The sequence below is a fragment of the Triticum urartu genome, chromosome 4A (genome assembly GCF_056163025.1).
Source record: "Triticum urartu cultivar PI428250 chromosome 4A, HENAU_Tu73, whole genome shotgun sequence".
In the NCBI taxonomy this organism is placed as follows: Eukaryota; Viridiplantae; Streptophyta; class Magnoliopsida; order Poales; family Poaceae; genus Triticum; species Triticum urartu.
In genome coordinates, this window is record NC_141876.1 from 47,329,789 (window position 1) to 47,401,877 (window position 72,089).

The following is a 72,089-nucleotide window of genomic DNA, read 5'->3' on the forward strand; positions in this document are numbered from 1 at the left end:
ATTGAGCCAGATGATCGTCCACTGCCAGTGGACGCTCTGGATTCTGGAACTGCGACCAGAAAAGCCTTTCCACTTCGCGATCTTCTTGATCTCGAAAGTATTCGGTCGCATCAGTAGCACTCGCTGCCAAATCCAGATAGGTGTCCTCCGCACTCCACATCCGGTCCAACAGAGCAAACTTCGGATTGCAAAACTTCCTCCGCAGCACAAAGGGCTTTCCAGCCACAATCTGTCCGGCCTGACGCAGCTCCTCCGCAGCTCTCATCGCAGAGCGAGCGTCCTTGGCATCAGCAATGGCCTTCTCTAAGTCCGTCTGTCTCGCCCGGTCTTCTTTCTCAAGAAACTTGCAACGGTCAGCAGCACTTTTTAACTTCACGGCCATCACGGCCATCTCATTCTTGCTTCGGCAGTGAGCAGCCTATTCGGCTCTCAGCTCTTCAAGGGCCTTCTCGGCAGCCGCATCACTTTTCCTGGCTTGTTCCTTAGCCCCGGCAAGTTCCGCCCGAAGACTCTCCATGGCGGCCGCACCATCTGCGTCAAGCACACACATTGTAAGATACTGGCATAAAGATCCTCTTACCAGATGCCACCCGAGGAATTGCATACCTTGAGCCTCATCAAGCCGCTCGTTGACGAGCACAATGTCGGCATCTGCCACGTTAAGTTGCCGCTTTAGTTCGGCAAAATCATCAGTTCGGCTCGATTCCGGACACTTCGCCACCTGTATACAAAGGCGACATTTTAGACCTGGGATTATGATCCTCTGTGCGCCGTCAATTTTGACAACGCACACAGTCTCAGGGGCTACTATCTACACAGGACGCATCTTGTTTATGCGCAACTGACAAAGAAGTACATTATCAAACGTACCTCAAAACGTGTCAGCAAACTTCTGACGGCCTCATGCAATCCGCTTTCCGCAGACGAAATCCTTCCAATCACCGTACCCATCAATGCACGGTGCTCCTCTGAGATAGAAGCTCGCCCCAGCAGAATCATCAGCTCCTCCGACCGTGCATCGGACGGTGCCAGACTCGTCCTATGACCTCCATCGAAGGCCGGACGTGGAGAACCTTGGGGGGACATATGGCTACCTTCCACCCCTGCCGGATTCGGAGAAACCCTCCGCGACGACACCTCAGGGTCGCCCGCCTCGCCAGGCGGTACGGCAGGGGGAGGCGTTCCACTCTCCATCATCTCCGGAAGAAGATCCCCCGAAGACGAGCTCTGCTGAGAAGGGCTGAGGTCCGAGCTACAAAGTAAAATTTCGGTTAATCTTCTTAGATAAAACGCAAGGATTTCTCTCATCCCTCTAAAGGAAAATCTTTCTCTACTTACGGCTCGCTGGAGGGCTGATCCCTTTGAGGGCGTAGTTCGGCCGAGGATCTCCCCGGCGTCGGACCCTCTAACGAGGACTTTTCCCCCCGCTTTGAGGCCATGGTCGCCGGGTCATCAGAGGCGGCCCTCTTCTTCCCCTTAGGAGAGGAATTGTCGGTTCTTCCCTTTGGAGCAGCCTCCTTCGAGGAGGCCATAGTTTCCTTGTCCTCCCCCTCACTTCCCTCCAAAGGCACGATCTTCAACATCCTGACTAGCACGGGATCCGGCCTGGTCTCAGGAAGGGGAGCCGGACACCTGATCAGATTTGCCTTCGCTATCCACTCCTATTTAAAAGGACAGCTCTTTTAGGGTCGAATTTATGACAATTTTACGGATAGCGAGTCCGGGCACAAGGTTACTTACTTGAGTATCCGGGCGATTGCAGCTTAAACCTACATCCTCGGTCAAATCTGGACACATTGCTTGTGATCCGAAGAACATTTTATAAATCTCCACGGGCGTTGCACCCATAAAATGCTGGAGAGCTCGTGGTCCCTCCAGATTAAACTCCCACAGACGAAGGGAGCGACGTTTGCCGGGCAGTGTTCAGCAAATCAGCATGACCTGCGTCACCTTGACCAGGTTGAGGTCTCTTTCTAAGAGATCCCTAATGCGGCCCTGCAACAAGGGCACGTCTTTGGATAACCCCCAATCTAATCCTTTGTTGACCCATGACGCTAGCCGTGGTGGGGGACCCGAGCGAAAGGCAGGAGGCGCCACCCACTTGGTGCTCCTAGGAGCGGTGATATAGAACCACTCTCGTTGCCACAAGCCGAGCTCCTCTTGAAAGGAGCCCTCGGGCCATGGAGCATCAGCATTCTTACTTATGACAGCGCCTCCGCACTCTGCGTGCCGTCCCTCGATCATCTTCGGCTCCACTCTAAAATTCTTGAGCCATAATCCGAAGTGAGGAGTAACACGGAGGAACGCTTCGCACACAACGATGAATGACGAAATGTGGAGGATGGACTCCGGAGCTAAGTCATGAAATTCCAGCCCATAATAGAACATCAGCCCCCTCACGAAGGGATCCATCGGGAAGCCTAACCCCCGAAGGAAGTGAGACATGAACACTACGCTCTCACCGGGCTGGGGACTGGGAATAGCCTGCCTTTGAGCAGGCAACCTATACAAAATTTCGGCGGTCAAGAACTTAGCCTCTCTCAACTTTAGCACGTCCTCCTCCATGACGGAGGAGGGCATCCATCGGCCTTGAAGGTCGGAACCGGACATTGTCGAAGGTCCGAAGCGCCTGGAATCTGGAGCCTAGGGTGTTGGAACTCGAGGCGATGGGCGAACTTGTTTTGAGATTGGAGAAAAGGAGTAAGGCCTTGATCTCTTTATAAGACGTTGAATACCAGGAGCCCTCCCCGTAACCGTTTGGGACTCGCCTTTAATAGAGAAGACATGCTAACGGGCACGATTGGGTTACCCACGTCCGTATTGATGAGAATCCCGTAAATAAAGGGGACACGATCTCTGCTTTGACAAGACGTGCCAAGGAAGCCGCCTCGCAAAACACGCTGAGGTGGAAAAGTGAAAACGATTCGAATAAAGGCTTGGCCGTAGTGTCATGTCACGCTGCGGAATACGTCAGCGGATTAGATTTGTGTTAATATTATTCTCTCTGTGGCAATACGTGGAAACTTATTTTGCAGAGCCGAACACTACTCTTGGTGTTTACAAACTTTTATGAAGAATTTGGAGGAGGAACCCGCCTTGCAATGCCGAAGACAATCTACGCGCCGGACTCGTCATCATTGAAGCCTGGTTCAGGGGCTACTGAGGGAGTCCTGGATTAGGGGGTGTCCGGATGGCCGGACTATACCTTCATCCGGACTCCTGGACTATGAAGATACAAGATTGAAGACTTCGTCCCGTGTCCGGAAGGGACTTTCCCTGGCGTGGAAGGCAAGCTTGGCGATACGGATATGCAGATCTCCTTCCATTGTAACCGACTTTGTGTAACCCTAACCCTCTCCGGTGTCCATATAAACCGGAGGGTTTTAGTCCATAGAAAAACTTCATCATACAACAATCATACCATAGGCTAGCTTTTAGGGTTTAGCCTCCTTGATCTCGTGGTAGATCTACTCTTGTACTACCCATATCATCAATATTAATCAAGCAGGACGTAGGGTTTTACCTCCATCAAGAGGGCCCGAACCTAGGTAAAACATCGTGTTCCTTTCCTCCTGTTACCATCCGGCCTAGACGCACTGTTTGGGACCCCCTACCCGAGATCCGCTGGTTTTGACACCGACACCTCTCAATCCGTGCCCCCGGGTACCGCGATGTGAAGCGTCGGGTCAAGGCCGGCAGTGCCTGCAGTGAGGATTCGAAGAATAAGAATTTCCTAACGAATTTTTGCAGTGCCCAGACGCCTTCTGAGCACAGGAGGCATCGCCAAGCACTAGGGAACGCGTGCCTCGCGAGGCGGAAACTACTTCAGGCGCATCAAGCTAAGTTATTCCTATGTGCCTACATAAAACGTTGAGTCTACAACATAACACAAGAATGATAAACATAGCACAGCCAATTAGAAGTCATAATTGTTGCACGCCCTAGTGGGGCCCCATACTTGTCTCTCTCTCTCAATGCAGGAAGGAAAGGAAGAAAGAAACAAAAGCAGAACGTGCTCCCATGGCAGGTTGCGAGGACGGGCCCGTGGTGCTCTCCTGAGCTCAGCCAGACCCCTCCTCACACTTCCCTGAAGCGCGGCGACGAGACGACCCACTGTCACCTTCAAAGCGGGAGCGGCAGCTGGTCATAGCCGCCACTGTTGGAGCTATCCCTAGAAGAAGATTCACCGTAGCTGGACGAGCCATGGCCGGCGCCGAGGCCACGCCTGCCTTCACTCTCGTCGCAGCCGTCGACGAGGCCGAGCACCTCATCACCGTCGTTGTCCTCGGGGCAGCACCCGACGTGGCGGCCATCTTCCCCGAACACCCTCACATAGAGGGTTGTGTTTCCATCGTACATGAAGTGGAGGGAGCACCACCGGCCCAGGCTGCGCACACGGGCAAACGTCTGCCAGCCGTGAGTAAGGGTTGTGTTGCCTGCAGCGGAGAACTCGACTGTGACCCATGAAGCCTTGTTGCTGTAGCCGTCTGCCTGCAGCCAGAGACCGCCTGGACCAGTGGCTCGCAGTTCACCGGCAACGAAGCGCGGGAGCCAAGTGCCGGTCGGGTTCCCTGACCACACGACGAACTCCGGCAGCACTTCCGCAGAGTGGAAGTGCGGCCTGGGCGGCCGCGCGACCATGGCGCACCTCCCTTCATTGACGGGCTTCCATGACTTGGCCGACCACCACCACGCGAAGAAGTGCCACCGCGGCCACAAGGTGCCGCGGCAGGGGTCATGGTGTGCTTGCGGGGACGGTCGCGCCCCCTCTTGGGCGGCAGTGAGCCGGGCCCCTCCTGGCGAGCATTCCCCTTCTCCGCAGCCGAGAGCTTCTTCGCATGCGCCATGGGTGTCGCTGCCGACAGAGAAGCGAGGAAGAAGAAGGAGCGAGAGAAGAAAAAGAAGAGATGGGTGACAGGGGCTCCACCCCCTCTTCCCATTTATAGTCAAGGGCAGGCCAACCGCCATCCTCCATGATCTAAGGTAATAATGATATTTTTGTGCATGCTGCAAGGACTTGTCAAGTCGGGCAGTTGCCGAGGCGGCGTGGGGAAGCGGAGACACCCACGTCCAATCAATCGCCATGCGTCAAGCGGGGCCACGGGCTATTGGGGCCCGCGGCGCTCCACACTTGCCCTTTGGCTTTGCCTCGAAGCCAAGCCTGAGTGTGCCTTGGGCCTGAGGGCTACTGTCGGCGTTCTAGGAATGGGGGTCCCCAGACTTGCCTGCCTACGGCCCACAGCGTGGCTCCACCAGCGGCCCTGTACGACCCATCTTCACCAGCAAACACCCAAGACCCTCGCGAGGGGCCAAGCCTCGCGAGGCGGACGACACAAGACCTCCTCCGGGATGGCCTCACCAGGCTGGCTCGTGAGGGGCAAAGAGATCAAGGCAAGGGACACCTCGCGAGGTTTGTGTGATGCAAGCCATGACGACTGGAGCCAGGCGGGCGCCAGCGCGTAGTGTCCTCGTTTCCTCTTTGGTGCTGAAGAGGAAAGCGCATACGAGGAGTCCCGAGGCATCAGACAAAGGTTTCCATGTCGGTGCAACAAGACCAAGACCAGCAGGACAGCAGGACGGAGGTCACCGTGGAGCCCAAGACGACATCTCAACCAGAGCCTTTGGCAGGCGAAGACTACTTTTGTCAGGATAGCTTGTACTAGCTGTCCCCCTTCAAAATGGCCGTTGTGGGATCCCTTCCTGCCTGATATTTGAGAAGAGGACCCGGACCTCTATATGTAGGACTAGCTACCACCTTAGAAAAGGGGTGAACCATCGACCGGATCAACTCACCAAACACAAGAACACCTCTCCTCAGGAGGTTGTTCTTCCCTTGTAACTGTTCATCCTCAACCGAAGAGGCAATCCACCACACCACACTGGAGTAGGGTATTACACCACATCGGTGGCCCGAACCATTATAAACTCTTGTGTCTCTTGTTCTTTGGGTTCGTCGAGCTAGGCCGTGTGAAAGTGCAACTATCCCTAGGTGGTTTTGGTAATTCATAACAACATATAGCTCATTGAGCTAATGCTATTCCAAGATGATTATTTCAGGAAAGCTCAATGATTGGCATGGCATCGATGTGAAAGTGGAACCCTCAAAATGCTAAGGACAAAGGATTGGCTCAACCTCAAAAGCTCAAGACTCTTCATTTTATATTTTAGTGATCCAAGATCACATTGAGTCTTCAGGAAAAGCCAATACTATCAAGAAGGGATGAGGTGTTGCTTAATGAGCCTCTTGCTTCATGTGCTTAGTGATATGCTCCAAAACCCTCAACTACTTTCCCATATCCACATATGACCTAAACCCTAAGCCAAACTCGGTCCTACCGATTCTTCCTATCCGGCGCCACCGAGTTTCACTTGTCATAAGCCATTGCCAAACCCTAGCATTTCGGTTCTACCGATAGGAATCTCGGTCTCACCGAGATGGGGTTGCAAACTCTCTGTTTCCCTTTCGTAACTTTTCGGTCTCACCGAAAGAGCGAATCGGTCCCACCGAGATTGCAATGTAAATTCAGTGTTTCCCCTTTGTAACTTTCGGTCTCACCGAAAGAGAAAATCGGTCCCACCGAGTTTGCCTGACCAACTCTCTGGTTAGCTAATTACCAAATTCGGTCTCACCGAGTTTGTGTAATCGGTCTCACCAAGATTACGTTATGCCCAAACCCTAACCATATCGGTTCCACCGAGTTGCATGTCAGTCCCACCGAAAATCTCTAACGGTCACTAGGTTTACATTTTCGGTCCGACCGAGTTTGTTGATTCGCTCCCACCGAGATTGGAAAACTGTGTGTAACGGTTGGATTTTGTGTGGAGGCTATATATACCCCTCCACCTCCTCTTCATTCGTGTGAGAGCCAGTGGAGAGAGCCATCAGAACACATACACCATTCCAACTCATATGTTCTGAGAGAGAACCACCTACTCATGTGTTGAGACCAAGACATTCCATTCCTACCATGAATCTTGATCTCTAGCCTCTCCAAGTTGCTTTCCACTCAAATCTTCTTTCTACCGAATCCAATCCTATGAGAGAGAGTTGAGTGTTGGGGAGACTATCATTTGAAGCACAAGAGCAAGGAGTTCATTACCTACACACCATTTGTTACTTCTTGGAGAGTGGCGTCTCCTAGATTGGCTAGGTGTCACTTGGGAGCCTCCGACAAGATTGTGGAGTTGAACCAAGAAGTTTGTAAGGGCAAGGAGATCGCCTACTTCGTGAAGATCTACCGCTAGTGAGGCAAGTCCTGTGTGGGCGATGGCCATGGTGGGATAGACAAGGTTGCTACTTCGTGGACCCTTTGTGGGTGGTTGCTTCTTCGTGGACCCTTCGTGGGTGGAGCCCTCCATGGACTCGCACAACCGTGACCTTTCGTGGGTGGAGCCCTGTGTGGACTCCCGCAACCGTTACCCTTCGTGGGTTGAAGTCTCCATCAACGTGGATGTAGGATAGCACCACCTATCCGAACCAAGGGAAAAACATCCGTGTCTCCAATTGCGTTTGAAATCTCCAAACCCTTCCCTTTACATTCTTGCAAGTTGCATGCTTTACTTTCCGCTGACAATATACTATTTGCATGCTTGCTTGAATTGTGTGATGATTTCTTGACTTGTCCTAAAATAGCTAAAATCTGCCAAGAACTAAAATTGGGAAAAGGTTAAGTTTTTATTTGGTCACGTAGTCTAATCACCCCCCCTCTAGACATACTTTTGATCCTACAAGTGGTATCAGAGCTTTCGTCTCCATTTTCTTTGATCTCCATAGCTTTTGGGGGTCATAGCCTTGGTTTCACAACCTAGGAGAGTATGGCGTCTAGCGAGGGAAATTATCACCGTAGAGGTCCTTACATTGATGGTACTAATTTTGCTAGTTGGAAGCATAAAATGAAAATGCATATTCTTGGATATAACCCCGCCGTTTGGGCTATTGTGTGTGTTGGTTTGCAAGGTGACTTCTCTGATGGGAGAGAACCAAACCGTGAAGCTACCGCGGATGAGTTGAAGATGTTGCAATACAATGCTCAAGCTTGTGATATTCTCTTCAACGGATTGTGCCCCGAAGAATTCAACAAAATCAGCCGTCTTGACAATGCAAAGGAAATTTGGGACACTTTGATTGATATGCACGAAGGTACCGACTCCGTCAAGGAATCCAAGTTGGATGTGCTCCAAAGCCAACTTGACAAGTTCAAGATGAAGGATGGTGAAGGTGTCGCTGAAATGTACTCTAGGCTTGCTCTCATCACAAATGAGATTGCCGGCTTAGGAAGTGAAGAGATGACCGATAGATTCATCATCAAGAAGATTCTAAGAGCCATGGATGGAAAATATGATACCGTGTGCACATTGATCCAAATGATGCCCAATTACAAAGATCTCAAGCCAACGGAGGTGATTGGAAGAATTGTTGCTCATGAGATGTCACTTAAGGATAAAGAGGAACTTCACAACAAATCAAGTGGTGCCTATAAAGCCTCATGTGAAGCCCCTACATCGTCGAGTGAGAAACAAGACTTCAATGAAGAATTGAGCTTAATGGTGAAGAACTTCAACAAGTTCTACAAGAGTAGAAGCAAAGATAGAAGCTTCAAGTCAAGGTCCTACAATGACAAAAGATCTTCTAGTCGAGAGCGAAACTGGTACAACTGTGGAAGACCCGGACACTTCTCCAATGGGTGTACGGCTCCCTACAAGAGAAGAGAAGATTCTCCAAAAAGAAGAAGCAAAGAATCATCACCAAGAGAGAGAAGGAGTAGAGATGATCGTTATGAACGAAGATACTCACGGAGAAGCAAGGATTCGGAAAGGAAGGAAAAATCATCAAGAAGCTACACAAGACGAAGACATCAAGCTCATGTTGGTGAATGGGTATCCGGCTCCGACTCCGACAGCCACTCCGAGAGAAGTTATCGCTCCGACTCCGAAGATACTCAAGATGAAGGTGTTGCCGGTCTAGCACTTGTGTCAACCAACTCCTACGACATATTTGACTCACCAAATGAAGGAATTGGAATATGCTTCATGGCCAAAGGTCCTAAGGTAACACACACCGAGTATGTTGATTTCAATAGTGATGAAGATGACTTGTTAGGAGATGATTTGCTTGTTGACAACTCTAGTGATGAATACTATGATGAAACGTCAATTAAACATGCTAATCAAGATAAAACGAATGACAATGATAAGGAGAAGATTGAGGCTCTAACTAAAGAACTAAACACTCTTAAGTTAGCTCATGAAACCATCTTCGAAGATCATCGAGAACTTTTAAGAGCTCATGAGAAATTACGCTTTGAAAAGCTCAATCTTGAGCAAGAGCATGAGTTCTTAAAAGCAATCAATGATGATCTCCGTAAGAAAAGTTCTTACATTGCCAAGCGTTTACTCTTATCTACTTACATGCCTCAAGTCAAGTCTAGTAACAAGAACAAGAAAGATTCTTCCTCTAGTAGTAACAATGATCATGCTAAATCCAATATTTTTGCTTCTAGTAGTTCTCTTGATTTCACTATTGATTCTCTTAGCCAAGTTACACTTGAGCAAGAAAATAGTTTATTGAAGGGAATTATAGAGAAAGGAGTGTACAAAAGCCTTGCCGGGAGTAAGCAATTCGAGGAAATTGTGCGCAAGCAAGGAATGCACCGGAAGAATCAAGGTGTTGGTTTTGAACGAAAGGTCAATGCCAATGGAGTTGAGTGGGAAGAAGATCAATACCCCAAGACAAAGTTTGTCCCTCAACAAGAGAAGTATGATACTTCTTTCAAGGGGACACAAGCTCAAGATGATCTTCCACCACAAGACTACAAGCAAAAAGGCAAGGACAAGCTTCAAGAGGAAATCGACGCATTTGAAGAAGCTCCTAAGACCTTAGTCAAGTGGATTCCCAAGACTACTTCAAGTTCCACTTCATCAAGTACGACTACAACTCCAAGGATTCCCATCAAGATGATGTGGATCCAAAAGAAGAAGAACTAGAGAGTTCTTGAGGGTGACTCCGCCAACATACTTCACTCTTATCATTTTGGCGAGAACAAGTGCAATCAACTTCCACATCTTGCACTAGTACAAGGAGTCACAAACCCTCTTGTTGGTAAGACAAGGGACAAGGTAACCTAAAAGTCTTCATGAACATCATCTTGTGTGTGCATCACTCTATGTCTATGGATATCCTTGTTTGTTCCTTGTGGGACTAACCCATGTAGGTATTGAAAGTGCAATTCACTCAAATGGATAGCTCCAAGTGATCTACATCAACATTGAGCATCCACATCTTCAACATCTACATGAAGTCATCATCGACAAAACCCAAGGTTAGTTCATCCCTCTTAGGGGGGATATCACATCTAGGGGGAGCTTTACTCTAAGACTTGAGCTAAAGCAACTCTAAAGATGTGAACACAGCAATGCTTTATGTAAAAGTGGTAACCCCACTTGAGCTTAAACGATGAGTATGACCTATGATCAAGTGTTCTCACTTGACTTCTAAGTCAATATACTCATATATAGATGACCTAGTCATCGCAAATTGCTTGATAGATGCTAGAATTGGTTGTGCATGCCTTGCCACATATTTCATTTGCCATCTTATTGTGTGAGCATGCTGGTTGCATATTTTACTCATTCGAGGACATCCACTTGTTGTTTTGATTGTTCGGTTTTATTTCTTTTTGCCAAGTGGATGGACAAGAATGCCTAAGAACCTCCTCTAGCTATCTATGCTTTTCTCGTCTCAAATTCTATTCATGCTGCATCACAAAATTTGATCAAGTCAGATTCGAACCACTCTGTGTGAGGAGCGCTCGGAGTCCCCGATTCGTCATAGACTTAAACTTCCAAAACCTCTTTATGATTCTCGGTCTAACCGATACCCTACTTTCGGCCTACCGAGATCATTAAGTTGATCTAGGTTTTTCGATCTCGGTGCAACCGATTTGAACATTTCGGTCACACCGAGTTTCAGTAACTGCACGCAGTTATGAATCTCGATGCCACCGAGTTGTTCCACTCGGTCACACCGACAGGGTCGGGCTATATATAGTCACGGGCAAAATTTTGGAAATTTCTCCGAACCCTTCGCCCACGCGATAGCCTGCTCTGCCTTCATGGTCTCCGGATCGTCTTCTCGCCGCCAGCCGCCTCCAGTAGCTGGTCTCCGTCGCCGTCAACGGGAATTCTGCCCCGCCGTTGCCGCCGTAGCGAGTCTCCGCTGAACTAGGGTATGGACTCGATCACAGTGCTATTCCCCGTCCAATTCCTAGCACATTGTGTTCTTCATGTTTCTTTCCACGATTGAAACACTTCTATCCAGTCAAAACGCTTATAGATTAGGTTTGATTCAAAAATTTTAGGGTTAGGTTTCCGCCGAAACCATCTCGGACCCACCGAGTTGACAAACTCGGTCCCACCGATTTGGCTTATGCCATTGCACAAGTGAGACTCGGTCTGACCGAGAATTACTTATCGGTGTGACCGATTTTGGAACTCAGTGAAACCCTAGCAGTCTCGGTGCCATCGAACTGTGACTCGGTCCAACCGAGTTCACTAGTTTAGGTTCCAAAACTGCTTCGGTATCACCGAGTTTGAAAATTGGTAGATCCGAGATGATTTCAGTGGGAAACTAAAACTAAGTTTTTGGATCATTCTTTTGCAAAAATCTCTGCATTTTGTGATGCTCATCCACTCTATCTCATCTATAATCTGTTCACAGGGTCAGCAGTCAGTTTGCAGCATGTCTGATCAAAGTGATAGCCAAAACATGTCAGAGCAGCAGGTGCACATGAGTGAGGGCACTAGTCCCTCAAGTTCTTCAGATGAAGGCAGTAGGAGCACCCCTAGCAACTTGCCAAAGGCTGCCACCAGACAGAGGAAGAAGAGGACTTCAGACTCTGAAGATGAAGACTATGTGGCAGAGGAAGAGGCCACTTCCAAGAGAGTTGAGCCAGCTCAAGGCACAAAGCCAGGGCTGAAGATTAAAAGGCCAGCAGGCAGGCAGCCCATGTTAAAGGCAAGAGATTCAACTGAGAAGCCCACTCCCAAAGAGCCAATTGCTGCTGAGGGAAAGAAAAGAAAGGAAAGGGTCAAGAAGACCGTGGCCAGAGTACTAGGAAATGCTTCCATCATGGAAGAGGAAGAGGAAGAAGAGGTAGCTGCACCAGCACCCAAGGCACCCAAGCTGATGGGTGATGCCATAAGGTTAGGGGCTACTACATCTAAGCCCAAAGCTGCCTCCAAGCCAAAACCCAAGAGGAATACATGGAGCATTCCTGTAGCTGAGAAGAACAAGGCCCCAGTGCCTGAGACTGTTGCTGAAGAAGAGGATGAGGAGCAAGTTCTGAGAAAGCTCAAGCCCAAGATCCCAGACCACAACGATGCTCACCCTGTGGCTGAGGACATGAAGCTCAGGAGAGATTCAGGGCTGAGGAAGTGGAGAGAAGCAGACCCATATGCTTCTAGGAGGAGGACTGCCGTGGATTACAGGTTCCACACCAAGGAGTAGCAAGATTTTTATGAGACAGTTTTGCTTGATAAGAAGCCCATAGTCTGTGATATGAGATGGGTCGACTGGACCTACATGAAGGAGAATGAGGAGCACTACCTTGGAGTATTTGACAGCTTTAGGGCTTGTGGAGTTGCTGACTTTGTTGGGCAGAAGCTCACAAAGTGGAACGAGGAGCTGATCATGCAATTCTACTCCACATCACATTTTTATTCAGATGGGAGGATCATATGGATGTCTGAGGGTACAAGGTACCAATCCACAGTTGTTGAGTGGGCACAGATCATTAATGCCAAGAGGAGCATGATGATAACTTGGATATATATGCCAAGAAGAAGATGGACCATAACTCCATGTCCAATATGTACAAGGAAATTCCCAATGAGGCACTTGACACGTTCAAATTTGGCTCAGTGCACTACCTTCTGTCAGGACTGCCAACGATCAATTGGATATTGAGGCACACCTTATTGCCCAAGTCTGGAGATCACAAGATGATCAGAGGCCATGCTATCAACCTGCTTCATGTATTTGATGTACCTCAGAAGTTCAAGGTGATGAGCCTAATAGTGGAAACAATCAAGAGGACTGCAGCAGACCAGAAGAGGAGTTGCGGATATGCCCCTCAGATCTAGGAGCTCATCAACTCCAAGATGGGCACGGGCATATATTTATTGGACAAGGAACACCTGCCCATCCGTCCAGATTTTGAGGACAATGAAGTTGTCATGACTGAAAATGAACCGTCATCTGCCCAAGCATTTGCAAAGAAGGATAAGGCAAGGAAGGAGAAAGCTGCCAAGATGCCAACTCAAGAGGAAGCATCTGAGTACTTCTTGAAGACCAAACACGAGCAGCTTGGTTACCTCATTGCATCCACCCTGCGGATTGAGAAAGGACTAGCCACCCTAACTCAAAACCAGGCAAGCCTAGAGAGAATCATGGAACAAAAGTTCTATGACTTGGATGTCAAGGTAACGGAGATTCAGACTGCAGTGGAGCAGCTCCAAGATGATATGCAGGAGAGGAGAGGCAGGACTACCACTCATGCCTTTGCCAGAGTGCCCAGAGGTCCAAGGTCGTCTGCCGTGCCAGTTGCTAACACAAGAGCCACCACCTCAGCACCAGCCACAGCCTCAGTTCCACCAGCTCCAGCATCTACCTTAGCTCCAACTCCAGTGTCTACTTCAGCATCTACCGAAGCCTTCGTCCTTGGAGTGATCCGGACTCCACCACCACCAGAAGATCAAGCCTGAGCGTCGATCTAGTGCTATGCATTTTCTAGGAACTTTTTGGTAACTTGTTGCCAAAGGGGGAGAAGATGTATAGATCATAGGCTTCGAGAGAGAGAGTGTTGCTTTTCTCTCTTGCTTTATTTGGTGGTTTTTCAAACTTGTTTGCTTTTGAGTGCTTGAGATACTATGTCATTATTTGTAAGACATTGATGATCATGTGTTTGATCATAAGCTACACTTAATGCTTGATGAATGCTATTATCTTATCTATATTATGTGATCATTCACTATTCTTGGTGATGAGTGCATGTATTTCATTCTTATCTTTTTAAGCGCTCCACCAAGATGTATGTGACATGGAAGAGTAACCCATGATTCTAACTCCCTGTGCATTTGCAGTCCAAAGCAAATTTTAAATATGCACAAATTTAGGGGGAGCTCTTACTTATCACATACCTCTCAAAGCGACGATATATTTCATGCTTATTATCATTTGTCGAAGCTTTGATCTATATGTTGTCATCAATTACCAAAAAGGGGGAGATTGAAAGTGCAACTATCCCTAGGTGGTTTAGGTAATTCATAACAACATATAGCTCATTGAGCTAATGCTATTCCAAGATGATTATTTCAGGAAAGCTCAATGATTGGCATGGCATGGATGTGAAAGTGGAACCCTCAAAATGCTAAGGACAAAGGATTGGCTCAAGCTCAAAAGCTCAAGACACTTCATTTTATATTTTAGTGATCCAAGATCACATTGAGTCTTTAGGAAAAGCCAATACTATCAAGGAGGGATGAGGTGTTGCTTAATGAGCCTCTTGCTTCATGTGCTTAGTGATATGCTCCAAAACCCTCAACTACTTTCCCGTATCCACATATGACCTAAACCCTAAGCCAAACTCGGTCCTACCGATTCTTCCTATCTGGCGCCACCGAGTTTCACTTGTCATAAGCCACTGCCAAACCCTAGCATTTTGGTTCTACCGATAGGGATCTCGGTCTCACCGAGATGGGGTTGCAAACTCTCTGTTTCCCTTTCGTAACTTTTCGATCTCACCGAAAGAGCGAATCGGTCCCACCGAGATTGCAATGTAAATTCAGTGTTTCCCCTTTGTAATTATCGGTCTCACCGAAAGAGCAAATCGGTCCCACCGAGGTTGCCTGACCAACTCTCTGGTTAGCTAATTACCAAATTCGGTCTCACCGAGTTTGTGTAATCGGTCTCACCGAGATTACGTTATGCCCAAACCCTAACCATATCGGTTCCACCGATTGCATGTCAGTCCCACCGAAAATCTCTAACGGTCACTAGGTTTACATTTTCGGTCCGACCGAGTTTGTTGATTCGGTCCCACCGAGATTGGAAAACTGTGTGTAACGGTTGGATTTTGTGTGGAGGCTATATATACCCCTCCACCTCCTCTTCATTCGTGTGAGAGCCAGTGGAGAGAGCCATCAGAACACGTACACCATTCCAACTCATATGTTCTGAGAGAGAACCACCTACTCATGTGTTGAGACCAAGACATTCCATTCCTACCATGAATCTTGATCTCTAGCCTCTCCAAGTTGCTTTCCACTCAAATCTTCTTTCTACCGAATCCAATCCTATGAGAGAGAGTTGAGTGTTGGGGAGACTATCATTTGAAGCACAAGAGCAAGGAGTTCATTACCTACACACCATTTGTTACTTCTTGGAGAGTGGCGTCTCCTAGATTGGCTAGGTGTCACTTGGGAGCCTCCGACAAGATTGTGGAGTTGAACCAAGAAGTTTGTAAGGGCAAGGAGATCGCCTACTTCGTGAAGATCTACCGCTAGTGAGGAAAGTCCTGTGTGGGTGATGGCCATGGTGGGATAGACAAGGTTGCTACTTCGTGGACCCTTTGTGGGTGGTTGCTTCTTCATGGACCCTTCGTGGGTGGAGCCCTCCGTGGACTCGCGCAACCATGACCCTTCGTGGGTGGAGCCCTGTGTGGACTCCCGCAACCGTTACCCTTCGTGGGTTGAAGTCTCCATCAACGTGGATGTAGGATAGCACCACCTATCTGAACCACGGGAAAAACATCCGTGTCTCCAATTGCGTTTGAAATCTCCAAACCCTTCCCTTTACATTCTTGCAAGTTGCATGCTTTACTTTCCGCTGCCAATATACTCTTTGCATGCTTGCTTGAATTGTGTGATGATTGCTTGACTTGTCCTAAAATAGATAAAATCTGCCAAGAACTAAAATTGGGAAAAGGTTAAGCTTTTATTTGGTCAAGTAGTCTAATCACCCCCCCTCTAGACATACTTTCGATCCTACACCATGAGATCCTGATGTGTGCGAGCTAGAGAGGGGGAGAGATCTTCGTGCTCACCCCAGTGTTCGAACCTCAAGGGTTTTGCCAGAACCCGAAATCCAACATAATCCTTCTATCATTGTTAGTACTCCCAATCATGAAGTTCTTAATTTTAAACAAAGGGAGGGAGAAATGTAAAAGATGCTTGGCATAGAATTTGCAATGCTCAGAATAGATCTACTAGGAAGCAATTCACTTTTGTTATTCTTCACAATTTTTATGTAGTCATCACTCCCTGGAACAAATCTTTTCTTGATACCATTACCGGAGGGAATTTCTTGGGTATCCATACTTTTGATTCTTATAATGCTATGATAGATTTGTTTGGCCCACCACCTCTTTTGGTTAATGGAACTATTTTAACTTTGGAACATGTGATACAAAGGCTTAAAATTATAGAAGATAAAGTTTCCTCTGTGGAGTTGATTGAAAATTTGGATAAAAAGATCCACAACCAAATCACCCAATATGGGTCTAAGGTAGGAGTTATCCTGAAATTTTTTAAACAAAAAAGACATATAGTTAACGAAAGAATAGATCAAGATTCCACAAGAATTGGAAACTTGACGATATTATTACTAATTTAGGGTCTGCCTTTTCATCTGTTAAAAATACTCCAAATCCTCCTACTACCAAGATTGCCAAATTAATGTATGTTCCTAAAAGTAAGGGTGAATCTTCTAGTAAGGAAAATGCGGATCTCAAATCAATAAGTGTTCACCCCAACTTCTTCGCTATCATTAAGGAACCTTTTGCTACAAATGAATTTCTTGATTTCTTGCCTAGGAGTTTGATCATTAATAAAAAAAGGAAACTCCCAAGGGTTATAAGTGTTTTATTGAAGAATTGCCTACCAAAGATGGTAATACCTAGATCTATTCTTTTTTTATGCCTAGCTAGGGGCGTTAAACGATATCGCTTGTTGGGAGGCAACCCAATTTTATTTTTGTTTCTTGATTTTTGGTTCTGTTTAGAAATAAATAATTTATCTAGCCTGTGTTTAGATGTGGTTTTATGATTTTAATTAGTGTTTGTTCCAAGTAGAACCATTGGGAAGACTTGGGGGAAGTTTTTGCGATCTTGCTGTAACAAAGTTAGAAACTTTAGCGCTCACGAGATTTTCTGCATAGTTTTACTGGAGAGTGTGATTAGGTTGATTCTTTTTGTGGATGATTAATAGACAAATTCGTCACGTCCACCAATTATTTCGGAATTTTTTGAGTTACAGAAGTATTCGAAACCTACAGATTACTATAGACTGTTCTGTTTTTCACAGATTCTGTTTTTCGTGTGTTGTTTGCTTGTTTTGATGAATCTATGGCTAGTATCGGAGGGTATGAACCATAGAGAAGTTGGAATACAGTAGTTTTAACACCAATATAAATAAAGAATGAGTTCATTACAGTACCTTAAGTGGTGGTTTGTTTTCTTATACTAACGGAGCTCATGAGATTTTCTATTGAGTTTTGTGTTGTGAAGTTTTCAAGTTTTGGGTAAAGATTTGATGGATTGTGGAATAAGGAGTGGCAAGAGCCTAAGCTTGGGAATGCCCAAGGCACAACAAGGTAAAATTCAAGGACAACCAAAATCCTAAGCTTGGGGATGCCCCGGAAGGCATCCCCTCTTTTGTCTTCGTCCATCAGTAACTTTACTTCAGGCTATATTTTTATTCACCACATGATATGTGTTTTGCTTGGAGCGTCTTGTATGGTTTGAGTATTTGTTTTTAAGTTTACCACAATCATCCTTTATGTACACACCTTTTTGGAGAGACACACATGAATCGGAATTTATTAGAATAATCTATGTGCTTCACTTATATCTTTTGAGCTAGATAATTTTGCTCTAGTGCTTCACTTATATATTTTAGAGCACGGTGGTGGTTTTATTTTATAGAAATTATTGATCTCTCATGCTTCACTTATATTATTTTGAGAGTCCCTTAGAACAGCATGGTAATTTTCTTTGGCTATAAAATTGGTCCTAATATGATAGGCATCCAAGATTGGTATAATAAAAACTTTCATACAAAGGTGCATTGAATATTATGAGAATTTGATACTTGATAATTGTTTTGAGATATAAAGATGGTGATATTAGAGTTGTGCTAGTTGAGTAGTTGTGAATTTGAGGAATACTTGTGTTGAAGATTGCAAGTCCCGTAGCATGCACGTATGGTCACCGTTGTGTAACAAATTTGAAATATGAGGTGTTCTTTGATTGTCTTCCTTATGAGTGGCGGTCGGGGACGAGCGATGGTCTTTTCCTACCAATCTATCCCCCCTAGGAGCATGCGCGTAATGCTTTGTTTTTGATGACTTGTAGATTTTTGCAATAAGTATGTGATTTCTTTATGACTAATGTTGAGTCCATGGATTATACGCACTCTCACCTTTCCATCATTGCTAGCCTCTGCGGTACCATGCATTGCCCTTTCTCACCTTGAGAGTTGGTGCAAACTTCGCCGGTGCATCCAAACCCCATGATATGATACGCTCTATCACACATAAACCTCCTTATATCTTCCTCAAAACAGCCACCATACCTACCTATTATGGCATTTCCATAGACATTCCGAGATATATTGGCATGCAACTTTCCACCGTTTCATTTATGACATGCTTCATCATTGTCATATTGCCTTGCATGATCCTGTAGTTGCCATAGTATTTGTGGCAAAGCCACCATGGATAATTATCATACATGTCACTCTTGATTCATTGCCCTTCCCGGTACACCCCCGGAGGCATTCATATAGAGTCATATTTTGTTCTAGTATCGAGTTGTAATCATTGAGTTGTAAATAAATAGAAGTGTGATGATCATCATTAATAGATCATTGTCCCAAATAAAAAAGGGGGAAGTCCAAAAAAGCGAAGGCCCAAAAAAGAAATAAAAAGGGACAATGCTACTATCCTTTTTTCCACACTTGTGCTTCAAAGTAGCACCATGATCTTTATGATAGAGAGTCTCCTGTTTTGTTACTTTCATATACTAGTGGGAATTTTTTATTATAGAACTTGGCTTGTATATTCCAACAATGGGTTTCCTCAAATGCCCTAGGTCTTCGTGAGCAAGCAAGTTGGATGCACACCCACTTAGTTTCTTTTGTTGAGCTTTCATATATTTATAGGTTTAGTGCATCCGTTGCATGGCAATCCCTCCTCCTTGCATTGACATCAATTGATGGGCATCTCCCTAGCCCGTTGATTAGCCGCGTCGATGTGAGACTTTCTCCTTTTTTGTCTTCTCCACATAACCCCTATCATTATATTCTATTCCACCCATAGTGCTATATCCATGGTCACACTCATGTATTGCGTGAAAATTGAAAAAAGTTTGAGATTACTAAAGTATGAAACAATTGCTTGGCTTGTCATCGGGTTTGTGCATGATGAGAGCATTCTTCTATGACGAAAATGGAGCATGACCAAACTATATGATTTTGTAGGGATGAACTTTCTTTGGCCATGTTATTTTGAGAAGACATGATTGCTTAGTTAGTATGCTTGAAGTATTATTATTTTTATGTCAATATTAAAATTTTGTCTTAATCTTTCGGATCTGAATATTCATGCCACAATAATGAAAATTACATGGAGAATTACGCTAGGTAGCATTCCACATCAAAAATTCTGTTTTTATCATTTACCTACTCAAGGACGAGCAGGAATTAAGCTTGGGGATGCTTGATACGTCTCCAACGTATCTATAATTTTTGATTGTTCCATGCTATTATATTATCTGTTTTGTATGTTTAATGGGCTTTATTATAGACTTTTATATTATTTTTGTGAATAACCTATTAACCCAAGGCCCAGTGCAAATTCTTGTTTTTTTGCCTATTTCAGTGTTTCGCAGATAAGAAATATCAAACGGAATCCAAACGGAATGAAACCTTCGGCAGAGTTAGTTTTGGAACAAACGTGATCCAGGGGACTTGGAGTAGACGTCAAGAAAGGAGCGAGGAGGCCACGAGGCAGGGAGGCGTGCCTACCCCCATGGGCGCGCCCCCACCCTCCTGGACCCCTCGCCGCTCCACCGACCTACTTCTTCCTCCTATATATATCCATATACCCCAAAAACATCCAGGAGCACCATGAAACCCTATTTCCACCGCCGCAACCTATTGTACCCAAGAGATCCCATCTTGGGGCCTTTTCCGGAGCTCCGCCGGAGGGGGAATCAATCACACAAGGCTTCTACATCAACACCATAGCCTCTCTGATGATGTGTGAGTAGTTTACTATAGACCTTCGGGTCCATAGTTATTAGCTAGATGGATTCTTCTCTCTCTTTGGATCTCAATACAAAGTTCTCCTCGATCTTCTTAGAGATCTATTCATGTAATTATTTTTGCGGTGTGTTTGTCGAGATCCGATGAATTGTGGGTTTATGATCAAGATTATCTATGAAAAATATTTGATTCTTCTCTGAAATCTTTTATGTATGATTTGTTATCTTTACAAGTCTCTTCGAATTATCAGTTTGGTTTGGCCTACTAGATTGATCTTTCTTGCAGTTAGAGAAGTGCTTAGCTTTGGGTTCAATCTTGCGGTGTCCTTTCCCAGTGACAGCAGGGGCAGCAAGGCACTTATTGTATTTTTGCCATCGAGGATAAAAACATGGGGTTTATATCATATTGCTTGAGTTTATCCCTCTATATCATGTCATCTTGCCTAATGCGTTACTCTATTCTTATGAACTTATTACTCTAGATGCATGCTGGATAGCGGTCGATGTGTGGAGTAATAGTAGTAGATACAGAATCATTTCGGTCTACTTGTCGCGGACGTGATCCCTATATACATGATCATGCCTAGATATTCTCATAATTATGCACTTTTCTATCAATTTCTCGACAGTAATTTGTTTACCCACCGTAATACTTATGCTATCTTGAGAGAAACCACTAGTGAAACCTATGGCCCCCGGGTCTATTTTCCATCATATAAGTTTCCAATCTATTTTATTTTTGCAATCTTTATTTTCCAATCTATATAATAAAAATACCAAAAATATTTATCTTATTATCTCTATCAGATCTCACTCTTGTAAGTGACCGTGAAGGGATTGACAACCCCTTTACCGCATTGGTTGCGAGCTTCTTATTTGTTTGTGTAGGTATGAGGTGATTTGCGTGTATTCTCCTACTGGATTGATACCTTGGTTCTCAAAAACCAAGGGAAATACTTACGCTACTTTGCTGCATCAGCCTTGCCTCTTCAAGGGAAAATCAATGCAGCTTGCAAGAGGTAGCACCTGGCACAGGGCCTGGATGCGGCAACTGGATGAACCTCACCTCAGGTTCGCGACCAAGAGCGTGTACACCAAGGAAGTCCCTCATTACCCAAATCGACGAGCATGGATCGAGCCACAAGCAGAGCAAGCATCACAAGAAGTAGATGATGATCAGATGATCGTTTATGCTAGTTAATCATGCATGTAATATATAGTTTACTTTATTGGTGTGTGGAAATGTCATGTGTGTAGTAGCCACCTATGTAATTATGCATGTAATAGTTTACATTGGTGTGTGGAAACGCCATGGTTGTACTAGCCACCTATGTAAGTAGATGTTTAATTTGGTTATGCAACCATGTCCTTATAAGTGTGTGTGTGTGTGTATGTGTGTGTGTGTATATATATATATATATGTTGTTGTTCTGTATGCAATCCCATCGCACAACACACACGTCTTATTAGCAGCAACTGTTTGTGTTATTATCAGTCTTCGCACACATTTCTGATTACAGATCTGTTTGCCGCGTATCACAAACATCTTGTTATATTCAACCATTTCTGTTCTCTTGTCTCAACGCAAACAGTTCATCCGAGTGAACCGCATGCCGTATATCGAACACACCTTGATGTGGCTGACTGTTTCTTTTCTATTGCCTAATCACGAACAGTTCATCCGAGTGAACCGTATGTTTTATATCGCACACATCTTCATCTGGCTGCTCGTTTCTTTTGTTCCTCCTCATCGCGAACAGTTAATTGAGCTGAACCGTATGCCCTGCATCGCACACACAACTAAAATCTGAATCGTGTTTGATGGCTCCGCCATCGCAAATGTTTTGCACCTTTTTTGATGGCTTTTTTACACCATCGTTTGCGATTACTGCATCGAACATAGTTTCGTCGGACGGTCTCTGATTGTAGTGTCGCGTTAGCAGCATCCTGTAGTAGTGCATGTATGAGGAAGGGAACATAGGTAGGCTTAGAGAAAGTGTTGTCAACACTGAAGAATATTTGAAGATGTGGGATAAAAAGAGGAAGCTGGAGAATGAGCTTGGATTTACTAAATCAGACTTTCCTAAGATGGTGTTGGCTAAGGAGGAGGCACTTTCCTAGTTGGCCAGTACAAAACAGGTTCTTACTGAACTGAAAGCAGAGGTGGATAAGATGAGCCTGGATGATCTCGATTAGGGAAATGAATATACTGGTCTTATGATGTTGAACTAGCTATATGTTGTACTCTGCTGTTTTCAGGTAGCTATTGTACTATGATGTTAAAATATATTTATGTGCCTGATATGAAATTGGCAAACAGCTGTTTGATACGAAATGTGAATTTTCGTAATACTGGAATTATTAATTGTAAACTAATAAACCTGCTAAATGTGTCATGGAACTTTGCAAATGGTTCTAGCAATAAAAGCGCTTGTGATGGATAGCCCAAAGCCACACAGTTTTCTTCATCAAATCGTGTTGATGTAGTTGATGAAAGCAAACAGTTAACAAAGGCAAAGCGTGTGTGATAGTTACACCTATCACACACGAGCCTATACATAAACCTGTGTGGGATGTACATACTAACGGAAACGTTTTCCCTGGATTGACTATGTGGGATGTATTTAGAACGGAAATGTTTTCCCTGGATTGACAGTGTGGGATGTACATACGAATGGAAACATTTTCCCTGGATTGACTGTGTGGGATGTACATAAGAACGGAAACGTATTCCTTGGATTGATTGTGTGTGATATACATACGAACGGAAAAAAAATCGGGGATTCACCGTGTGGGATGTACATACGAACGGAAATGATTGGGTTTCAATGGCTCGCCCAATCACACACGAGCTCATTTTGCCCCAGCCTTTGTTCCAGGAGGGCCTATCCCTGACGGTTTCTGGGTCATGTGGGAAGGACCCCCCTATCACCCACACTCACTTGGCGACGGTTCCAAATGCCGTCATGGAAAGGGGTTAAAACCCATGTGTATAGCACCTCTTTGTACCAGTGTATTCTCTGATTTTTGTGAAAAGATTGTTGAGGTTTTCATGGATGATTCTCCGTTTACATAACTTATTTTGGTAATTGCTTAAGCAACCTTGATCGAGTTTTGCAGAGATGTGAAGACACTAATCTTGTCTTTAATTGGGAGAAGTGCCACTTTATGGTTAATGAAGGTATTGTCTTGGGGCATAAAATTTCTGAAAGAGGTATTGAAGTTGATAAAGCTAAAGTAGATGATGTTGAAAAGATGTCGTGTCCTAAAGATATCAAAGGTATAAGAAGTTTCCTTGGTCATGCTGGTTTCTATAGGAGGTTTATTAAAGACTTCTCTAAAATTTCTAGGCCTCTCACTAATCTCCTACAAAATTTTCCTTTTGTCTTTGATGATGATTGTGTAGAAGCATTTGAAATACTTACGAAAGCCTTGATTTATGCTCATATTGTTCAGCCACCTGATTGGAATTTACCCTTTGATATTATGTGTGATGCTAGTGATTATGTTGTTGGTGCTTGTCGGTGTCAAAACCGGCGGATCTCGGGTAGGGGGTCCCGAACTGTGCGTCTAGGCGGATGGTAACAGGAGACAGGGGACATGATGTTTTACCCAGGTTCAGGCCCTCTTGATGGAGGTAATACCCTATGTCCTGCTTGATTGTTCTTGATAATATGAGTAGTACAAGAGTTGATCTACCACGAGATCGAAGAGGCTAAACCCTAGAAGCTAGCCTATGGTATGATTGTTGTTCTTGGTCCTACGGACTAAACCCTCCGGTTTCTATAGACACCGAAGGGGGCTAGGGTTACACAGAGTCGGTTACAAGGAAGGAGATCTACATATCCGTATTACCAAGCTTGCCTTCCACGAGGAGAGTCCCATCCGAACACGGGAGGAAGTTTTCAATCTTGTATCTTCATAGTCCAACAGTCCGGCCAAAGGATATAATCTGGCTGTCCGGATACCCCCTAATCCAGGACTCCCTCGGTAGCCCCTGAACCAGGCTTCAATGATGATGAGTCCGGCGCGCAGATTGTCTTCGGCATTGCAAGGCAGGTTCCCCCTCCGAGTACTTCATAGAAGATTTTGAACACGAGGATCGTGTCCGGCTCTGCAAAACAAGTTCCACATACAACCGTAGAGAGAATAATATTGCCACAAATCTAATCTGCCGATGCGTTTCGCAGTGCGACATCACACCACAGCCAGGTCACCATTCGACTCGTCTTTCACTACCAAACTCAGCGTGTTTCGCGAGGCGGTTTCCTTGGCACGTCTTGTTGAAGCAGAGATCATGTCCCCTTATAACGGGATTTCCATTAATACGGACGTGGGTAACCCAACCGCGCCATCAATTATGGCGCTTGGGGGATAAGCGAGTTTTACCAGGCTGGTGGGGTCGCATAGTTTCCGTCCACCCTTATAAAGGGATAAGGGTTCACCTTTTTCTTCCCACGCCTTCTTCCTCCTTGCTCATCCATTCTCGTGCACTCGAGCTCCAGTGCCCAAGTCCACATCCTTCTCCTGAACTCTCTCCAAACATGTCCGGAGCGGGAGGCAAGTGGATGGTCTCCTCCGTCACGGAGGGAGACATCAAAAAGCCACACGGGGCCGGATACTTAGCCGCGGATATCGCGCACCGGCTGCCACGGAATCTTACGAAAGGGTGGTTTTCCTCACCCACTTCGACTGCGGACTGGGGTTTCCCCTCCATCCATTCATTCGTGGCCTTATGTTCTATTATGGGCTGGACTTCCATGATCTGGCCCCGAATTTCATGCTCAACATCTCGGTGTTCCTCGTCGTGTTCGAGGCTTTCCTCCGCGTCCGGCCCCACTTCGGCCTGTGGCTGAAGACCTTCAATGTCAAACTGAAGGTAGTAGGAGGCCAACAAGCGGAATGCAGCGGAGCCATGGTGGGCAAAATGCCCAACGTTACATGGCTCGAGGGCTCCTACATGGAGACCATAAAGGGGTGGAAATCGGGGTGGTTCTACATCACCGAGCCGCGCGACACCAACTGGGTGGCAGCCCCCGAGTTTCGATCCGGAATCCCCACTCGGCTTACTTCCTGGAAGGAGAACGGCCTGTCCTGGGGCTCATCGGTGGAGCTGGCCGGACTCCAGAAGTGTATCCGGAACATGATAGGCAAGAAACTCAAGCTTGTCAACATAGTCCAGGTCATGCTCTTCCGCCGGATCCTCCCGTGTCAACAACGGGCTTTCAACTTATGGGAGTTCGACCCGGCCCAGCACCAGACTCTATGTGAGTTCTTTGACACGACGCATAAGAACATCTGGAAGGTGCTGTTCAAGGGCGCCGAGGTCCCCCCTCCCCTTACCGAGGACCGTGGGCTAAGCGCGACGCGCCCTGCGAATCCGGTAAGTTCTGTACATCTCGTAGGGTATTTATTTTCCATAGTTTAACCATGTGCGGGATCTGAGCTCCCATGCCTTTGACAGGACTGGGTGGAGACATCGGAGCAGATTGACAGCCCGGCCCCTCTGCCCGAAGACCCTGCAGACGCTCTCCTGACAGAGATGCGGACCCCGGCTCCTTATGAGGTGCCGGAGAAGAAGATCAAGAAGAAGGCCTCGGGAACCCAAAAGAGTTCCCAACGCCAGGTGGTATCGGACTCATCATCCGATAACTCCGAGACGCACTCCTCCCGTGAAAACGAGGAGGAGGAAGATGAAGATTCTCCCCCTCCAGCCGGGGGAGACAAGAAAAGGAAGGCCGCCCCAACCGGGGAGGCCGAAGGGTCCAAGAAGGGAAGGACTCTCCTTCCGGACTGTTCCACCACCGCCGCCAACAGCGAAGACGAGTGGTTACTCAGGGCAAAGCCCCTGGCGAAGTCGTAAGTATTCCGATACCAGAGTAACTCATAGCATACTTTTATTGCACTGCTTTTCCTAACGCCAAATATGATCATGCAGTCCGCCCCGAGCCCGTATCGACGTATCCTCGTCGGGCTGTTCCTTGGACTCGTCGGATATGAATAGTGAGTCACTTCCAACTGCCTCCTCTCCTTGCCCTACGGACAATGTCGTGGTATTGTCTCAAGGGGCACCGAGTTGGGGGTGATAGTCCTGGAGGCGCCTCAAGGTGACCTTCCGGACTCCAGGCGCAAATGGAGCAAGACTCCCAAGGGCTCCAAGTTCGGCCCTCAGCCAAACACCGCGCCGGAACCTCCAGCGGTTCCAGACTCCGCCAGGCGGCCCCCTTCTAAGAGGGGCAAGCCACCCGTGCCAGTGACCTCTGTCCATCCAGAGGCACCGGACAACCTGCTGGGAGCGCTTCGCGACGCTTCCATCGACGAAGAGCACCACACTATTATGAGTGCGGTGATCAAGAAGGTTCGGTCCGCCAAGAGCGGACTGACTAAAGCCTGTGCCAGCCTTCTGACAGGCTTTGAGGTAAGTATTTAAAATATAGGAAAATATTACCGCATAGCCCCTGATGCTCTGGTTGGTATTCACAAAGAAAAGCCGAATGGAGGATCAAATAATATCTGTAGGAGTCTAATATAAGTATGTCTGTATGCGTATGCAGGCTTCGCTGCTGACGTCTGCCGCACTGACTGCGGAGGTCGCCGCACTGAAGCAGAACCTCGAGTGGTCCGAGAAAGATCTCGGCCTTGCCAAGAGGCAGCTCGAGGAGAACAAAGGTAAGTAATACCTTGTCTATATATAAAAAAGGATGTGGTTGCAAAATGATAGGATCATCATGGATGTGCCAGGGGCCATGACCGAAGTGGCGACCCTGAAGCAAGCGTTGTCCGAGGCAGAAAACAAAGCGTCCAAGAAGCGCACCGAGCGGGAGAAACAGGAGGCACGGGTGGGCGAGGTGCAGCAAGAGCTCCAGGCTCTCGTGAAGAAGTAGGACACTTTGGAGCTTGACTCGAACACGCGAGAGTCCGAGCTTGCCACGGCCCTCGAGAGCACAAAGCATGCCAAGGCTGAAGCCCAAAAGGCCCTCCGGGAAATTGAGGTGATGAGGAAGATAGCGGCGGGTAAGGCATTCATTATGAAAAGAAAGCATGTGAAAGTAAATTACTTGTTACTTACCTGAGTCCGGAGCTCTCTAGGAGCATTCGCAGATTTGCCCCGCAGCGTGTCAGATGCCACAAAGTACTACCAGGCCGAGGAGGGAAGCTCGACGGAGAAGTTGTTCTGGTCTCAGTATACTGGGACCAAACACCCAATGCCTGTGAGCGACCAGCTGAAGCAACTGGTCGAGCTGCACAAGGAGGCCGAACAGGCCATGAGGGGCCTTATAGTCCGGATGTGGCCTGACGACTCCCTTCCCAACAACGACTTTGGCCTGGTGAGGCGGCTTGTCGATGCCTGCCCACGGCTGGAAGTCATAAAGCGGTCCGTCTGCATCGAAGGTGCACGCCGAGATTTTGCCCGTGCGAAGGTGCAATGGGCCAAGATGGATGCCGAGAAGTTGGTGAAGGAGGGGCCGCCACTGGGCAAGGAGCATCGCCACCCTGAAATGTATTATGAGGGTGTCCTGAAGGGTGCCCGTCTTGTGGCGGACGAGTGTGCGAAGGATGCAATTATTGAATGAACTTGCTCGTGTGATATTGTATTATGAAAACTTGTTCATGTGCGCTATGCAACGCTTGTTTGAATTTAAAATATTACCTTCTGTGCGGCTGTTTATCAAATCTGAGAGATGGCCAGTCGTCGGCTTCTGCCCCCATGCCACGAGTGTTGGGGTGTTCGGGATAAATTTGAGCACTCTTTTTCCCATTGTTGGGTCCTTCGAGGGAGGTGCTCAGCGCAACGAACAAGGCAATCGGACTATAATGATTTATCACTCTCACTTAGCCATAGAAGTCTACAATTTTAAATTTTGGCGAAGCCCCTAGTATTCGGAAGGCCGAATTCAGGGCTCTATACATGCCTAAGCCGAACAAAGCCGACTCCTCGCCCTAAGCGGCATAAGTCTTTACGGACTCGAGACCTCTCGAACAGCGACCAGCTCTCGCCTTATCATGACAGTCAGTTTTAGCTTTCTCTACTGAGGTGCTTGCCCAGATGAACCAGGGCACAATCGCAGTAGTTCTCCCAGTGCTACCTTAGCCAATATAGCAGAACGTAAGGTACCAAAACATGGGAGCCGGGCAAACCCAACTATTGACCCAAGACATGATTCGGAGCTGATGCATATAATGCTATAAGTTCGGGGTGCCGCACTGTCAAAAGTGTTCGGACTTCTCACGCCGTATTATGGGGTACTGAGGGAGTCCTGGATTAGGGGGTCTCCAGACAGTCGGACTATATCCTTTGGCCGGACTGTTAGACTATGAAGATACAAGATTGAAGACTTCGTCTCGTGTCCGGATGGGACTCTCCTTGGCGTGGAAGGGAAGCTAGGCAGTACGGATAAGGAGATCTCCTCCTTTGTAACCGACCTTGTGTAACCCTAACCCTCTCCGGTGTCTATATAAACCAGAGGGTTTTAGTCTGTAGGACACAACAATAACATACAATCATACCATAGGCTAGCTTCTAGGGTTTAGCCTCTTTGATCTTGTGGTAGATCCACTCTTGTACTACCCATATCATCAATAGTAATCAAGAAGGACGTAGGGTTTTACCTCCATCAAGAGGGCCCGAACCTGGGTAAAACTCCGTGTCCCCTGCCTCCTGTTACCATCCGCCTAGACGCATAGTTCGGAACCCCCTACCCGAGATCCGCCGGTTTTGACACCGACATTGGTGCTCTCATTGAGAGTTCCTCTGTGTCGTCGCCGTTAGGCTTGATGGCTCCTTCTATCATCTTTAGCGATGCAGTCCAGGGTGAGAATTTTCTCCCCGGACAGATTTTTGTATTTGGCGGCTTTGCACTGCGGGCCAATTCGCTTGGCCATCTGGAGCAGATTGAAAGCTACGCCCCTGGCCATCAGGTCAGGTTTGGAAGCTTAAACTACACGGCCAATATCCGCGGAGACTTGATCTTCGACGGATTCGAGCCTCTGCCTTGTGCGTCACGCGGTCATGATGAGTACGATTTAGCTCTACCATCCGACAGTGTTCAAGAGATCGCACCGGTAGTCCCTCCAACCCTCAATTCAGAGCTAGTTGCGCCGTCCATGGATGGGTGGATGGACCCCACCACAGAGGCCTTACCCTCATCGGCGATCGAGCCGAACATCGACCTTACTCTGCACGAGAGCCGTGTTGACAAACTGTCGGATCTCTCTTCGGCCACGGACTCCGAACCGCCTGCGCCCGTTCCTGGCGAATCCTATTGGGCTCCGATCATGGAGTTTACCTCCGCGGATATCTTTCAGCACTCGCCCTTCGGCGACATACTGAAATCATTAAGGTCTTTCTCCTTGTCAGGAGGATCCTGGCCGAACTATGTCATGCAGGATTGGGATGCAGACAACGAAGAAATTCATGGCCCACCCACCACCCACTTAGTAGCCACTGTCGATGACTTAACCGACATGCTCGACTTTGACCTCGAAGACATCGACAGTATGGACGACGATGCGGGAGACGAAGATGAACCACTGCCCACAGGGCACTGGACAGCCACCTCATCATACGATATATACATGGTGGACACACCCAAAGAAGACAATGGCGACGAGACAGCAGAGGATAACCCCTCCAAGAAGCAACCTAAGCGCCGACATCAGCAACGCCGCTCTAAGTCCCGCCAAAGCAAAAGTGGTGGTACCGGCACAGGAGATAATAACACTCCGGATAGTGCCGAAGATAACAACAATCCCCTCTAGCAAGATTTAGAGCAGGAGGATGGAGGAGCCAGCCCTCCTGAGAGAGCGGTAGATGGAGAAGCGGAGGATGATAATTACATGCCCCCCTCCGAAGACGAGGCAAGCCTCGGCGATGATGAATTCGTCGTGCCAAAGGATCTCATCGAACAAGACCGCTTCAAGCGCCGGTTTATAGCCACGACAAATAGCCTTAAGAAAAAGCAGCAGCAGCTTCAAGCTGATCAAGATCTGCTAGCTGACAGATGGACTGAAGTCCTCGCGGACGAGGAATATAAACCCGAGCGCCCCTCCAAGAGTTACCCAAATGCAGGTTGCTACCCCAACTGGAGGAAGAAGCGTATGACGCGGCTGATCGGCCACCTCGTGGCCGCGATAGACAGGCATTCCAGCCAAAAACTCAGCCTGCACCCCGACGCCATTCAAATAAAAAGGCATGGGGAAATATGCCAGACCTGCGAGACATATTGGAGGACAAAGCAAAACATGCAAGATCAATCTATGGATCACGTGGGCGCGCAACTATGCAAGACGATAAACGTCACGCCAGATATAGTAAAAGTAAATCCGGCCGGGCCGAACATAGCGGGCAAGACCCATTCGAGTTGCGTCGCGATATAGCCCAATACAGAGGCGACGCACACCCCCTATGCTTCATAGACGAAGTAATGGATCATCAAATCCCAGAGGGTTTCAAACCCGTAAATATTGAATCATACGACAACACAACAGATCCTGTGGTATGGATCGAGGATTCCCTCCTCCACATCCACATGGCCCGCGGCGATGACTTACACGCCATGAAATACCTCCCACTAAAGCTCAAAGGACCAGCGCGGCATTGGCTTAACAGCTTGCCAGCAGAGTCCATTAGCTATTGGGAAGATCTGGAAGCCGCATTCCTCGACAACTTTCAGGGAACTTATGTGCGACCACCAGACGCCGATGACTTGAGCCACATAATTCAGCAGCCAGAAGAATCGGCCAGGAAATTCTGGACATGGTTCCTAACAAAGAAAAATCAAATCATTGACTATCCGGATGCAGAGGCCCTAGCAGCCTTCAAGCATAACATCCGCGACGAGTGGCTTGCCCGGCACCTTGGACAGGAAAAGCCGAAATCTATGGCAGCCCTCACGACACTCATGACCTGCTTTTATGTGGGAGAAGATAGCTGGCTGGCTTGCAGTAACAACATATCAGAAAACCATGGTACTTCGAATACCAAGGACGGCAATAGCAGGTCACATCACAACAAACATAAGCGCCGCATTAACAGCAATAATACTAAGGATATGGCAGTCAATGCCGGATTCAAAGGCTCCAAACCCGGTCAGCGGAAGAAGCCATTTAAAAAAAGCACTCCGGGCCCATCCAGTTTGGACCGCATACTCGATCGCTCGTGTCAAATACACGGTACCCCTGACAAGCCAGCCAACCACACCAACAGGGAATGCTGGGTGTTCAAGCAGGCCGGCAAGTTAATTGCCGAAGTTAAAGATAAGGGGTCACATAGCGATGATGAAGAGGAGCCCCGGCAGCCGAACACCGGAGGACAGAAGAGGTTCCCCCCACAAGTGCGGACGGTGAACATGATATACGCAACCCACATCCCCAAGAGGGAGCGGAAGCGTGCGCTCAAGGACATATATGCGTTGGTGCCAGTCGCCCCAAAGTTCAACGCATGGTCCTCCTACCCGATCACCTTCGATCGCAGGGACCACCCCACTAGTATCCGTCACGGCGGATTCGCTGCACTGGTCTTAGACCCAATCATTGATGGATTTCACCTCACTCGAGTCCTTATGGATGGCGGCAGCAGTCTGAACCTGCTTTATCAGGACACAGTGTGCAAAATGGGTATAGACCCCTCAAGGATCAAACCCACAAAAATGACCTTTAAAGGCGTCATTCCAGGTGTAGAGGCCCATTCAACAGGCTCAATTACACTGGAAGTGGTCTTCGGATCCCCAGATAACTTCCGAAGCGAAGAATTAATCTTCGATATAGTCCTGTTCCGCAGTGGTTATCATGCACTGGTCGGGCGAACCGCATTTGCAAGATTCAATGCGGTACCACATTATGCATACCTCAAGCTCAAGATGCCAGGACCTCATGGGGTTATTACAGTTAATGGAAACACAGAGCGCTCTCTTCGAACGGAGGAGCAGACTGCGGCCCTCGCAGCAGAAGCGCAAAGCAGCCTCTCAAGGCAATCCACCAGTTCGGCGTTTCAAGACCCGGACACCTTCAAGGGCGCTCGGAGTAATCGGCAACTAGACCACCTGGCACGATCTGAGCTCGCGTAGCAATGCGGCCCCCACCCCAGTCCCAACCAAACAGCGAAATTCGTGCCACGCGTACATAATTACGCATTAAAAATACCATGGGCATAGGCGGGGAGGGGGCACAACTACGGCACACCTCGATACGCGGCTTAAACCGCACTGGGGGCTTCCCGCTTTGTTATTTTTCTCTTTCAGGACTTTAATCTCTGGAAACCCTGTCCGGCACCATGATTGCCGAACACATGATGTAGCAACCAAGGAGGCAAAAAGCTACGTCACACCATGGAACTCCCAGGTGGATTACGATAACGAGTGAAATATTTGCTTTAATACTATTCCTCAGCTTGCCCTTGGAAGGGACATAGTCCTACTTTTTTCTTATCGCACTATCTGTATCATTCTGCTTTAACGCATGTATTTGAATAAACAATGCATAACATTAAGACTATTATTGCATTCTTCTTTTTTATATATGTGTTCCTTAATGACGCCTTGCAACCATACACTTTGGTACGGCCAATACACCAGGGGCTTAAGTACCCCACAATGCGGTGTGAGAAGTCCGAACACTTTCACAAGTGCGGCACCCCGAACTTATACCATTATATGCATCAGCTCCGAATCATGTCTTGTTGGAAATATGCCCTAGAGGCAATAATAAAAGGATTATTATTATATTTCCTTGTTCATGATAATTGTCTATTGTTCATGCTTTAGTTGTATTATCCGGAAATCGTAATACATGTGTGAATACATAGACCACAATGTGTCCCTAGTGAGCCTCTAGTTGACTAGCTCGTTGATCAACAGATAGTCATGGTTTCCTGGCTATGGACATGGGGATGTCATTGATAACGGGATCACATCATTAGGAGAATGATGTGATGGACAAGACCCAATCCTAAACATAGCACAAGATCATATAGTTCGTTTGCTAGAGTTTTCAATGTCAAGTATCTTTTCCTTAGACCATGAGATCATGTAACTCCCGGATACCGTAGGAGTGCTCTGGGTATACCAAACGTCACAACATAACTGGGTGACTATAGAGGTATACTACGGGTATCTCCGAAAGTGTCTGTTGGGTTGACACGGATCAAGAGTGGGATTTGTCACTCCGTATGACGGAGAGGTATCACTGGGCCCACTCGGTAATGCATCATCATAATGAGCTCAAAGTGACCAAGTGTCTGGTCACGGGATCATGCATTACGGTACGAGTAAAGTGACTTGCCGGTAACGAGATTGAACGAGGTATTGGGATACCGACGATCGAATCTCGGGCAAGTAACATACCGATTGACGAAGGGAATTGTATACGGGGTTGCTTGAATCCTCGACATCGTGGTTCATCCGATGAGATCATCGAGGAGCATGTGGGAGCCAACATGGGTATCCAGATCCTGCTGTTGGTTATTGACCGGAGAGCCGTCTCGGTCATGTCTACATGTCTCCCGAACTCATAGGGTCTACACACTTAAGGTTCGGTGACGCTAGGGTTGTAGAGATATGAATATGCAGTAACTCGAAAGTTGTTCGGAGTCCTGGATGAGATCCTGGACGTCACGAGGAGTTCTGGAATGGTCCAGAGGTGAAGAATTATATATAGGAAGTGCAGTTTCGGCCATCGGGAGAGTTTCGGGGTCACCGGTATTGTATCGGGACCACCGGAAGGGTCCAGGGGGTCCACCGGGTGGGGCCACCCATCCCGGAGGGCCCCATGGGCCAAAGTGGAGAGGGGAACCATCCCATAGTGGGCTGGTGCGCCCCCCTAGGCCCACCCCATGCGCCTAGGGTTGGAACCCTAGGGGTGGGGGGGCGCCCCACCTTGCCTTGGGGGCTACTCCACCCTTGGCCGCCGCCCCCCTAGGAGATCCCATCTCCTAGGGCCGGCGCCCCCCCCTAGGGGAGCCTATATAAAGGGGGGAGGGAGGGGGCAGCCATACTTTGAGTCTTGGCGCCTCCCTCTCCCCTGCAACACCTCTCTCTCTCGCAGTATACGGCGAAGCCCTGCTACTGTGACGCCCTGCATCCACCACCACGCCGTCATGCTGCTGGATCTTCATCAACCTCTCCTCCCCCCTTGCTGGATCAAGAAGGAGGAGACGTCATGCTGACCGTACATGTGTTGAACCCGGAGGTGGCGTCCGTTCGACGCTAGGATCTCCGGTGATTTGGATCATGTCGAGTACGTCTTCCTCATCCCCGTTCTTTGAACGCTTCCGCGCGTGATCTACAAAGGTATGTAGATGCAATCCAATCACTCGTTGCTATATGAACTCCTAGATGGATCTTGGTGAAACCGTAGGAAAATTTTTGTTTTCTGCAACGTTCACCAACATGTCTTTCGTCAAATGTTGGGTTTGCCCGGCTCCTATGTTTTGGTACCTTACGTTCCGCTCTATCGGCTAAGGTAGCGCTAGGAGAACTACTGCGATTGTGCCCCGGTTCTGCTGGGCTAAGCACCTCAGTAGAGAAAGCTAAAACTGACTGTCATGATAAGGCAAGAGACTGGTCGCTGTTCGGCGAGGTTTCGAGTCCCTAAAGACTTATGCCGCTTAGAGCGAGGAGCTGGTCCTGTCCGGCTTAAAGGCGTGTATCGCGCCCCGAATTCGGCCTTCCGAATACCAGGGGCTTCGCCGAAATTTAAAATTATAGAATTCTATGGCTAAGTGAGAGTGATAAAGCATTATTAGTCCGGTTGCCTTGTTCGTTGTGCTGAGCACCTCCCTCGAAGGACCCAAACATGGGAACAAGAGTGCTCAGGTTTATCCCGAACACCCCAGCACCCGCGGCATGGGGGCAGAAGCCGAGGACTAGCCATCTCTCAGATTGGATAAACAGCCAAACAGAAGGTAATATTTTAAATTCAAACAAGCGTTGCATAGCTTATATGAAACAAGTTTTCATCATACAGGATCACACGAGCAAGTTTACTCAAATATTACATCCTTTGAACATTCGTCCGCTACAAGACGGGCACCCTTCAGGACACCCTCATAATAAATTTCGGGGGTGCGATGCTCCTTGCCCTGCGGCGGTCCTTCCTTGATCAGCTTCACGGCGTCTAGCTTGGCCCATTGCACCTTCACACAGGCAAAAGCCCGGCGTGCACCTTCAATACAGACGGACCGCTTGACGACTTCCAGCCGTGGGCACGCATCCACTAGCCGCCTCACCAGGGCGAAGTAGTTGTTCGGAAGGTGTAACGCCCTCGATGCGGCTATATCTCCCACGTGTCGAAGCACGACTTAGAGGCATAACCGCATTGAAAGCAATGTCGCAAGTGAGGTAATCTTCACACAACCCATGTAATACATAAGGGAAAAGAGATACATAGTTGTCTTACAATCGCCACTTCACACAATTACATGAATAAAGCATTCCAACATCCAAATACAATCAAGGTCCGACTATGGAACCAAAATAAAAGAAGAACCCCAAATGCGACAAGGTCCCCGATCGACCCCAACTGGGCTCCACTACTGATCAACTAGAACGAAACAACACAAAGGACAAGATCTTCATCGAGCTCCTCCTTGAGCTTGGTTGCGTCACCTGCACGGTTCAACGGCACCTGCAAGCTGGTTTTGGAAGTATCTGTGAGTCACGGGGACTCAGCAATCTCGCACCCTCGCTATCAAGACTATTTAAGCTTATGGGTAAGATAAAGGTATGAGATGGAGTTGCAGCAAGTGGCTAGCATATATGGTGGCTAACATACGCAAAAGAGAGCGAGAAGAGAAGGCAAAGCACGGTCGAGAAACTATGATCAAGAAGTGATCCTAGAACAACCTACGTCAAGCATAACTCCAACACCGTGTTCACTTCCCGGACTCCGCCGGAAAGAGACCATCACGGTTACACACGCGGTTGATGTATTTTAATTAAGGTCAACTTCAGCTTTTCTACAATCGGACATTAACAAATTCCCATCTGCCCATAACCGCGGGCACGACTTTTGAAAGTTCAAATCCCTGCAGGGGTGTCCCAACTTAGCCCATGACAAGCTCTCACGGTCAACGAAGGATATTCCTTCTAGCGGGAAGACCCAATCAGACTCGGAATCCCGGTTACAAGACATTTCGACAAGGTAAAACTAAACTAGCAACACCGCCCGAATGTGCCGACAAATCCCGATAGGAGCTGTACATATCTCGTTCTCAGGGCACACTCAGATGAGACTAGCTACGAGTAAAACCAAACCTCAAGTTGCCCCGAGGTGGCCTCGCGGGCAGCTCAGTTCGGACCAACACTCAGAGGAGCACTGGCCCGGGGGGGTTAAAATAAAGATGACTCTTGGGCGCGCGACCCCCAAGGGAAAAGAAAGGGCTAGGTGGCGAATGGTAAAACCAATGTTGGACATTGCTGGAAGAGTTTTACTCAAGGCGAACTGTCAAGGGGTTCCCATTATTACCCAACCGCGTAAGGAACGCAAAATCCGGGAACATAACACCGATATGACGGAAACTAGGGCGGCAAGAGTGGAACAAAACACCAGGCATAAGGCCGAGCCTTCCACCCTTTACCAAGTATATAGATGCATTAATTAAATAAGACATATAGTGATATCCCAACAAGTAAACATGTTCCAACAAGGAACAACAACTCCATGTTCCAACAAGGAACATACTTCAATCTTCACCTACAACTAACAACGCTATAAGAGGGGCTGAGCAACGCGGTAACATAGCCAAACAACGGTTTGCTAGGACAAGGTGGGTTAGAGGCTTGGTTCAACAATATGGGAGGCATGATAAGCAAGTGGTAGGTATCACGGCATAGGCATAGCAAAAGAGTGAGCAACTAGCAAGCAAAGATAGAAGTGATTTCGAGGGTATGATCATCTTGCCTGAAATCCCGCAAGGAAGAAGAACGAGTCCATGAAGAAGACAAACGAACGTAGACGAATGGGTCCTCCCAAACGCAACGTTACCAGAATCAACCCGAAGAAGGAAACACCGGAAAGAAGCACACAACATAGTAAACAACCAACACATGAACATGATATGATATGCGGGATGCGGTATGCGATGCATATGCATGATTTGGCAAGGAATGATTGAATCTGGCCTCAACTTGGAAAAATCCAAGTGTGCCACTGGAAAGGCGAGGTGAAATCGCTTGAAAACGACGTAAAGAACGCCGGAATCGGAGTCACGGTTTGGAAATGGCAAGCAATTCAAATATGGCACCGGTCTGCGATATACAGCAAGTAGCCATCTAAATGCAACAGGATGGACATGCTACAGCACTCAATCATGGCAACAAAATACATGGCAGGGATCCATTCATGATGCTTAACAAAAGATGAACACTGAGCTACGGCCAATTCATCCACTAACAGGTTCAAACAAGCATGGCAAAAGTGCAATTGGTAACTAGGTTTCAGACTCAGTGAAATTAACACAAGCCTGGAATTTCAGATCAGGTAGCATACTTTGGAGCAAGACAACTATATGCTATAGGAACTTAACATGGCAAAGAAAGGCATGGAATGGAGCTACTCAAAGAGCTTAACAAAAGTCCCTTAGTGACCTTGAGCCAAAAGGGATCAGAAAATACAATTGCAAGCATGTGAACATGGCAAAAACATAATCAGGTTACAGACTTGGAGAAAAACTGGAACATGCAAATATGATAGCACGTAGGCATGTTTACGAGCTCGATGCACTCACTACAGAGTAAGGCACGACAAACTAAGCATGCACCCATAAATAATACAAATTATACAAGCTAGACATGGCAAGAACAATAGCATAGCATGCACAGATCAATAACAACATCCTCGGCAAAATCGCTAACAAGTAGACAATCTGCCAGGATTCACGAAATAACAAAAGTAGAGCTCGATTGACTCAAGCTAGGGTGCTCCATAAAGGCAAACAAAGATATGGATGGATAGAGCACTACAAGGTTAACAAAACATCCTTACTGATCATCCTCAAAAGAGGCACGGATCACTAGGAAACAACATGAACATATGGCATAAAGAAATAAACAGATCAAGGAATTAGTGGAATTGCTAAGTCCCTGAAATCAGCATTAAAGAATGCACTACTTTGCAAGCTTGTGCTAGTCACCACACACATCACAAAAATACATGGGTTGCACCTCTGGAAAGATGGCAAAGCATATTACAAAACATATGTAGAGCTCATGAGCATATCATGCACACAATAATCATGGCAAAAATGACAAATAACTAATTGGAGCAGCAGATCTGACTATCCGGATACCCCCTAATTCAGGACTCCCTCAGTGTTGTTCTAGGACAAAGAGTTGATAAGAAATTGAATGTTATTCGTTATGCTATTAAAACTCTAGACAGTGCCTAGAGAAATTATGCTACTACCGAAAAGGAATTCTTAGCAGTTGTTTTTGCTTGTGATAAGTTCGGATCTTATATTGTTGATTCCAAAGTAACTGTTCACACATATCATGCTGCTATTAAATATCTTATGGAAAAGAAACATGCGAAACCTAGACTTATTAGATGGGTTCTCTTGTTACAAGAATTTGATTTGTGTATTATTGATAGAAAGGGAGATGAGAAACCTGTTGCACACAACTTGTCTAGGTTAAAAAAATGTTCTTGATGACCCACTGCCTATTGATGATAGTTTTCATGATGAGAAATTAGTTTTCATAAATGCTTCTCGTAATACTACATGGTATGCTGATTATGCTAATTACATGGTTGCTAAACTTATACCACCTAGTTTCACATACCAGCAAAATAAAAAGTTTTTCTATGATTTCAGACATTACTTTTGGGATGACCCACACCTTTATAAAGGAGTAGATGGTGTTATTAGATGTTGTGTACCGGAGCATGAACAGGAACAGATCCTACGCAAGTGCCCCTCCGAGTTTTACGGAGGACACCATGTGTCAGATCACGGGTTCCGGCAAACCCTTGAGGTTTGAACACTTGGGTGCGCATGAAGGTTTTCTCCCTATCGATCCGCGCCCTAGCTCTCTAAGATCTCGCAGATGAACTCAACTAACTCACAACACAGAAAGACACAAGATTTATACTGGTTCGGGCAACCGTTGTGTTGTAATACCCTATTCCACTGTGGTGGTGGTGGATTGCCTCTTGGGCTGGTGAAGAACAGTTACAAGGGGAAGAACAGCCTCCTAAGGTTGAGGTGTTCTTGTTCTTGGTGAACTTGTGTGGGCGAGATGATCTTGGATCTGCTTCCGACTTTTGATGAGGTCGATCCTCTCTCTTCCCTCACTGTGGTGGCTAGTTCTACTTATATAGGCCCTGGTACTCTCCCCAAATATTGAGCGGGAAGGGAGCCAACAACGGCTGATTCGAAAGGGGACAGCTTGTACAAGTTATCCTGATAAAAGGTGGTCCTCGCCTGCCAAAGGCTCTGGTGATGACGCCGTCTTGGGATCCATGGTGACCTCCGTCCTGCCGTCCTTTTGGTCTTGTCTCGTTGCACCAATATGGAAACCTTTGCTTGATGCCTCGGTACTCCATGCCTGCGCTTGCCCCTTGGCACCAAAGGGGAAACAAGGACACTGCGCGCTGGCGCCCGCCTGGCACCTGCCTAGTCTCGATCGTCATGGCTCACGTCACGAGGACCTCGCGAGGTTTGCCTTGCCTTGATCTCTCTGCCCCTTGTGAGCCTGCCGGGAGAGGCCGCTCCCGAGGAGGTCTTGTGTAGTCCGCCTCGCGAGGCTTGTCCCCTCGTGAGGGTCTTGAATGCCTTGTCGATGAAGATGGACCGTACAGACCTGCCAGCCCAGCCACGCCGTGGGCCGCAGGCAGGCAAGTCTGGGGACCCCCGTTCCCAGGACGCCGACAGTAGCCCCCGGGCCCAAAGCGCGCTCGGGCTTGGCTTCGAGGCGAAACCAAAGGGTCAAGCGCGGAGCGCCGCGGGCCCCCAAAGCCTGCGGCCTCGGTTGACGCGTGGCGGTTGATTGGACATGGGCGTCTCCGATTCCCCACGCTGCCTCGGCAACTGCCATCGTGATAAGTCCTTGCGACATGCAAGTAAAGCCATCATTACCTGTGATCGTGGGGGTGCTGGTTGGCCTTCTCCTGCTATAAATGGGGAGGGGGCAGGGCCCCCGTCGCTCATCTTCTCCCATTCCACTCTCTCCTTCTTCCTCTGCTCCACTGCTAGCAGCAGCTCCAATGGCGCCGGTCCGTAGGTTTTCTGCTGAGGAGAAGGGAGAGGTTCCTCTCGACATGTTGGCGCTGCTCCCGCCGAAGAAGAGTTCGATCCACCGCCACGACACCGCGGAGATGTAGGTGGTGACGTGGCCTTGGTGCGAGCGGCCTCCTCTTGGGTATCCACTGCCCTTGTACGCCCGAGCCGGGGGCTTGGGAGGAAGAAGCGACGGGCATCGGCGTGCGCACCACGGCCAAGGTCGACGCGCGAGGGCGATGAGTGTCGTCTCTCGTGGAGTCCACGCCGCGGACTCCTCACGCAAGCTCGTGCTGTGGGCGGCGATGCCCCCAAGCTCCTGGATCCACTTCTCGTGCTTCTTCTCCAACGTGATGCCACCGAGGGGGCCTCTCGAGCACTGGTTGTAGCATGCTAACTGCAACGCTCCGGCGACCGGAGCAGAGGTTGAAGCGGTCTCCGCCGGCAAGATCTTCATGACCCACGGCTGGGGCGAGGTCGCGTGGGTTTGCCGTGCGGAGGGCGCCCTCACGATCCACATCAAGTACGACGGCGCCTCCACGCTGTTCTTCAAGGTCTTTAACGCAGAGGGTCGCCTCTTGGAGTGGTGCCCGATGGAGAGCGCCAGGACGAGGCGCGCCCCGCTCGGGGCTGCTCCAGTAGCAGCGATTCTTGGGAGTCCAGCGGTTCTCCCAAGCTCTACGAGACTCCGGAGATGAGCGACGACAGATACGTGCCCCCGAGCTCCCGCCATGCCCGGAGCAAGGCTGCATCGTCCCGCCGCCGCCGTTGCTGATCTGGATGGGATTGGCACTGGCCTCCCGCGGCCAACTGTTGATGATGGCATCGGCCGCGGTGGTGTGTAGATAGGATTCTCCTAGGTTCGCGTCTTTTTTTCCCTGCGAGGAATCATGAAGTACCCCGTAGGGGCGTGTAAAGGGTTTGCAATGTCTTGTTGATGTTATCCCAATTAAGGAAGCCTTGTTAGCACTAGTCCTGTTTAGGCTCAGTCTTCCCTTTCCAACCTCGCGATAGCTTGTTGCTCTATGCTGACAGGTCCGGTCCCCAGGCAAGCTTCAGCCGTCGCTGGTATGCCAGGTCACGTGCCGTGGTCAAGGCTAGGAGGCGAGCGGCCCGAGGTCCAGTAAGAGCTTGTGAGGCGCGATGCTCAGGGGGTCCCCTTTAGCACTCAAGCAGTTGTTGTAAGATAAGAAAGGGAGGTGACGTTGCCACAATAGGGCTGTGGCGAGCGTGTCCCCTAGGTCCCAATGATTGGTTGATCTGAGCATGTGACTTATCTTGGTGGTCCGAGGTCGATTCTTCGCGATGCGCTAGACCTGCGCGCGAACATCCGCAGCGTAGCTAGGACAGGCCCATATGAGACCTCCCCCTTCAATGCTCTCCTTTGTGCTCTACGTCCACAGGTCCCGGCCCTCGAGCGAGCTCAGCCGCCGCTGGTATGCCAGGTCGAGTGCCGTGTTCAAGGCCAGGGTGAGGGCTGGAGAGCCAGTAAGAGCTCTTGAGTCGCGATGCTCAGGAGCCCCCCCTTTAATGTGCAAGAGGATTACTTGGAAGAGGTGGGAGCTCGCGGTGCCACCTGGTGCTATCCTCACGAGATACCTGTGAGCTATCACAAGGGAGAACATGATCTGCCGTTATGGTTGCCAGCCTGCCGCTGGTTCCTCTGCGAGGGGGTGAAGGCACTGAGGGCCTGGTGAGGTGACGTGCGCGGGGCGTGCCGCGAGCCAGAGCTCGACCGCTCAGGTTTATCGACGTGGTAGGGACGGACCCATGCACCAGTGTCGTGCCAGCGTGCTGAGGCCCCGTAGGAGGCGACGATTGAGCAGGTAGTAATCATAGGTAGATCGAACATGAGAGTAGCAGGCTTAAGCAAGTGCATGAGAGATACGTGCCACTAGGTCAAGCCCGAGCGACTTGGGGATGATGCAGCCCAAAGGGCGCCCCCAACAAGGTAAGCTAAAGACATATGAAAAGGGATAAATGCCACAGGGACGGACCCACTCAGCCTGGGAATGATGCAGCCCGAGGGGCGCTCCCAGCTGAATGAACTTGGAAAGGTGTCACCTGGTCATGTTGACGAAGGAGAGTTGAGGCAGCTGAAGGTGCATAGCGAAGTGGTTGCTCCTCATGAGCCTCCGGAGCTCTAAGCATCGGGAGGCTCTGGGGGCTCAGGTGGTTCCTTGAGGACCGTCTCCATCTCCATCAGGACGGCGTGGTGCTTGGCTTCCTGATCCACTAGGATGCACCGCAAGTTGCGCTGGTAGGCGGACGATACACTTGGCAGGCCAAAGGGCATGCAAACGTAGCTGTGCGGTGGGCCCTTGCAGCGTCCCATGCATGAAGGCCAGAAAAGCTCCTGAGAAGCGGCCCTGTTGAGTACTGGAACTTCGATGCAAACACGCAGCTCGGCATCCTCGCCTGGATGGGAAGCTGTGTCTCGCGAGCGGCGGTCGCCGCGCATGGCCCTTGCGTCTTGCAACTCCTGGGTGGTCTTGGTGATGAACTCCCGAACGGTGGGCAATCCTTGCCCTGTGCCCTTCTAAGGGGGATGTGTCGCGAAGCACGCCTCCAAGTGGTGCCCGAGCGCCTCCCTCATGATGTGGGCAAAGTCTGAGGCCTTCCAGAAGAAAGCCCCCGAGCCCTGCCCGAGAAGGTCGCCGGGCGCGCCTTCCTATGCGATGAAGGGAGGCACCCCTGGAGTGGGCGCTGATCCAGACGAGGCCCCAACTGCAGCGCCACCCTCCTGAGGTCCTGCACGGCGCATCTGCTTCTTCTTCTTGGGGATGGCCTCAGGAGGGTCCTCTCCCTTGCTGTCGGGGACGTCGATTGCTGCAGCTTGGAAGGCACGATTGAGGGAGCACACCGCATCTCTCTCTTCACATGGGACCGTGATGATCCCGATGCTTCCCGGCATCTTGAGGACATTGTAACCGTGATGGGTCACTACCATGAACTTGGTCAGGGCTGGATACCCGGGGATGGCATTTTACGGCAGACGGATGTGCGCCACGTCAAAGTCGATGAGCTTGGTGCGGTAGTTCTTGGGTTCCCCGAAGGTGGCAGGGAGGCGGACCTGCCCTATCAGTGTGGTAGAATCGTCGTTCACTCCTGAGAATGGCTTGGTAGGCTGAAGCTGGTCATACGGCACTTGGAGGCTATCGAACGTGTCGACGGACAGGACGTTGAGCCCTGCACCGCCGTCGATGAGGTTCTTGGTAACTTGCATGTTGCTGACGACTGGGGAGCAGAGCATCGGGAGGGTGCCACCGGTAGCTGCGCACTTGAGCTCGTCTGCCGAGTTGAACGTAATGGGGCACTGGGACCATCTGAGCAGGCGTGTGGCTTCGAGCTTGGGGAGGACTGCATTCACTTCATGAGCAAACTGCTTGAAGATACACTGCGAGGCTGGGGCCTGGGCTCTACCCAAGATGCAGGCAATAGCACGTGGTTCCTGGAAGCCCCCAGCCCCCTCGTCCTGATGGTGTTCGTCATTCCTTCTTGGCGGTGGTGGCAGCGGAGGGAGCCCGGCGTTGCCTTGAGGACGATCCTCACGAGGCTGATCCCTCCAGGCGCCCTCGCGAGGCTGATCCTGCCAGCGGTCCTCACGAGGCCGATCGCGCAACTCTTGGCGCGGGCCACGGTCATCCCAGCGTCCGCCACCAAGTCCTCCTCCTCGGTCGTAGCCCCGGTCGCCGCACTCGGGGCGTCGACCGAAGCGCCCTTCGCGAATGGCTCTGAGCTCTTGACAGTCGCTGGTGTTATGGGTGTTTAGGTTGTGGAAAGCGCAGAACGGACGGCTGCCCTTGGATGACTCTGGTTGGTCTCTGCCATGCTTGGTGTCTAGTTGCGCTGCGAGCATGGCTACTCCCTTGCGCTTCACATCCTTGGCCTTGGCTTTCTTCTACTTTGGGTCCACAGCAGGTAGCTCGAGGAGGGAGAGGCGCCCCTCCTCAGCTCTAGCACACTTGGTCGCGATGTTGAACAGCTCCAGGGTCGTACACAGCTCTTCATGGATGGCGAGCTCCTCCTTCATCTTGACGTCGCGGACGCCATCAGAGAACGCAGAGATGATGGCCTCGTCTGTCACCTTGGGGATCTTGATCCGTGTGCTGTTGAAGCGCTGAATGTACTTTTGCAGGGTCTCTCCTGGTTGTTGCTTGATGCGACATAGGTCGCCCGCGACTGGGGGCGGTCGTGAGTGCCCTGGAAGTTGGTGATGAAGCGGGTGCGCATTTCATCCCAGGAGGAGATTGAGCCCGGAGGCAGGTTCAGGAGCCAGGAGCGGGCGCCTTCCTTGGGAGCCATGGGAAACCTGTTCAACATGACCTTCTCGTCGCCGTTGGCCGCTTCGATGCTCAGCTCATAGAGCTGCAAGAACTCTTCGGGGTCGTGGGTGCCGTCGTAGCGAGGAGGCAGATCTGGCTTGAACTTGCCCGGCGAGGCGACGCTGCGCAGCTCGGGGGTGAAAGTGCGGCAGCCAGCTGTGGTCACTGGCACCTGCCTCGGGGTGGAGCTTGGTCTTAATGGGGTCTGCGCCCTGCCGCTATAGGTGGCGCGCGGACTTGCCGCAGCAGCCGATCCTGGCGCAGTGGCGTGAGGAGCGGCGGAGCGTTTTGTTGCGGCCGAGGGACTTCTTGACAACTTCTCTCTTCACGCTTGGGTGTGGGACGCGGCGGGTCGCGTCGCGGAGCCGCACTTCTTAGCGCTAGGGCGCCGTCTTGGGGCTGAGGTGGTGGAGGCGCTCCGTGAGCTACGTCGCACGTAGCTGGCGGGGGGCGAGGCGGAGAGAGGGACGGCGCAGGGGAGCCCCCTACGGCGCGGACAAGCTCGGCGATACGGTCGAGCCAATCCTCATAGAGGTCGTTGACCGGACGGTAGCGCAAGAGCTCATGCTCCATGAGAAGCGCAGCCCGTGCATCCATGGGATGGCGACGTGCATGGGAAGAAGAACCGGCCAGGGTCAGCGATGGAGTGGCGGTGCGGCCATCTGCACCGAGGGATGCAGCGAGGATGCTTGCTGCTCGTTCCCCATCGGGCCGATGGCGGCGTTGGCGGCAGGCGACGGAGAATGACAAGGCGGCCCGCCGACGGGAGCCATCTGAGCAACGTGGGTGGCGGGGGCAGCCCGGCGCTCGACACGAGCATGGCGCGCGTCTGCCATGGAGACGGCGAAGCAACAGAGCACAGAGCGATGGAAGGAAGCTTCAGCGCACCCCTACCCGGCGCGCCAAATGTCGGATCACGGGTTCTAGCAAACCCTTGAGGTTCGAACACTGGGGTGCGTGCAAAGGTTTTCTCCCTATCGATCCGCGCCCTAGCTCTCTAAGATCTCGCAGATGAACTTAACTAACTCACAACACAAAAAGACACAAGATTTATACTGGTTCAGGCCACCGTTGTGGTGTAATACCCTACTCCAGTGTGGTGGTGGTGGATTGCCTCTTGGGCTGGTGAAGAACAGTTACAAGGGGAAGAACAACCTCCTAAGGTTGAGGTGTTCTTGTGCTTGGTGAACTTGTGTGGGCGAGACAATCTTGGATCTGCTTCCGACTTGTGATGAGGTCGATCCTCTGTCTTCCCTCACTGTGGTGGCTAGTTCTACTTATATAGGCCCTGGTACTCTCCCCAAATATTGAGCGGGAAGGGAGCCAACAACGGCCGATTCGAAAGGGGACAGCTTGTACAAGTTATCCTGGCAAAAGGTGGTCTTCGCCTGCCAAAGGCTCTGGTGATGGCGCCGTCTTGGGCTCCATGGTGACCTCCGTCCTGCCGTCCTTCTGTTCATGGTCTCGTTGCACCAATATGGAAACCTTCGCTTGATGCCTCAGTACTCTGTGCCTGCGCTTGCCCCTTGGCACCAAAGGGGAAACAAGGACACTGCACGCGCTGGCGCCCGCCTGGTCTCGATCGTCATGGCTCACGTCACGAGGACCTCACGAGGTTTGCCTTGCCTTGATCTCTCCACCCCTCGTGAGCCTGTCGGGCGAGGCCGCTCCTGAGGAGGTCTTGCATCATCCGCCTCGCGAGAGTCTTGAATGCCTTGTCGATGAAGATGGGTCGTATAGACCTGCCAACCCAGCCACGCCATGGGCCGCATGCAGGCAAGTCTGGGGATCCCCATTCCCAGGACGCCGACACCATGATGGAGATAGAACTGCACACAAGGTATTGTAATCTGGTTTTTATTGGCCTACTCTCTTCAAGGATGCTCGTAAGTTTGTCTTGTCTTGTGATGAATGTCAAAGAATTGGCAATATTAGTAGACATGAGGAAATGCCTATGAATTATTCACTTGTTATTGAACCATTTGATGTTTGGGGCTTTGATTATATGTGACCTTTTCCTTCCTCCAATGGGTATACACATATTTTAGTTACCGTTCATTACATTACTAAGTGGGTAGAGGCTATTCCAACTAGTAGTGCTGATCATAACACTTCTATTAAGATGCTTAAAGAAGTTATTTTTTTGAGGTTTGGAGTCTCTAGATATTTAATGACTGATGGTGGTTCACGTTTTATTGATGGTGCTATCCGTAAAATGCTTGCTAAATATGATGTTAACCATAGAATTGCATCTCCATATCATCCTTACTCTAGTGGTCAACTAGAATTGAGCAATAGAGAGATTAAATTGATTTTGCAAACAACTGTTAATAGATCTAGAAAGAATTGGTCTAAGAAACTTGATGATGCATTATGGGCTTATAGAACTGCTTATAAGAACCCTATGGGTATGTCTCCATATAAAATGGTTTATGGAAAGGCATGTCACTTACCTCTCGAACTAGAACATAAACCTTATTGGGCTATTAAATAGCTCAACTATGATTTCAAACTTGCCGGTGAAAAGAGGTTATTTGACATAATTAAGCTCACTTGATGAATGGAGAACCCAAGCCTTTGAGAATGCCAAGTTGTTTAAAGAAAAGTTTAAAAGATGGCATGACAAGAGGATACAAAAGCGTGAGTTTAATGTAGGTGATCATGTTTTGCTATACTACTCTCGTTTAAGATTTTTTGCAGGAAAACTTCTCCCTAAATGGGAAGGTCCTTACATTATCGAGGAGGTCTATCGTTCCGGTGCCATCAAGATCAACAATGCTAAGGTACAAACCCGAAGGTGGTAAGTGGTCAAAGAATCAAACATTATATCTCAGGTACTCCCATAAATGTTGAGGCGGATATTATTAATACCATAACACTGGAGGAGTACATAAGGGATACTTTCCAGAACGTTTTAGTCTCCGAAAAGGAATAGGTATGTGGTACGGTAAGTAAACCAACTCCAAAAATATTCTATGGCAATTTTTCTTCGTTTTGGAATATTTAAAAAATTAGGAAAATTGAAAGTAGCCCAAAAGAGACACGAGGCGACCACAAGGGTGGAGGGCGCGCCCCCTTGCCTTGTGGCCACCTCGTGTGCCCTCCAGACTCCGTTTTCTTGCACCATACTTCTTTTGGTCAGTAAAAATTCATTATATAGCAATGTTGGGGATATCGCTTATTGGGAACTTATCGGTCGAACCATGATAAGGGGTCAATCGGCCAGTTTATCGGCATATCGGCTGATTTATCGCCATTTCGGCTGATTTATCGGCCGATTTATCTTATCGGTCTGACAGCGGTAAGCGATAAATCGACCGATTTATTGGCATATCGGAAGATATCTTAAACAGTGTTATATAGTCTCCCGAAGGTTTTGACCACCGTACCATGACAATATCACATGTTTTTGTTTCGAGCTGCTTTTCTGACAGATCTAGATCACCATGACGTCTCCAAGCGTTCCCAAGGACAAGTTATTCAAGAAGGTCATCAACCCCTACCTTACGGAGGTGCTGCGACACCCTCAAGCCATTGAGATGTGTGAGGGGGTGATGCACATCTGCGATGTTGAGGGGCCGAAGAAGACCGGAAGCATGGAGACCAAGACTCGAAGCATGGAGCAGCAAGTTTTCAAGTGCCAAGGGATGGTGGAACATGGACTCAACGCCAATCAAATAATGATCACGGAGTTCTCCAACAATCACACGCTGGATGCCAAGAACATTGAGGCGGCCATCTTCGAGCTTCATGAGAAAATCGATCTGCAAAACCAAAACTGTGAGTATGAATTTAGATTTAAGAGGATGAGTTTGGCTGCAGGTTTGAGGATCCCGGAGACTCATTCATCTTTCTATGATGGTGAGCCTATGCCTTGGAAGATGGATGACAAGCCTACTTCATCAACAACTCCATCATCACCACCGCCAAAGAAAGAGACATAAATACATGGGTATGGGCACTCCCCTTGGCAACTTCCAAGCTTGGGGGAGGTGCACTGGTATCATATCACCATCACACCTTTACCTTTATCATTTTTCTGAGTTTAATCCTTTTGATTATATCTTGATCTAGTAGAATAAAGTTTTTAGCATGATCTAGCTTTGAGTTTTGTTTCGATATCTATCTATGTAATCGAGTCTGTGAGTTATATATAATAAAGAGTAGTTTTGAGATGACGGCTTTGCTTTCTTGCTATGATCTTGAGGGAATTAAATAAGAGAAAGAATAAAAAGAAATAAAAAGATCATATAGTGATCTTATGGAGAGTAATGACTTCACATATAAAAAGTATGATGAATAAAAGTCGTTGGGAGTTGACAAACATAGTTTTGGTCATTGTTGCAATTTATAGGAAGTAATAAAGAAAGAGAGGCTTCACATATAAATATACTATCTTGGACATCTTTTGTAATTGTGAGCACTCATTAAGATATGACATGCTAAAATGTTGATGTCGGACAAGGAAGACAACATAATGTGTTATGTTTTCTTATATCCGAATAGAGGTTATATTGTCATGGATCCTCCAACATGTTGAGCTTGCTTTTCCCTCTCATGCTAGCCAAATTCTTAGTACCTAGTAGAGATACTACTTGTGCTTCCAAACATCCCTTAAACTAGTTTTGCCATGAGATTCCACCATACCTACCTATGGATTGAGTAAGATTCTTCAAGTAAGTTGTCATCATTGCAAGCAATAAAAATTGCTCTCTAGATATGTATGATCTATTAGTGTGAAGAAAATAAGCTTTTATATGAACTTGTGATATGGAAGAAATAAAAGCGATGGACTGCATAATAAACATGACAACCTCTGCTTCCCTCTGCGAAGGGCCTATCTTTTACTTTCATCCTCTACCCTTATACAAGAGTCATGGCGACCTTCACCTTTACTTTTTACACTTTTTCCTTTGGCAAGCACTATGTGTTGGAGAGATCCGGATATATATCCACTCAGATATGCGTTATCATAGAGTATTATTGTTGACATTACCCTTGAGTTAAAAGGTTGGGAGGCGAAACAATAAGCCCCTATCTTTCTCTGTGTCCGACTGAAACTTTTAACCCATAAGTATCGCGTGAGTGTTAGCAATTGTGAAAGTCTAAATGATAGTTGAGTATGTGGACTTGCTGAAAAGCTCTTGAATTGACTCTTTCCAATGTTACGATAAATTGAAATTGCTTCGATGACCGAGATCATAATTTGTTAGTTTTCTATTAAGTTTCCGAGTCATACTTTACCTTGTGATTGAATTGTTACTTTAGCATAAGAAATTATATGACATTATATGTTGCTATTCGAAAGATGATCATGATGCCCTCATGTCCATATTTTATTTTATCGACACCTCTATCTCTAAACATGTGGACATATTTTTCAATATCGGCTTTCGCTTGAGGACAAGCAAGGTCTAAGCTTGGGGGAGTTGATAAGTCCATTTTGTATTATGGGTTGTTATTACACATTATTTCACAATACTTATGCCTTTTGTCTCTTATTTTATAAGGTTTACATGAAGAGGGAGAATGACGGCAGGTGGAATTCTGGACTGAAAAAGGGGCAAATATTAGAGACCTATTTTGCATGATTCCAAAAGTCCTAAAACTTCATGAAGAATTATTCTAGAATATATAAAAAATATTGGGTGAATAAAGCACTAGAGGGGGGCCACCAGCCATCCACAAGGGTGGAGGGCACGCCCTACCCGCCTGGGCGCGCCCCCTGCCTTGTGGGCCACCTGGCAGGCCCCCGATGCCCATCTTCTGATATATGATGTGTTTTGACCTGGAAAAAATCAGAAGGAAGCTTTCGGGGCGAACCGCCGCCGTCTTGAGGCGGAACTTGGGCAGAACCAATGTAGTGCACTGGCGGAGCTGTTCTGCATGGAAACTTCCCTCTGGGATGGGGAAATCGAAGCCATCATCATCACCAACGATCCTCTCACTGAGAGGGGGTCGATTTCCATAAACATCTTCACCAGCACCATCTCCTCTCAAACCCTAGTTCATATCTTGTATTCGATCTCTATCTGAAAACCTCAGATTGGTACCCGTGGGTTGCTAGTAGTGTTGATTACTCCCTGTAGTTGATGCTAGTTGGTTTATTCGGTGGAAGATCATACGTTCAGATACTTAATTATAATTAATACTCCTCTAATTATGAACATGAATATGCTTTGTCAGTAGTTACATTTGTTCCTGAGGACATGGGAGAAGTCTTGTTATAAGTAATCATGTGGATTTGGTATCCGTTCGATATTTTCATGAGATGTTTGTTGTGTTTCCTCTAGTGGTGTTATGTGAACGTCGACTACATGACACTTCACCATGATTTGGGCCTAGGGGAAGGAATTGGGAAGTAATAAATATATGATGGGTTGCTAGAGTGACAGAAGCTTAAACCCTAGTTTATGTGTTGCTTCGTAAGGGGCTAATTTGGATCCATATGTTTCATGCTATGGTTAGATTTATCTTAATTCTTCTTTCGTTGATGCGGATTCTTGCGAGAGGGGTTAATCATAAGTGGGAGGCTTGTCCAAGAAAGGGCAACACCCAAGCACCGGTCTGCCCACATATCAAATTATCAAAATAACAACGTGAATCACATGAGCATGATGAAAACTAACTTGACAACAATTCCCATGTGTCCTCGGGAGTGCTTTGCATTATATAAGAGTTCATCCATGCTTGTCCTTTGTGACAAAAAGGATTGGGCCACCTTGCTGCACCTTGTTTACTTTTGTAACTTGTTACCCGTTGCGAATTATCTCATCATAAAACTATCTATCACTGAGGGAGTTCTGGATTAGGGGGTATCCGGACAGCTGGATTATATCCTTTGGCCGGACTGTTGGACTATGAAGACACAAGATTGAAGATTTCGTCCCGTGTCCGGATGGGACTCTCCTTGGCATGGAAGGCAAGCTTGGCAATACGGATATGTAGATCTCCTTCCTTGTAACTGACTCTGGGTAACCCTAGCCCCCTCTGGTGTCTATATAAACCAGAGGGTTTAGTCCGTAGGACCAACAACAACAATCATACCATAGGCTACCTTCTAGGGTTTAGCCTCTTCGATCTCGTGGTAGATCAACTCTTGTACTACTCATATTATCAAGAACAATCAAGCAGGACGTAGGGTATTACCTCCATCAAGAGGGCCCAAACCTGGGTAAAACATCGTGTCCCCTGTCTCCTGTTACCATCCGCCTAGACGCACAGTTCAGGACCCCCTACCCGAGATCCGCCGGTTTTGACACCGACATTGGTGCTTTCATTGAGACTTCCTCTGTGTCGTCATTGTTAGGCTTGATGGCTCCTTCGATCATCGATAGCGATGCAGTCCAGGGTGAGACTTTTCTCCCCGGACAGATCTTTGTATTCGGCGGCTACGCACTGCGGGCCAACTCGCTTGGCCATCTGGAGCAGATCGAGAGTTACGCCCCTGGCCACCAGGTTAGGTTTGGAAGCTTAAACTACACGTCCGACATCCGCGGAGACTTGATCTTCGACGGATTCGAGCCCCTGCCGAGTGCGCCGCACGGTCACGATGAGCATGATTTAGCTCTAACATCGGACAATGTTCAGGAGACCGCACCGGCAACTGCTCTGACCCTCAATTCGGAGCCAATTGCGCCATCCATGGACGGGTGGATACACCCCGCCATGGAGGCCGCATTCTCAGCGGTGATCGAGCCAAGTTTTGACCTTACCCTTCACGAGAGCCGTGACGCCAAACTGCCGGATTCTTCCCCGGCCACGGACTCCGAACCGCCTATGCCCGTGCCTATCGAATCCGACTGGGCGCCGATCATGTAGTTCACCTCTGCGGATATCTTTTAGCACTCGCCCTTCAGCGACATACTGAACTCATTAAGGTCTCTCTCCTTGTCAGGAAAGTCCTAGCCGAACTATGTCCGGCAGGATTGGGATGCGGATGACGTAGAAATTCGCCGCTCACCCACCACCCACTTAGTAGCCACTGTCGACGATTTGACCGGCATGCTCGACTTCGACTCCGAAGACATCGACGGTATGGACGACGATGCAGCAGACGAACAAGAACCACTGCCCACAGGGCACTGGACAGCCACCTCATCATATGATATATATATATGTGGTGGACACACCCAAAGAAGGCAATGACGACGGGACAGCGGAGGATGACCCCTCCAAGAAGCAACCCAAGCGCCGACGTCAGCAGCGCCGCTCTAAGTCTCGCCAAGGCAAAAGCGGTGATACCAGCACAGGAGATAATAGCACTCTGGACAGTGCCAAAGATGACGACAATCCCCTCCAGCAAGATTTAGAGCAGGAGGATGGAAAAGCCAGCCCTCCCGAGAGAGCGGCAGATGGAGAGGCGGAGGATGATAATTACATGCCTCCCTCCGAGGACGAGGCAAGCCTCGACGATGACGAATTTGTCATGCCTGAGGATCCCGTCGAGCAAGAGCACTTCAAGCGCCAGCTTATAGCCACGACAAATAGCCTTAAGAAAAAGCAACAGCAACTTCGAGCTGATCAAGATTTGCTAGCTGACAGATGGACTGAAGCCCTTGTGGCCGAGGAATATGAACTCGAACACCCCTCCAAGAGTTACCCAAAGCGCGGGTTGCTACCCTGACTGGAGGAGGAAGCATTAAAACCTACATCTCCAGCATATGACGCGGCTGATCGGCCACCTCGTGGCTGCGACAGAGAGGCATTTCAGCCAAAAGCTCAGCCCGCACCCCGACGCCACTCAAATAAAAATGTCAAGACATGGGGAAACACGCTAGACCTGTGAGACGTATTGGAGGACAAAGCAAAACACGCAAGATCGATCTACGGATCACGAGGCGTGCTACTACGCGAGACGATAACCGTCACGCCAGATACAATAAAAGTAAATCCGGCCAGGCCGAACACAGCGGACAAGACTCATTTGAGCTGCGTCGTGATATAGCCCTGTACAGAGGTGCCGCACACCCCCTATGCTTCACAGACGAAGTAATGGATCACCAAATCCCAGAGGGTTTCAAACCCATAAATATCAAATCATACAATGGTACAACAGATCATGCGGTATGGATCGAGGACTTCCTCCTGCACATCCACATGGCCCGTAGTGATGATCTACACGCCATCAAATACCTCCCACTCAAACTCAAAGGACCAGCTCGGCATTGGCTCAACAGCCTGCCAGCAGAATCCATTGGTTGTTCGGAAGATCTGGAAGCCGCATTCCTCAACAACTTCCAGGGAACTTATGTGCGACCACCAGATGCCGATGACTTGAGCCACATAATTCAGCAGCCAGAGCAATCGGCCAGGCAATTCTGGACATGGTTCCTGACAAAGAAAAATCAAATCATCGACTGTCCGGATGCAGAGGCCATAGCAGCTTTTAAGCACAACATCCACGATGAGTGGCTCGCCCGGCACCTTGGCCAGGAAAAGCCGAAATCTATGGCAGCCCTCACGACACTCATGACCTGCTTTTATGTGGGAGAAGATAGCTGGCTGGCTTGCAGTAACAACATATCAGAAAACCATGGTACTTCGAATACCAAGGACGGCAATAGCAGGTCACATCACAACAAACATAAGTGCCGCATCAACAGCGACAGTACCAAGGATACGGCAGTCCATGCCGGATTCAGAGGCTCTAAACCCGGTCAGCGGAAAAAGCCATTCAAAAGAAGCACTCCAGGCCCGTCCAGTTTGGACCGTATACTCGATTGCTCGTGTCAAATACACGGCACCCCCGACAAGCCAGCCAACCACACCAACAGGGAATGTTGGGTGTTCAAGCAGGCCGGCAAGTTAAATGCCGAAAACAAAGATAAGGGGTTACATAGCGATGACGAGGAGGAGCCCCGATCGCCGAACACCGGAGGACAGAAGAGGTTCCCCCCACAAGTGCGGACGGTGAACATGATATACACAACCCACATCCCCAAGAGGGAGCGGAAGCGTGCGCTAAGGGACGTATATGTGTTGGAGCCAGTCGCCCCAAAGTTCAACCCATGGTCCTCTTATCCGATCACCTTCGATCGCAGGGACCACCCCACTAGTATCCGTCATGGCACATTCGCCGCACTGGTCCTAGACCCAATCATCGACGGATTTCACCTCACTCGAGTCCTTATGGACGGCGGCAGCAGCCTGAACTTGCTTTATCAGGACACAGTGCTCAAAATGGGTATAGACCCCTCAAGGATCAAACCCACAAAATGGGTATAGACCCCTTCAAAGGCGTCATACCAGGTGTAGAGGTGTTGGGGAACGTAGCAATTTCAAAAATTTCCTACGCACATGCAAGATCATGGTGATGCACAGCAACGAGAGGGGAGAGTGTGTCCACGTACCCTCATAGACCGAAAGCGGAAGCGTTAGCACAATGCGGTTGATGTAGTCGTACGTCTTCACGATCCGACCGATCAAGTACCGAACGCACGGCACCTCCGAGTTCTGCACATGTTCAACTCGATGACGTCCCTCGAACTCAGATCCAGCCGAGTGTTGAGGGAGAGTTTCGTCAGCACGACGGCGTGGTGATGATGATGATGTTCTACCGACGCAGGGCTTCGCCTAAGCACCGCTACGATATGATCGAGGTGGATTATGGTGGAGGGAGGCACCGCACACGGCTAAGAGATCAAGAGATCAATTGTTGTGTCTATGGGGTGCCCCTTGGCCACGTATATAAAGGAGTGGAGGAGGGGGGAGAGGGCCGGCCCCTATGGCGTGCCCTGGAGGAGTCCTACTCCCACCGGGAGTAGGATTCCCCCCCTTCCAAGTAGTAGGAGTAGGAGTCAAGGCAAGGGAAGGGAGAAGAGAAGGAAGGAGGGGGCGCAGCCCCTCCCCCTAGTCCAATTCGGACTAGGACTTGGGGGGCACCCAACCTCTCCTCTCTCTTTCCCCTAAAGCCCAATAAGGCCCATATACTCCCCGGCGAATTCCCGTAACTCTCCGGTACTCCGAAAAATACCCGAATCACTTGGAACCTTTCCGATGTCCGAATATAGTCGTCCAATATATCGATATTTACGTCTCGACCATTTCGAGACTCCTCGTCATGTCCCCGATCTCATCTGGGACTCCGAACTCCTTCGGTACATCAAAACATATAAACTCATAATATAACTAGCATCGTAGCGTTAAGCGTGCGGACCCTACGGGTTCGAGAACTATGTAGACATGACCGAGACACGTCTTCGGTCAATGACCAATAGCGGAACCTGGATGCTCATATTGGCTCCTACATATTCTACGAAGATCTTTATCGGTCAGACCGCATAACAACATACGTTGTTCCCTTTGTCATCGGTATGTTACTTGCCCGAGATTCGATCGTCGGCATCTTAATACCTAGTTCAATCTCGTTACCGGCAAGTCTGTTTACTCGTTCCGTAATACATCATCTCGCAACTAACTCATTAGTTGCAATGCTTGCAAGGCTTAGGTGATGTGCATTACCGAGAGGGCCCAGAGATACCTCTCTGACAATCGGAGTGATAAATCCTAATCTCGAAATACGCCAACCCAACAAGTACCTTCGGAGACACCTGTAGAGCACCATTATAATCACCCAGTTACGTTGTGATGTTTGGTAGCACACAAAGTGTTCCTCCGGTATACGGGAGTTGCATACTCTCATAGTCATAGGAACATGTATAAGTCATGAAGAAAGCAATAGCAACAAACTAAATGATCAAGTGCTAAGCTAACGGAATGGGTCAAGTCAATCACATCATTCTCCTAATGATGTGATCCCGTTAATCAAATGACAACTCATGTCTATGGTTAGGAAACATAACCACCTTTGATCAACGAGCTAGTCAAGTAGAGGCATACTAGTGACACTCTGTTTGTCTATGTATTCACACATGTATTATGTTTCCGGTTAATACAATTCTAGCATGAATAATAAACATTTATCATCATATAAGGAAATAAATAATAACTTTATTATTGCCTCTAGGGCATATTTCCTTCAGTCTCCCACTTGCACTAGAGTCAATAATCTAGTTCACATCGCCATGTGATTTAATACCAATAGTTCACATCACCATGTGATTAACACCCATAGTTCACATCGACATGTGGCCAACACCAAAAGGGTTTACTAGAGTCAATAATCTAGTTCACATCACTATGTGATTAATACCCAAAGAGTACTAAGGTGTGATCATGTTTCTCTTGTGAGAGAAGTTTAGTCAACGGGTCTGCCACATTAAGATCTGTAAGTATTTTGCAAATTTCTATGTCAAAAATGCTCTGCACAGAGCTACTCTAGCTAATTGCTCCCACTTTCAATATGTATCCAGATTGAGATTTAGAGTCATCTGGATCAGTGTCAAAATTTGCATCGACGTAACCCTTTACGACGAACATTTTGTCACTTCCATAATCGAGAAACATATCCTTATTCCACTAAGGATAATTTCGACCAATGTCCAGTGATCTACTCCTAGATCACTATTGTACTCCTTTTCCAAACTCAGGGCAGGGTATGCAATAGGTCTGGTACAGAGCATGACATACTTTATAGAACCGATGCCTGAGGCATAGGGAATGACTTTCATTCTCTCTCTATCTTCTGCCGCGGTCAGGTTTTGAGTCTTACTCAACTTCACACCTTGTAACACAGGCAAGAACTCCTTTTTGACTGTTCCATTTTGAACTACTTCAAAATCTTGTCAAGGTATGTACTCGTTGAAAAACTTATCAAGCGTCTTGATCTATCTCTATAGATCTTGATGCTCAATATGTAAGCAGCTTCACCGAGGTCTTTCTTTGAAAAAATCCTTTCAAACATTCCTTTATGCTTTGCAGAATAATTCTACATTATCTCCGATCAACAATATGTCATTCACATATACTTATCAGAAATGTTGTAATGCTCCCACTCACTTTCTTGTAAATACAGGCTTCACCACAAGTCTGTATAAAACTATATGCTTTGATCAACTTATCAAAGCGTATATCCCAACTCCGAGATGCTTGCACCAGTCCATAGATGGATCGCTGGAGCTTGCATATTTTGTTAGTACCTTTAGGATTGACAAAACCTTCTAGTTGCATCATATACAACTCTTCTTTAATAAATCCATTAAGGAATGCAGTTTTGTTTATCCATTTGCCAGATTTCATAAAATGCGGCAATTGCTAACATGATTTGGACAGACTTAAGCATAGATACGAGTGAGAAACTCTCATCGTAGTCAACACCTTGAACTTGTCAAAAACCTTTTTGCGACAATTCTAGCATTGTAGATAGTAACACTACTATCAGCGTCAGTCTTCCTCTTGAAGATCCATTTAATCTCAATGGCTCGCCGATCAATGGGCAAGTCAATCAAAGTCCATACTTTGTTCTCATACATGGATTTCATCTCAGATTTCATGGCCTCAAGCCATTTCGCAGAATCTGGGCTCATCATCACTTCCTCATAGTTCGTAGGCTCGTCATGGTCAAGTAACGTGACCTCTAGAACAGGATTACCGTACCACTCTGGTGCGGATATCACTCTGGTTTACCTATGAGGTTTGGTAGTAACTTGATCTGAAGTTAAATGATCATCATCATTAGCTTCCTCACTAATTGGTGTAGTAGTCACAGGAACAGATTTCTGTGATGAACTACTTTCCAATAAGGGAGCAGGTACAGTTACCTCATCAAGTTCTACTTTCCTCCCACTCACTTCTTTCGAGAGAAACTCCTTCTCTAGAAAGGATCCATTCTCAGCAACGAATATCTTGCCTTCGGATCTGTGATAGAAGGTGTACCCAACATTCTCTTTTGGGTATCCTATGAAGACGCACTTCTCCGATTTGGGTTAGAGCTTATCAGGTTGAAACTTTTTCACATAAGCATTGCAACCTCAAACTTTAAGAAACGACAGCTTAGGTTTCTTGCCAAACCATAGTTCATACGGTGTCGTCTCAATGGATTTAGATGGTGCCCTATTTAACATGAATGTAGCTGTCTCTAATGCATAACCCCAAAACGATAGTGGTAGATCGGTAAGAGACATCATAGATCGCACCATATCTAATAAAGTATGGTTATGAAGTTCGGAAACACCATTACACTGTGGTGTTCCAGGTGGCGTGAGTAGTGAAACTATTTCACATTTGTTTTTAACTGAAGGCCAAACTCGTAACTCAAATATTTTACTTCTACGATCATATCGTAGAAACTTTTATTTTTGTTACGATGATTCTCCACTTCACTCTGAAATTCTTTGAACTTTTCAAATGTTTCAGACTTGTGTTTCATCAAGTAGATATACTCATATCTGTTCAAATCATCTGTGAAGATCAGAAAATAGTGATACCTGCCACGAGCCTCAATATTCATCAGACCACATACATCAGTGTGTATGATTTCCAACAAATATGTTGCTCGCTCCATTGTTCTGTAGAACAGAGTCTTAGTCATCTTGCCCATGAGGCATGGTTCGCAAGCATCAACTGATTCATAATCAAGTGATTCCAAAAGCCCATCAGCATGGATTTTCTTCATGCGCTTTACACCAATATGACCTAAACGGCAGTGCCACAAATAAGTTGCACCATCATTATTAACTTTGCATCTTTTGGTTTCAATATTATGAATATGTGTATCACTACGATTGAGATCCAATGAACCATTTTCATTGGGTGTGTAACCATATAAGGTTTTATTCATGTAAACAGAACAACAATTTATTCTCTTACTTAAATGAATAACCGTATTGCAATAAACATGATCAAATCATATTCATGCTCAACGCAAACACCAAATAACACTTATTTAGGTTCAACACTAATCCCAAAAGTATAGGGAGTATGCGATGATGATCATATCAATCTTGGAACCACTTCCAACACACATCGTCACTTCACCCTTAACTAGTCTATGTTCATTCTGCAACTCCTGTTTCCAGTTACTACTCTTAGCAACTGAACCAGTATCAAATACCGAGGGGTTGCTACGTACACTAGTAAAATACACATCAATAATATGTATATTAAACATACCTTTGTTCACTTTGCCATCCTTGTTATCCGCCAAATACTTGGGGCAGTTCCGCTTCCAGTGACCAGTCCCTTTGCAGTAGAAGCACTTAGTCTCAGGCTTAGGACCAGACTTGGGCTTCTTCACTTTAGAAGCAACTTGCTTGCCGTTCTTCTTGAAGTTCCCCTTCTTCCCTTTGCCCTTTCTTGAAACTAGTGGTCTTGTCTACCATCAACACTTGATATTTTTCTTGATTTCTACCTTCGTCAATTTCAGCATTACGAAGAGCTTGGGAATCGTTTCCGTTATCCCTTGCATATCATAGTTCATCACGAAGTTCTACTAACTTGGTGATGGTGACTAGAGAATTCTGTCAATCACTATTTTATCTGGAAGATTAACTCCCACTTGATTCAAGTGATTGTAGTACCCAGACAATCTGAGCACATGCTCACTGCTTGAGCTATTCTCATCCATCTTTTAGCTATAGAACTTGTTGGAGACTTCATATCTCTCAACTCGGGTATTTGCTTGAAATATTAACTTCAACTCCTGGAACATCTCATATGGTCCATGACGTTCAAAACGTCTTTGAAGTCCCGATTCTAAGCCGTTTAAGCATGGTTCCCTAAACTATCAAGTAGTCATCATATTGAGCTAGCCAAATGTTCATAACATCTGCATCTGCTCCTGCAATAGGTTTGTCACCTAGCGGTGCATCAAAGACATAATTCTTCTGTGCAGCAATGAGGATAAACCTCAGATCACGAATCCTATCCGCATCATTGCTACTAACATCTTTCAACTTAGTTTTCTCTAGGAACATATCAAAAATAAAACAGGGGAGCTAAACATGAGCTATTGATCTACAACATAGATATGCTAATACTACCAGGACTAAGTTCATGATAAATTTAAGTTCAATTAATCATATTACTTAAGAACTCCCACTTAGATAGACATCCCTCTAATCCTCTAAGTGATCACGTGATCCAAATCAACTAAACCATGTCCGATCATCACGTGAGATGGAGTAGTTTCAATGGTCATAAACTATGTTGATCATATCTACTATATGATTCACGCTCGACCTTTCGGTCTTCGTGTTCCGAGGCCATATCTGTTATATACTAGGCTCATCAAGTTTAACCTGAGTATTCCGCATGTGCAACTGTTTTGCACCCGTTGTATTTGAACGTAGAGCCTATCACACCCGATCATCAGGTGGTGTCTCAGCATGAAGAACTTTCGCAACGGTGCATACTCAGGGAGAACACTTATACCTTGATAATTTAGTGAGAGATTATCTTATAAAGCTACCACCGAACTAAGCAAAATAAGATGTATAAAAGATAAACATCACATGCAATCATAATATGTGACATGATATGGCCATCATCATCTTGTGCCTTTGATCTCCATCTCCAAAGCATCGTCATGATCTCCATCGTCACCGGCATGACACCATGATCTCCATCATCTTGATCTATATCAATGTGTCGTCACATGGTTGTCTCACCAACAATTGCTCTTGCAACTATTGCTATCGCATAGCGATAAAGTAAAGCAATTATTTGGCGCTTGCATCTTATGCAATAGAGAGATAACCATAAGGCTTTTGCCGGTTGCCGATAACTTCAACAAAACATGATCATCTCATACAACAACTTATATTCATCAAGTCTTGACCATATCACATCACAACATGCCCTGCAAAAACAAGTTAGACATCCTCTACTTTGTTGTTGCACGTTTTACGTGGCTGCTACGGGCTGAGCAAGAACCGTTCTTACGTACGCATCAAAACCACAACGATAGTTTGTCAAGTTGGTGCTGTTTTAACCTTCGCAAGGACCGGGCGTAGCCACACTCGGTTCAACTAAAGTTGGAGAAACTAACACCCGCCAGCCACCTCTGTGCAAAGCACGTCGGTAGAACCAGTCTCGCATAAGCGTACGCGTAATGTCGGTCCGGGCCGCTTCATCCAACAATACCGTCGAACCAAAGTGTGACATGCTGGTAAGCAGTATGACTTATATCGCCCACAACTCACTTGTGTTCTACTCGTGCATATTACATCAACGCATAAAACCTGGCTCGGATGCCACTGTTGGGGAACATAGCAATTTCAAAAAATTCCTACGCACATGCAAGATCATGGTGATGCACAGCAACGAGAGGGGAGAGTGTGTCCACGTACCCTCGTAGACCGAAAGCGGAAGCGTTAGCACAACACGGTTCATGTAGTCGTACGTCTTCACGATCCGACCGATCAAGTACCGAACGCACGGCACCTCCGAGTTCTGCACACGTTCAACTCGATGACGTCCCTCGAACTCCGATCCAGCCGAGTGTTGAGGGAGAGTTTCGTCAGCACGACGGCATGGTGATGATGATGATGTTCTACCGACGCAGGGCTTCGCCTAAGCACCGCTACGATATGATCGAGGTGGATTATGGTGGAGGGAGGTACCGCACACGGCTAAGAGATCAAGAGATCAATTGTTGTGTCTATGGGGTGCCCCTTGGCCACGTATATAAAGGAGTGGAGGAGGGGGGAGAGGGCCGGCCCCTATGGCGCGCCCTGGAGGAGTCCTACTCCCACCGGGAGTAGGATTCCCCCCTTCCAAGTAGTAGGAGTAGGAGTCAAGGCAAGGGAAGGGAGAAGAGAAGGAAGGAGGGGGTGCAGCCCCTCCCCCTAGTCCAATTCGGACTAGGCCTTGGGGGGCGCCCAACCTCTCCTCTTTCTTTCCCCTAAAGCCCAATAAGGCCCATATACTCCCCGGCGAATTCCCGTAACTCTACGGTACTCCGAAAAATACCCGAATCACTTGGAACCTTTCCGATGTCCGAATATAGTCGTCCAATATATCGATCTTTACGTCTCGACCATTTTGAGACACCTCGTCATGTCCCCGATCTCATCTGGGACTCCGAACTCCTTTGGTACATCAAAACATATAAACTCATAATATAATTGTCATCGTAGCGTTAAGCGTGCGGACCCTACGGGTTCGAGAACTATGTAGACATGACCGAGACACGTCTCCGGTCAATAACCAATAGCGGAACCTGGATGCTCATATTGGGTCCTACATATTCTACGAAGATCTTTATCGGTCAGACCGCATAACAACATACGTTGTTCCCTTTGTCATCGGTATGTTACTTGCCCGAGATTCGATCGTCTGCATCTTAATACCTAGTTCAATCTCGTTACCGGCAAGTCTCTTTACTCGTTCCATAATACATCATTTTGCAACTAACTCATTAGTTGCAATGCTTTCAAGGCTTAGGTGATGTGCATTACCGAGAGGGCCCAGAGATACCTCTCCGACAATCGGAGTGACAAATCCTAATCTCGAAATACGCCAACCCAACAAGTACCTACGGAGACACCTGTAGAGCACCTTTATAATCACCCAGTTACGTTGTGACGTTTGGTAGCACACAAAGTGTTCCTTCGGTAAACGGGAGTTGCATAATCTCATAGTCATAGGAACATGTATAAGTCATGAAGAAAGCAATAGCAACAAACTAAACGATCAAGTGCTAAGCTAACGGAATGGGTCAAGTCAATCACATCATTCTCCTAATGATGTGATCTCGTTAATCAAATGACAACTCATGTCTATGGTTAGGAAACATAACCATCTTTGATCAACGAGCTAGTCAAGTAGAGGCATACTAGTGACACTCTGTTTGTCTATGTATTCACACATGTATTATGTTTCCGGTTAATACAATTCTAGCATGAATAATAAACATTTATCATGATATAAGGAATAAATAATAACTTTATTATTGCCTCTATGGCATATTTCCTTCAAGACATTTATCATGATATAAGGAATAAATAATAACTTTATTATTGCCTCTATGGCATATTTCCTTCAAGAGGCCCATTGCACAGGCTCAGTCACACTAGAAGTGGTCTTCGGATCCCCGGATAACTTCTGAAGCAAGGAGTTAATCTTCGATTTAGTCCCGTTCTGCAGTGGCTATCATGCACTGCTCGGGTGAACCACGTTTGCAAGATTCAATGCGGTACCGCATTATTCATACCTCTAGCTCAAGATGCGAGGACCTCGGGGGGTCATCACAGTTAATGGAAACACAGAGCGCTCTCTCCGCACGGAGGAGCACACTGCGGCCCTCGCAGCAGAAGCACAAAGAAGCCTCCTCAGGCAATCCACCAGTTCGGTGATTAAACACCCGGACACCGTCAAGCACGCTCGGAGTAATCTGCAACAAGACCGCCTGGCACGTTCCGAGATCGCATAGCAATGCGGCCACCACCCCAGTCCCAGCCAAACGGTGAAATCCGTGCCACGCGTACATAATTACGCATTGAAAATAGCATGGGCATAGGTGGGGGCACGACTACGGCACGCCCCAAAACACGGCTCAACCGCACTCGGGGCTTCCTGCTTTGTTATCTTTTTCTCTCCTTCAGGACTTTACTCTCTGGAAACCCCGTCAGGCAGTATGATTGCCGGACACACGATACAACAACCAAGGAGGCAGAAATCTACGTTGCACCACAAAACTCCCAGGTGGCCTCTGATAACGAGTGAAATACCTGCTTTAAATACCATTCCTCAGCTTTCCCTTGGAGGGGACATGTCAAATAGTCCTACTTTTTGCTTATCGCACTACTTGTATCAATCTGCTTCGATGCACCTTTTTGAATAAACAATGCATATCACTAGACTATTACCGCATTCTCTATTCTTTTTTATATATATGTTCATTCATGACATTCAACACCCGTACACTCTGGTACGGCCAATACGCCAGGGGCTTAAGCGTACCCCATAATACGGCGTGAGAAGTCCGAACACTTTCGACAGTGCGGCACCCTGAACTTATAGCATTATATGCATCAGCTCCGAATCATGTCTTGGTTTAATAGTTGGGTTTGCCCGGCTCCCATGTTTTGGTACCTTACGTTCTGCTATATCGGCTAAGGTAGCACTGGGAGAACTACAGCGATTGTGCCCCGGTTCATCTGGTCAAGCACCTCAGTAGAGAAAGCTAAAACTGACTGTCATGATAAGGCAAGAGCTGGTCGCTGTTCGAGAGGTCTCGAGTCCCTAAAGACTTATGCCACTTAGGGCGAGGAGTCGGCTTTGTTCGGCTTAGGCGTGTATAGCACCCCGAATTCGGCCTTCCGAATACTAGGGGCTTCGCAAAAATTTAAAATTGTAGACTTCTATGGCTAAGTGAGAGTGATAAAGCATTATAGTCCGATTGCCTTGTTCGTTGTGCTGAGCACCTCCCTCGAAGGACCCAACAATGGGAAAAAGAGTGCTCAGATTTATCCCGAACACCCCAGCACTCGTGGCATGGGGGTAGAAGCCGACGACTGGCCATCTCTCAGATTTGATAAACAGCCGCACATAAGGTAATATTTTAAATTCAAACAAGCATTGCATAGCGCACATGAACAAGTTTTCATAATACAGGATCACACAAGCAAGTTCATTCAAAAATTACATCCTTCGCACACTCGTCCGCCACAAGACAGGCACCCTTCAGGACAACCTCATAATACATTTCAGTGTGGCGATGCTCCTTGCCCTGCGGTGGCCCCTCCTTCACCAGCTTCTCGGCGTCCATCTTGGCCCAGTGCACCTTCGCACGGGCAAAAGCCCGGAGTGCACCTTCGATGCAGACGGACCGCTTTATGACTTCTAGCCGTGGGAAGGCATCCACAAGCCACCTCACCAGGCTGGAGTAGCTATTGGGAAGGGAGTCGCCAGGCCACATCCATACTATAAGGCCCCTCATGGCCTGTTCGGCCTCCTTGTGCAGCTCGACAAGTTGCTTCAGCTGGTCGCTCACAGGCATCGGGTGTTCGGTCCCAGTATACTGAGACCAGAACAACTGCTCCGTCGAGCTTCCCTCCTCGGCCTGGTAGTACTTTGCGGCATCCAACACGCTGCCGGGCAAATCTATGAATGCTCCTGGAGAGCTCCGGACTCGGGTAAGTAACAAATAATTTACTTTCACATACTTGATTTGCATAATGAATGCCTTACCCGCTGCTATCTTCCTCATCGCCTCAATTTCCTGGAGGGCCTTTTGGGCTTCAGCCTTGGCATGCTTTGTGCTCTCGAGGGCCGTGGCAAGCTCCGACTCTCGCATCTTCGAGTCAAGCTCCAAAGTCTCGTGCTTCTTCACGAGAGCTTGGAGCTCTTGCTGCACCTCGCCCACCCGTGCCTCCTATTTCTCCTGCTCGGTGCACTCCTTGGCCGCTTTGTTTTCGGCCTCGGACAGCGCTCGCTTCAGGGTCGCCACTTCACCGTGGCCCCTGGCATATCCATGATGATCCTATCATTTTGCAACCACATCTTATATATATAGACAAGGTATTACTTACCTTTGTTCTCCTTGAGCTGCCTCTTGGCAAGGCTGAGTTCTTTCTCGGACCGCTCGAGGTTCTGCTTCAGTGCGGCGACCTCCGCAGTCAGTGTGGCAGAGGTCAGCAGCGAAGCCTGCATATGCATATAGACATACTTGTATTAGACTCCTGCAGATATTATTTGATCCACTATTTCGCTTTTCTTTGTGAACACCAAACAGAGCATCAGGGGCTACTGTCTATGCGGTAATATTTTCCTATATTTTAAATACTTACCTCAAAGCCTGTTAGAAGGCTGGCACAGGCTTCAGTCAGTCCGCTCTTGGCGGACTGAACCTTCTTGATCACCGCACTCATAATAGTGCGGTGCTCTTCGTCGATGGAAGGGCCGCAAAGCGCTCCCAGCAGGTTGTCCGGTGCCTCTGGATGGACAGAGGTCTCCGGCATGGGCGGCTTGCCCCTCTTGGCAGGGGGCCGCCTGCCGGAGTCCGGAACCGCTGGAGGTTCCGGTGCGGTGTTCGGCTGAGGGCCGAACTTGGAGCCCTTGGGAGTCTTGCTCCCTTTGCGCCTGGAGTCCGGAAGGTCGCCTTGAGGCGCCTCCAGGACTACCTCCCCTTGGTTCGGTTCCCCTTGAGACAATACCTCGACATTGTCCGTAGGGCGAGGAGAGGAGGCGGTTGGAAGTGACTCGCTATTCATATCCGACGAGTCCAAGGAACCGTCCGACGAGGATACGTCGATGCGGGCTCGGGGCGGACTGCATGATCATATTCAACGTTAGGAGAAGAAGTGCCATAAAAGTATGCTATGATTTACTCTGGTATCCGAATACTTACGACTTCGCCAGGGGCTTGGCCCTGAGTAACCACTCGTCTTCGCTGTCGGCGGCGGTGGTGGAACAGTCCAGAAGGAGAGTCCTCCCCTTCTTGGACCCTCCAGACTCCCCAGTTGGGGCGGCCTTCCTTTTCCTGTCTCCCCCGGCTGGAGAGGGAGAACCGTCATCTTCCTCCTCCTTGTTTTCATGGGAGGAGTGTGTCTCGGAGTTATCGGACGATGAGTCCGATACCACCTGGCGCAGGGAACTCTTTCCGGTTCCCGTGGCCTTCTTCTTGATCTTCTCCTCCGGCACCTCATAAGGAGCCGGAGTCCGCATCTCCGTCAGGAGAGAGTTTGTAGGGTCTTCGAGCAGAGGGGCCGGACAGTCAATCTTCTCCGATGTCTCCACCCAGTCCTGTCAAAGGCATGGGATCTCAGACCCTGCACATGGTTAAACTATGGAAAATAAATAACCTACGAGGTGTACACAACTTACCGGATTCGCAGGGTGCGTCGCGCTTAGACGCGGTCCTCGGTAAGGGGAGGGGGGACCTCAGTGCCCTTGAACAGCACCTTCCAGACGTCCTTATGCGTCGTGTCGAAGAGCTCGCATAGAGTCTGGTGCTGGGCTGGGTCGAACTCCCATAAGTAGAAAGCCCGTTGTTGACACGGGAGGATCCGGCGGAAGAGCATGACCTGGACCATGTTGACAAGCTTGAGTTTCTTGCCTATCATGTTCCGGATACATTTCTGGAGTCCGTCCAGCTCCACCGATGAGCCCCAGGATAGGCCCTTCTCCTTCCAGGAAGTAAGTCGAGTGGGGATTCCGGATCGAAACTCGGGGGGCCGCCACCCAGTTGGTGTCGCACGGCTCGGTGATGTAGAACCACCCAGATTGCCACCCCTTTATGGTCTCCACATAGGAGCCCTCGAGCCATGTAACATTGGGCATTTTGCCCACCATGGCTCCGCCGCATTCTGCTTGTTGGCCGCCTACTACCTTTGGTTTGACATTGAAGGTCTTCAGCCACAGGACGAGGTGGGGCCGGATGTGGAGGAAAGCCTCGCACACGATGATGAACGCCGAGATGTTGAGGATGAAATTGTGGGCTAGATCATGGAAGTCCATCCCATAATAGAACATAAGGCCGCGGACGAATGGATGGAGGGGAAACCCCAGTCCGCGGACAAAGTGGGTGAGGAAAACCACCCTTTCGTAAGGTTCCGTGGTAGGGACGATCTGCCCCGCTGCTGGCAGCCGGTGCGCGATAGCCGCGGCTAAGTATCCGGCCCCGCGTAGCTTTTTTATGTCTCCCTCCGTGACGGAGGAGACCATCCACTTACCTCCCGCTCCGGACATGTTTGGAGAGGGTTGAGGAGAAGGATGTGGACTTGGGCGCTGGAGCTCGAGTGCGCGAGAATGGATGAGCAAGGAGGAAGAAGGCGTGGGAAGGAAAAGGTGAACCCTTATCCCTTTATAAGGGCGGACGAAACTATGCGCCCCCACCAGCCTGGTAAAACTTGCTTATCCCTCAAGCGCCGTAATTGATGGCGCGGTTGGGTTACCCACGTCCGTATTGATGGGAATCTCGTAATAAGGGGACACGATCTCTGCTTCGACAAGACGTGCCAAGGAAACCGCCTCGCGAAACACGCTGAGGTTGGTTGTGAAAAACGATTCGAATGGTGACCTCGCTGTGGTGTGATGTCACACTTCAGAATGCGTCGGCAGATTAGATTTGTGAAAATATTATTCTCTCTACGGTTGTATGTGGAACTTGTTTTGCAGAGCCGGACACGATCCTCGTGTTCAAAATCTTCTATGAAGTATTCGGAGGAGGAACCCGCCTTGCAATGTCAAAGACAATCTACGCACCAGACTCATCGTCATTGAAGCCTGGTTCAGGGGCTACAGAGGGAGTTCTGGATTAGGGGGTATCCGGACAGCCGGATTATATCCTTTGGCCGGACTGTTGGACTATGAAGGTACAAGATTGAAGACTTCGTCCCATGTCCGGATGGGACTCTCCTTGGCGTGGAAGGCAAGCTTGGCAATACGGATATGTAGATCTCCTTCCTTGTAACCGACTCTGTGTAACCCTAGCCCCCTCCGGTGTCTATATAAACCGGAGGGTTTAGTCCATAGGACCAACAACAACAATCATACCATAGGCTAGCTTCTAGGGTTTAGCCTCTTCGATCTCGTGGTAGATCAACTCTTGTACTACTCATATTATCAAGAACAATCAAGCAGGACGTAGGGTATTACCTCCATCAAGAGGGCCCGAACCTGGGTAAAACATTGTGTCCCCTATCTCCTGTTACCATCCGCCTAGACGCAAAGTTCAGGACCCCCTACCCGAGATCCGCCGGTTATGAGACTGACAGTCACCAATAATTTCAGTGCTTGCAGAGAATACATTGCTGAAAGCCGCTTATCATTTCCTTCTGCTCCTCGTTGGGTTCGACAATCTTCCTTGTCGAAAGGACTACGATAGATCCCCTATACTGGTGGGTCATCAGGGGGGCATAGGTTACACTAGAGGCTTCTCTCTTGAAGGCAAATAATACGGTGGGTGAAAAAATTACTGTCGAGCAATTGATAGAAAAGCGCAAAGTTATGATGATATCCAAGGTAATGATTATGCAATATAGGCATCACCTCCGTGTCAAGTAGACCGACTCCTACCTGCATCTGCTACTATTACTCCACACATGGACCGACTCCTGCCCGCATCTAGAGTATTAAGTTCATAAAGAACAGAGTAACGCTTTAAGTAAGATGACACGATGTAGAGGAATAAGCTCAAGCAATATGATGTAAGCCCCATCTTTTTATCCTCGATGGCAACAATACAATAAGTGCCTCGCTACCTGATAACCCACAAGTATAGGGGATCATTTGTAGCCTTCTTCGATAAATAAGAGTGTCAAACCCAACGAGGAGCTAAAGGTAGAGCAAATATTCCCTCAAGTTATATTGACCACCGATACAACTCTACGCACACTTGACGTTTGCTTTACTGGAAACAAGTATGAAATTATTTTGCAAGGATAAAACTACGAGTACTTTGCAAGAATAAAACTACAAATAAACGGCAAGGTAGTAAAAGTAGATAGCTTTTGTCAACAAGAAAGTCATTCGTCCCTAGGCAATCGATAACAAGTACCGGTAATCATTCTTGTAATTTTACATGTGGGAGAGGCATGAGCTAACATACTTTCTCTACTTGGATTATATGCACTTATGATTGGAACTCTAGCAAGCATCTGCAACTACTAAAGATCACTAGGGTCGTGAAACCCAACCATAGCATTAAGTATCAAGTCCTCTTTACTCACATACGCCATACCCCACTTACTCGGTTTTAAGCTTATGTAACTCTCGCAACCCATCATAACAAAGCCATGGACATATTGTAACACCCTACAACTGGGATCCCTCACATTTGCGTGAGACGAAGGGCACCGTAGGACAACACCATAAATAAAATATACAATCATACCAACCAAGATCACGATTAACTCACAGGATAAAACAAATCTACATAAACATAATAGGATAAACATAGATCATTGGGAAATAATATATGGAGTTGAGCACCATGTTTAAGTAGAGATTACAGTGGGGATAAGGGATGTTACAATGCTACATAGAGGGGGGAGAGTTGGTGTTGACGGTAGCAATATTGTTGATGTTAATCGCCATCACGATCCTTGCCCCGACGGCACTCCAGCGCCACCGGGGGAGACATCCCCCTCATTCTTCTTCTTACTTGCCCCCCTAGATGGGAGGAGAGTTCCCCCTCTGGTCCATGGCCTCCATGGTGGAGAAGGAGTGGGAGCCCCTCCGAGATTGGATCTCCCTCTCTGTTCTCTTCTATTTCATGTTCCCCAGATCTGACCCTTCACTATTTCTTAAATTCCCGGAGATCCGTAACTCCGATTGTGCTAAAATGTTTACAAGATTTTTTTCCATAAATTATCTTTCTTGCACCAGAAGAAGGGCCCCAACCACCTTACGAGGAGGGCACAAGATACTTGGGTGCGCCTAGCACCCCCAGGCGCGCCCTGGTTGGTTGTGGGCACCGTGGGCCCCCGTTTGCGTTAATTCCACCTTCCAAAAATCACATATATTCCAAAATAATTCTACATACATTTTTATTGTGTTTGGACTTAGTTTGATATGGATTTTCTGCGAAACAAAAAACATGCAACAAACAGGAACTGGCACTGGGCACTGGATCAATAGGTTAGTCCAATAAATCATATAAATTTTTGCCTAAAATATGTGAAAGTTGTATAACATTCACATGAAACAATCAAAAATTACAGATACGACGGAGGCATATCAGCATCCCCAAGCTTAATTCCTGCTCGTCCTCATGCAGGTAAATGATAAAAAGATAATTTTTGATGTGGAATGCTACCTAGCGTAAACTTGATCATATGTCTAGTCATGGCATGAATATTACAACATGAGTGATTCAAAGCAATAGTCTATAATTTTACATAAAGACATCAATACTCAGCCATCCCAACAAACAATCATGTCTTTCAAAATATCAACGCTAAAGAAAGCTATCCCTACAAAATCATATAGTCTTGTCATGCTCTGTCTTCTTAACAGAAAGTATTTATCATGCACAACCCCCATGACAAGCCGTGCAATTGGTTCATACTTTTTAATGTGCTCTACCTTTTTAAATCCTCACGCAATACATGAGCGCAAGCCATGGATATAGCAGTACGGGTGGAATAGAGTATCATGATAGGGGTAAATATAAAGATGACAAAAAGGTAAGAATGTATCAGATCGACGCGACTAAGCAACGGGCTATGGAGATGCCCATCAATTGATATCAAGGTGAGGAGTCGGGATTGCTATGCAACGAATGCACTAGGAGCTATAAGTGTATGAAAGCTCAATATGAAAACTAAGTAGGTGTGCATCTAATCCAATAATGAAAAATTCCCACTAGTATATGAAAGTGAAAACATTGGAGACTCTCCATATGAAAAACATGGTGCTACTTTGAAGCACAAGTGTGGAACTAGCATG